At 41.4% G+C, this 72,089-nt stretch overlaps 2 protein-coding genes across 2 annotated transcripts; both read left to right on the forward strand.

Annotated features, from left to right (window-relative positions):
• The first annotated feature begins 14,211 nt into the window (after positions 1-14,211).
• LOC133655950 (uncharacterized) lies at positions 14,212-18,883 on the forward strand. The gene is made up of 2 exons (XM_062056613.1): positions 14,212-16,218; positions 18,193-18,883. Exons 1-2 carry the CDS (start codon positions 14,359-14,361, stop codon positions 18,193-18,195), a joined length of 1,863 nt encoding a protein of 620 aa, XP_061912597.1. The 5' UTR covers positions 14,212-14,358; the 3' UTR covers positions 18,196-18,883.
• Positions 18,884-27,463: 8,580 nt separating this feature from the next.
• Positions 27,464-32,142, forward strand: LOC133655951 (uncharacterized). Its single transcript, XM_062056614.1, has 2 exons — positions 27,464-29,470; positions 31,444-32,142. Exons 1-2 carry the CDS (start codon positions 27,611-27,613, stop codon positions 31,444-31,446), a joined length of 1,863 nt encoding a protein of 620 aa, XP_061912598.1. The 5' UTR covers positions 27,464-27,610; the 3' UTR covers positions 31,447-32,142.
• Positions 32,143-72,089: the final 39,947 nt, after the last annotated feature.

Here is a 72,089-nt window from a genome sequence, read left to right on the forward strand (position 1 = left end):
GTGTTTAATGCTCTGAATTGTTCACCAATACTTCCCAAACAAAGGCGCTGACTTGATTTTTACTGCAGTAAGTGCTTTTTGTTGGGGTAGTGTTCTTGATGACCTCATCAAGAAAATAACCAGTCCTCAGTCCACGTCTGTTTCATTGACCCAACCTGAGCATTGACTTGATGTTCAGAAACAGTAAGTGCTTCTTGTTGGGGCAGTCGTACAGACACAATCTACATGACCATTAATGTAAAACTTTCAAAGGGACAAAATGTCGATACTCGTAATTGAACATTTTTGGAAACGTCACCTTGAAATCACCTCAAATAGAGACGCTGATGCTTGGGCAGTCCATAAGTGCTTCTCTTTGGGGTTGTTTCGGGTGTGGACTCTTACAACTTATGCAATTGTGTTTAATGCTCTGAATTGTTCACCAATACTTCCCAAACAAAAGCGCTGACTTTATTTTTACTGCAGTAAGTGCTTCTTGTTGGGGTAGTGTTCTTGAGTATGTCATCAAGATAATAACCGGTCCTCAGTCCACGTCTGTTTCATTGAACCAACCTGAGCATTGACTTGAAGTTCAGAAACAGTAAGTGCTTCTTGTTGGGGCAGTCGTACAGACACAATCTACATGACCACTAATGTAATACTTTCAAAGGGATAAATTGTCGATAAATGTAATGAAAAATTGTTCGAAATATTCCCTTGAAATCACCTCAAATAGAGACGCTGATGCTTGGGCAGTCCATAAGTGCTTCTCTTTGGGGTTGTTTCGGGTGTGGACTCTCACAAAACATTTGCCCTTGTGTTTAATGCTCTGAATTGTTCACCAATACTTCCCAAACAAAAGCGCTGACTTGATTTTTACTGCAGTAAGTGCTTCTTGTTGGGGTAGTGTTCTTGAGTATGTCATCAAGATAATAACCGGTCCTCAGTCCACGTCTGTTTCATTGACCCAACCTGTGCATTGACTTGTTGTTCAGAAACAGTAAGTGCTTCTTGTTGGGGTAGTCGTACAGACATATTCTACATGACCACTAATGTAATACTTTCAAAATTATACTGCTAATGCAAATCTGGCCAGAGCAGCTCGGTGGAAATGTGTCTATTCATAGGAAAACAACCACATTTTCATCGGTCGTTAACACCCGGGAATTACCTATAGAATTGATGGTTGTTGTCCAAAAATGGAGAAGGGGGATGTAGAAAATTTTAGACCATTCCAAACCAATTGAAACTACTTGACAAAGAAGGTGGAGTCAAGTTTAAATGGAAAAAACATATTTAAAAGGACATTTGTTCCACTCGGTAGCACTTCGCCGTCTCACAAGACAGAAGTAAGAGGGAGGACTCATCCATGCGCTTATGGGAAATAAATGGACGACTCCCAGTCCTCGTCTGTTTCATTGACTCAACCTGAGCATTGACTTGATGTTCAGCAACGGTAAGTGCTTCTTGTTGGGGTATTTGGACATACATATTCTGCATGAACACTGATGTTTTTCAACTGACTGCTGAAAAACTTTAGAGACAGTTTATTGATACCTGAAATTATTTTTGATCCGTCTTGATTTCAGACAAGCAAAATGTGATGGTTTGCCAGTCAGACTACCTAAACATCAGCACTGACTTGTCTTTGTATAGAGTAAGTACTATTTGTTGGGGTAACCTTGTTGAATTAATAAATTCCTATTAACTTTGTTTTGAACATCACATTAAAATCCCCTTAAATAGACACTGATACTTTGGTAATTCATAAGTGTTTCTCTTCGGGGTAGTTTTTGTTGTGGACTCACATAAGTTATATGCCCTTGTGTTTAATGCTCTACATGACCAATACTTCCCAAACAAAGGCGCTGACTAGAATTTTACTGCAGTAAGTGCTTTTTGTTGGGGTAGTGTTCTTGAGTACCTTATCAAGAATATAACCCACAGTCCACGTCTGTTTCATTGACCAAACCTGAGCATTGACTTGATGTTCAGAAACAGTAAGTGCTTCTTGTTGGGGCAGTCGTACAGACACAATCTACATGACCACTAATGTAATACCTTCAAAGTGACAAATTGTTGATACTTGTAATTGAAAATTGTTAGAAACGTCACCTTGAAATCACCTCAAACAGAGACGCTGATGCTTGGGCAGTTCATAAGTGCTTCTCTTTGGGGTTGTTTCGGGTGTGGACTCTCACAAAACATTTACCCTTGTGTTTAATGCTCTGAATTGTTCACCAATACTTCCCAAACAAAGGCGCTGACTTGATTTTTACTGCAGTAAGTGCTTTTTGTTGGGGTAGTGTTCTTGATGACCTCATCAAGAAAATAACCAGTCCTCAGTCCACGTCTGTTTCATTGACCCAACCTGAGCATTGACTTGATGTTCAGAAACAGTAAGTGCTTCTTGTTGGGGCAGTCGTACAGACACAATCTACATGACCATTAATGTAAAACTTTCAAAGGGACAAAATGTCGATACTCGTAATTGAACATTTTTGGAAATGTCACCTTGAAATCACCTCAAATAGAGACGCTGATGCTTGGGCAGTCCATAAGTGCTTCTCTTTGGGGTTGTTTCGGGTGTGGACTCTTACAACTTATGCAATTGTGTTTAATGCTCTGAATTGTTCACCAATACTTCCCCAAAAAAAGCGCTGCCTTGATTTTTACTGCAGTAAGTGCTTCTTGTTGGGGGAGTGTTCTTGAGTACCTCATCAAGAAAATAACCCATCCTCAGTCCACGTCTGTTTCATTGACCCAACCTGAGCATTGACTTGATGTTCAGAAACAGTAAGTGCTTCTTGTTGGGGCAGTCGTACAGACACAATCTACATGACCACTAATGTAATACTTTCAAAGGGATAAATTGTCGATAAATGTAATGAAAAATTGTTCGAAATATTCCCTTGAAATCACCTCAAATAGAGACGCTGATGCTTGGGCAGTCCATAAGTGCTTCTCTTTGGGGTTGTTTCGGGTGTGGACTCTCCCAAAACATTTGCCCTTGTGTTTAATGCTCTGAATTGTTCACCAATACTTCCCAAACAAAAGTGCTGACTTGATTTTTACTGCAGTAAGTGCTTCTTGTTGGGGTAGTGTTCTTGAGTACCTCATCAAGATAATAACCAGTCCTCAGTCCACGTCTGTTTCATTGACCCAACCTGAGCATTGACTTGATGTTCAGAAACAGTAAGTGCTTCTTGTTGGGGCAGTCGTACAGACACAATCTACATGACCACTAATGTAATACTTTCAAAGTGACAAATTGTCGATACTTGAAAATTGTTGGAAATATCCCCTTGAAATCACCTCAAATAGAGACGCTGATGTTTGGGCAGTCCATAAGTGCTTCTCTTTGGGGTTGTTTCGGGTGTGGACTCTTACAAAACATTTGCCCTTGTGTTTAATGCTCTGAATTGTTCACCAATACTTCCCAAACAAAAGCGCTGACTTGATTTTTACTGCAGTAAGTGATTCTTGTTGGGGTAGTGTTCTTGAGTACCTTATCAAGAAAATAACCCACAGTCCACATCTGTTTCATTGACCAAACCTGAGCATTGACTTGATGTTCAGAAACAGTAAGTGCTTCTTGTTGGGGCAGTCGTACAGACACAATCTACATGACCACTAATGTAAAACTTTCAAAGGGACAAAATGTCGATACTCGTAATTGAACATTTTTGGAAACGTCACCTTGAAATCACCTCAAATAGAGACGCTGATGCTTGGGCAGTCCATAAGTGCTTCTCTTTGGGGTTGTTTCGGGTGTGGACTCTTACAAAACATTTGCCCTTGTGTTTAATGCTCTGAATTGTTCACCAATACTTCCCAAACAAAAGCGCTGACTTGATTTTTACTGCAGTAAGTGCTTCTTGTTGGGGTAGTGTTCTTGAGTACCTCATCAAGATAATAACCAGTCCTCAGTCCACGTCTGTTTCATTGACCCAACCTGAGCATTGACTTGATGTTCAGAAGCAGTAAGTTCTTCTTGTTGGGGCAGTCGTACAGACACAATCTACATGACCACTAATATAATACTTTCAAAGGGACAAATTGTCGATAATTGTAATAAAAAATTGTTGGAAATATCCCCTTGAAATCACCTCAAATAGAGACGCTGATGCTTGGGCAGTCCATAAGTGCTTCTCTTTGGGGTTGTTTCGGGTGTGGACTCTTACAACTTATGCAATTGTGTTTAATGCTCTGAATTGTTCACCAATACTTCCCAAACAAAAGCGCTGACTTGATTTTTACTGCAGTAAGTGCTTCTTGTTGGGGTAGTGTTCTTGAGTATGTCATCAAGATAATAACCGGTCCTCAGTCCACGTCTGTTTCATTGACCCAACCTGTGCATTGACTTGTTGTTCAGAAACAGTAAGTGCTTCTTGTTGGGGTAGTCGTACAGACATATTCTACATGACCACTAATGTAATACTTTCAAAATTATACTGCTAATGCAAATCTGGCCAGAGCAGCTCGGTGGAAATGTGTCTATTCATAGGAAAACAACCACATTTTCATCGGTCGTTAACACCCGGGAATTACCTATAGAATTGATGGTTGTTGTCCAAAAATGGAGAAGGGGGATGTAGAAAATTTTAGACCATTCCAAACCAATTGAAACTACTTGACAAAGAAGGTGGAGTCAAGTTTAAATGGAAAAAACATATTTAAAAGGACATTTGTTCCACTCGGTAGCACTTCGCCGTCTCACAAGACAGAAGTAAGAGGGAGGACTCATCCATGCGCTTATGGGAAATAAATGGACGACTCCCAGTCCTCGTCTGTTTCATTGACTCAACCTGAGCATTGACTTGATGTTCAGCAACGGTAAGTGCTTCTTGTTGGGGTATTTGGACATACATATTCTGCATGAACACTGATGTTTTTCAACTGACTGCTGAAAAACTTTAGAGACAGTTTATTGATACCTGAAATTATTTTTGATCCGTCTTGATTTCAGACAAGCAAAATGTGATGGTTTGCCAGTCAGACTACCTAAACATCAGCACTGACTTGTCTTTGTACAGAGTAAGTACTATTTGTTGGGGTAACCTTGTTGAATTAATAAATTCCTATTAACTTTGTTTTGAACATCACATTAAAATCCCCTTAAATAGACACTGATACTTTGGTAATTCATAAGTGTTTCTCTTCGGGGTAGTTTTTGTTGTGGACTCACATAAGTTATATGCCCTTGTGTTTAATGCTCTACATGACCAATACTTCCCAAACAAAGGCGCTGACTAGAATTTTACTGCAGTAAGTGCTTTTTGTTGGGGTAGTGTTCTTGAGTACCTTATCAAGAATATAACCCACAGTCCACGTCTGTTTCATTGACCAAACCTGAGCATTGACTTGATGTTCAGAAACAGTAAGTGCTTCTTGTTGGGGCAGTCGTACAGACACAATCTACATGACCACTAATGTAATACCTTCAAAGTGACAAATTGTTGATACTTGTAATTGAAAATTGTTAGAAACGTCACCTTGAAATCACCTCAAACAGAGACGCTGATGCTTGGGCAGTTCATAAGTGCTTCTCTTTGGGGTTGTTTCGGGTGTGGACTCTCACAAAACATTTGCCCTTGTGTTTAATGCTCTGAATTGTTCACCAATACTTCCCAAACAAAGGCACTGACTTGATTTTTACTGCAGTAAGTGCTTTTTGTTGGGGTAGTGTTCTTGATGACCTCATCAAGAAAATAACCAGTCCTCAGTCCACGTCTGTTTCATTGACCCAACCTGAGCATTGACTTGATGTTCAGAAACAGTAAGTGCTTCTTGTTGGGGCAGTCGTACAGACACAATCTACATGACCATTAATGTAAAACTTTCAAAGGGACAAAATGTCGATACTCGTAATTGAACATTTTTGGAAACGTCACCTTGAAATCACCTCAAATAGAGACGCTGATGCTTGGGCAGTCCATAAGTGCTTCTCTTTGGGGTTGTTTCGGGTGTGGACTCTTACAACTTATGCAATTGTGTTTAATGCTCTGAATTGTTCACCAATACTTCCCAAACAAAAGCGCTGACTTTATTTTTACTGCAGTAAGTGCTTCTTGTTGGGGTAGTGTTCTTGAGTATGTCATCAAGATAATAACCGGTCCTCAGTCCACGTCTGTTTCATTGAACCAACCTGAGCATTGACTTGAAGTTCAGAAACAGTAAGTGCTTCTTGTTGGGGCAGTCGTACAGACACAATCTACATGACCACTAATGTAATACTTTCAAAGGGATAAATTGTCGATAAATGTAATGAAAAATTGTTCGAAATATTCCCTTGAAATCACCTCAAATAGAGACGCTGATGCTTGGGCAGTCCATAAGTGCTTCTCTTTGGGGTTGTTTCGGGTGTGGACTCTCACAAAACATTTGCCCTTGTGTTTAATGCTCTGAATTGTTCACCAATACTTCCCAAACAAAAGCGCTGACTTGATTTTTACTGCAGTAAGTGCTTCTTGTTGGGGTAGTGTTCTTGAGTACCTCATCAAGAAAATAACCAGTCCTCAGTCAGTCTGTTTCATTGACCCAACCTGAGCATTGACTTGATGTTCAGAAACAGTAAGTGCTTCTTGTTGGGGCAGTCGTACAGACACAATCTACATGACCATTAATGTAAAACTTTCAAAGGGACAAAATGTCGATACTCGTAATTGAACATTTTTGGAAACGTCACCTTGAAATCACCTCAAATAGAGACGCTGATGCTTGGGCAGTCCATAAGTGCTTCTCTTTGGGGTTGTTTCGGGTGTGGACTCTTACAAAACATTTGCCCTTGTGTTTAATGCTCTGAATTATTCACCAATACTTCCCAAACAAAAGCGCTGACTTGATTTTTACTGCAGTAAGTGCTTCTTGTTGGGGTAGTGTTCTTGAGTACCTCATCAAGATAATAACCAGTCCTCAGTCCACGTCTGTTTCATTGACCCAACCTGAGCATTGACTTGATGTTCAGAAGCAGTAAGTTCTTCTTGTTGGGGCAGTCGTACAGACACAATCTACATGACCACTAATATAATACTTTCAAAGGGACAAATTGTCGATAATTGTAATAAAAAATTGTTGGAAATATCCCCTTGAAATCACCTCAAATAGAGACGCTGATGCTTGGGCAGTCCATAAGTGCTTCTCTTTGGGGTTGTTTCGGGTGTGGACTCTTACAACTTATGCAATTGTGTTTAATGCTCTGAATTGTTCACCAATACTTCCCAAACAAAAGCGCTGACTTGATTTTTACTGCAGTAAGTGCTTCTTGTTGGGGTAGTGTTCTTGAGTATGTCATCAAGATAATAACCGGTCCTCAGTCCACGTCTGTTTCATTGACCCAACCTGTGCATTGACTTGTTGTTCAGAAACAGTAAGTGCTTCTTGTTGGGGTAGTCGTACAGACATATTCTACATGACCACTAATGTAATACTTTCAAAATTATACTGCTAATGCAAATCTGGCCAGAGCAGCTCGGTGGAAATGTGTCTATTCATAGGAAAACAACCACATTTTCATCGGTCGTTAACACCCGGGAATTACCTATAGAATTGATGGTTGTTGTCCAAAAATGGAGAAGGGGGATGTAGAAAATTTTAGACCATTCCAAACCAATTGAAACTACTTGACAAAGAAGGTGGAGTCAAGTTTAAATGGAAAAAACATATTTAAAAGGACATTTGTTCCACTCGGTAGCACTTCGCCGTCTCACAAGACAGAAGTAAGAGGGAGGACTCATCCATGCGCTTATGGGAAATAAATGGACGACTCCCAGTCCTCGTCTGTTTCATTGACTCAACCTGAGCATTGACTTGATGTTCAGCAACGGTAAGTGCTTCTTGTTGGGGTATTTGGACATACATATTCTGCATGAACACTGATGTTTTTCAACTGACTGCTGAAAAACTTTAGAGACAGTTTATTGATACCTGAAATTATTTTTGATCCGTCTTGATTTCAGACAAGCAAAATGTGATGGTTTGCCAGTCAGACTACCTAAACATCAGCACTGACTTGTCTTTGTACAGAGTAAGTACTATTTGTTGGGGTAACCTTGTTGAATTAATAAATTCCTATTAACTTTGTTTTGAACATCACATTAAAATCCCCTTAAATAGACACTGATACTTTGGTAATTCATAAGTGTTTCTCTTCGGGGTACTTTTTGTTGTGGACTCACATAAGTTATATGCCCTTGTGTTTAATGCTCTACATGACCAATACTTCCCAAACAAAAGCGCTGACTAGAATTTTACTGCAGTAAGTGCTTTTTGTTGGGGTAGTGTTCTTGAGGACCTCATCAAGAAAATAACCAGTCCTCAGTCCACGTCTGTTTCATTGACCCAACCTGAGCATTGACTTGATGTTCAGAAACAGTAAGTGCTTCTTGTTGGGGCAGTCGTACAGACACAATCTACATGACCACTAATGTAATACTTTCAAAGGGATAAATTGTCGATAAATGTAATGAAAAATTGTTCGAAATATTCCCTTGAAATCACCTCAAATAGAGACGCTGATGCTTGGGCAGTCCATAAGTGCTTCTCTTTGGGGTTGTTTCGGGTGTGGACTCTCCCAAAACATTTGCCCTTGTGTTTAATGCTCTGAATTGTTCACCAATACTTCCCAAACAAAAGCGCTGACTTGATTTTTACTGCAGTAAGTGCTTCTTGTTGGGGTAGTGTTCTTGAGTACCTCATCAAGATAATAACCAGTCCTCAGTCCACGTCTGTTTCATTGACCCAACCTGAGCATTGACTTGATGTTCAGAAACAGTAAGTGCTTCTTGTTGGGGCAGTCGTACAGACACAATCTACATGACCACTAATGTAATACTTTCAAAGTGACAAATTGTCGATACTTGTAATTGAAAATTGTTGGAAATATCCCCTTGAAATCACCTCAAATAGAGACGCTGATGTTTGGGCAGTCCATAAGTGCTTCTCTTTGGGGTTGTTTCGGGTGTGGACTCTTACAAAACATTTGCCCTTGTGTTTAATGCTCTGAATTGTTCACCAATACTTCCCAAACAAAAGCGCTGACTTGATTTTTACTGCAGTAAGTGCTTCTTGTTGGGGTAGTGTTCTTGAGTACCTTATCAAGAAAATAACCCACAGTCCACATCTGTTTCATTGACCAAACCTGAGCATTGACTTGATGTTCAGAAACAGTAAGTGCTTCTTGTTGGGGCAGTCGTACAGACACAATCTACATGACCACTAATGTAAAACTTTCAAAGGGACAAAATGTCGATACTCGTAATTGAACATTTTTGGAAACGTCACCTTGAAATCACCTCAAATAGAGACGCTGATGCTTGGGCAGTCCATAAGTGCTTCTCTTTGGGGTTGTTTCGGGTGTGGACTCTTACAACTTATGCAATTGTGTTTAATGCTCTGAATTGTTCACCAATACTTCCCAAACAAAAGCGCTGACTTTATTTTTACTGCAGTAAGTGCTTCTTGTTGGGGTAGTGTTCTTGAGTATGTCATCAAGATAATAACCGGTCCTCAGTCCACGTCTGTTTCATTGAACCAACCTGAGCATTGACTTGAAGTTCAGAAACAGTAAGTGCTTCTTGTTGGGGCAGTCGTACAGACACAATCTACATGACCACTAATGTAATACTTTCAAAGGGATAAATTGTCGATAAATGTAATGAAAAATTGTTCGAAATATTCCCTTGAAATCACCTCAAATAGAGACGCTGATGCTTGGGCAGTCCATAAGTGCTTCTCTTTGGGGTTGTTTCGGGTGTGGACTCTCACAAAACATTTGCCCTTGTGTTTAATGCTCTGAATTGTTCACCAATACTTCCCAAACAAAAGCGCTGACTTGATTTTTACTGCAGTAAGTGCTTCTTGTTGGGGTAGTGTTCTTGAGTACCTCATCAAGAAAATAACCAGTCCTCAGTCAGTCTGTTTCATTGACCCAACCTGAGCATTGACTTGATGTTCAGAAACAGTAAGTGCTTCTTGTTGGGGCAGTCGTACAGACAAAATCTACATGACCATTAATGTAAAACTTTCAAAGGGACAAAATGTCGATACTCGTAATTGAACATTTTTGGAAACGTCACCTTGAAATCACCTCAAATAGAGACGCTGATGCTTGGGCAGTCCATAAGTGCTTCTCTTTGGGGTTGTTTCGGGTGTGGACTCTTACAACTTATGCAATTGTGTTTAATGCTCTGAATTGTTCACCAATACTTCCCAAACAAAAGCGCTGACTTGATTTTTACTGCAGTAAGTGCTTCTTGTTGGGGTAGTGTTCTTGAGTATGTCATCAAGATAATAACCGGTCCTCAGTCCACGTCTGTTTCATTGACCCAACCTGTGCATTGACTTGTTGTTCAGAAACAGTAAGTGCTTCTTGTTGGGGTAGTCGTACAGACATATTCTACATGACCACTAATGTAATACTTTCAAAATTATACTGCTAATGCAAATCTGGCCAGAGCAGCTCGGTGGAAATGTGTCTATTCATAGGAAAACAACCACATTTTCATCGGTCGTTAACACCCGGGAATTACCTATAGAATTGATGGTTGTTGTCCAAAAATGGAGAAGGGGGATGTAGAAAATTTTAGACCATTCCAAACCAATTGAAACTACTTGACAAAGAAGGTGGAGTCAAGTTTAAATGGAAAAAACATATTTAAAAGGACATTTGTTCCACTCGGTAGCACTTCGCCGTCTCACAAGACAGAAGTAAGAGGGAGGACTCATCCATGCGCTTATGGGAAATAAATGGACGACTCCCAGTCCTCGTCTGTTTCATTGACTCAACCTGAGCATTGACTTGATGTTCAGCAACGGTAAGTGCTTCTTGTTGGGGTATTTGGACATACATATTCTGCATGAACACTGATGTTTTTCAACTGACTGCTGAAAAACTTTAGAGACAGTTTATTGATACCTGAAATTATTTTTGATCTGTCTTGATTTCAGACAAGCAAAATGTGATGGTTTGCCAGTCAGACTACCTAAACATCAGCACTGACTTGTCTTTGTATAGAGTAAGTACTATTTGTTGGGGTAACCTTGTTGAATTAATAAATTCCTATTAACTTTGTTTTGAACATCACATTAAAATCCCCTTAAATAGACACTGATACTTTGGTAATTCATAAGTGTTTCTCTTCGGGGTAGTTTTTGTTGTGGACTCACATAAGTTATATGCCCTTGTGTTTAATGCTCTGAATTGTTCACCAACACTTCCCAAACAAAAGCGCTGACTTGATTTTTACTGCAGTAAGTGCTTCTTGTTGGGGTAGTGTTCTTGAGTATGTCATCAAGATAATAACCGGTCCTCAGTCCACGTCTGTTTCATTGACCCAACCTGAGCATTGACTTGATGTTCAGAAACAGTAAGTGCTTCTTGTTGGGGCAGTCGTACAGACACAATCTACATGACCATTAATGTAAAACTTTCAAAGGGACAAAATGTCGATACTCGTAATTGAACATTTTTGGAAACGTCACCTTGAAATCACCTCAAATAGAGACGCTGATGCTTGGGCAGTCCATAAGTGCTTCTCTTTGGGGTTGTTTCGGGTGTGGACTCTTACAACTTATGCAATTGTGTTTAATGCTCTGAATTGTTCACCAATACTTCCCAAACAAAAGCGCTGACTTTATTTTTACTGCAGTAAGTGCTTCTTGTTGGGGTAGTGTTCTTGAGTATGTCATCAAGATAATAACCGGTCCTCAGTCCACGTCTGTTTCATTGAACCAACCTGAGCATTGACTTGAAGTTCAGAAACAGTAAGTGCTTCTTGTTGGGGCAGTCGTACAGACACAATCTACATGACCACTAATGTAATACTTTCAAAGGGATAAATTGTCGATAAATGTAATGAAAAATTGTTCGAAATATTCCCTTGAAATCACCTCAAATAGAGACGCTGATGCTTGGGCAGTCCATAAGTGCTTCTCTTTGGGGTTGTTTCGGGTGTGGACTCCCACAAAACATTTGCCCTTGTGTTTAATGCTCTGAATTGTTCACCAATACTTCCCAAACAAAAGCGCTGACTTGATTTTTACTGCAGTAAGTGCTTTTTGTTGGGGTAGTGTTCTTGAGTACCTCATCAAGAAAATAACCAGTCCTCAGTCAGTCTGTTTCATTGACCCAACCTGAGCATTGACTTGATGTTCAGAAACAGTAAGTGCTTCTTGTTGGGGCAGTCGTACAGACACAATCTACATGACCATTAATGTAAAACTTTCAAAGGGACAAAATGTCGATACTCGTAATTGAACATTTTTGGAAACGTCACCTTGAAATCACCTCAAATAGAGACGCTGATGCTTGGGCAGTCCATAAGTGCTTCTCTTTGGGGTTGTTTCGGGTGTGGACTCTTACAACTTATGCAATTGTGTTTAATGCTCTGAATTGTTCACCAATACTTCCCAAACAAAAGCGCTGCCTTGATTTTTACTGCAGTAAGTGCTTCTTGTTGGGGTAGTGTTCTTGAGTATGTCATCAAGATAATAACCGGTCCTCAGTCCACGTCTGTTTCATTGACCCAACCTGTGCATTGACTTGTTGTTCAGAAACAGTAAGTGCTTCTTGTTGGGGTAGTCGTACAGACATATTCTACATGACCACTAATGTAATACTTTCAAAATTATACTGCTAATGCAAATCTGGCCAGAGCAGCTCGGTGGAAATGTGTCTATTCATAGGAAAACAACCACATTTTCATCGGTCGTTAACACCCGGGAATTACCTATAGAATTGATGGTTGTTGTCCAAAAATGGAGAAGGGGGATGTAGAAAATTTTAGACCATTCCAAACCAATTGAAACTACTTGACAAAGAAGGTGGAGTCAAGTTTAAATGGAAAAAACATATTTAAAAGGACATTTGTTCCACTCGGTAGCACTTCGCCGTCTCACAAGACAGAAGTAAGAGGGAGGACTCATCCATGCGCTTATGGGAAATAAATGGACGACTCCCAGTCCTCGTCTGTTTCATTGACTCAACCTGAGCATTGACTTGATGTTCAGCAACGGTAAGTGCTTCTTGTTGGGGTATTTGGACATACATATTCTGCATGAACACTGATGTTTTTCAACTGACTGCTGAAAAACTTTAGAGACAGTTTATTGATACCTGAAATTATTTTTGATCCGTCTTGATTTCAGACAAGCAAAATGTGATGGTTTGCCAGTCAGACTACCTAAACATCAGCACTGACTTGTCTTTGTATAGAGTAAGTACTACCTCATCAAGAAAATAACCCACAGTCCACGTCTGTTTAATTGACCCAACCTGAGCATTGACTTGATGTTCAGAAAGAGTAAGTGCTTCTTGTTGGGGCAGTCGTACAGACACAATCTACATGACCACTAATGTAATACTTTCAAAGTGAAAAATTGTCGATACTTGTAATTGAAAATTGTTGGAAACGTCACCTTGAAATCACCTCAAACAGAGACGCTGATGCTTGGGCAGTTCATAAGTGCTTCTCTTTGGGGTTGTTTCGGATGTGGACTCTCACAAAACATTTGCCCTTGTGTTTAATGCTCTGAATTGTTCACCAATACTTCCCAAACAAAAGCGCTGACTTGATTTTTACTGCAGTAAGTGCTTTTTGTTGGGGTAGTGTTCTTGACCACTAATGTAATACTTTCACAGGGACAAATTGTCGATAATTATAATACAAAATTGTTGAAAATATCCCCTTGAAATCACCTCAAATAGAGACGCTGATGCTTGGGCAGTCCATAAGTGCTTCTCTTTGGGGTTGTTTCGGGTGTGGACTCTTACAACTTATGCAATTGTGTTTAATGCTCTGAATTGTTCACCAATACTTCCCAAACAAAAGCGCTGCCTTGATTTTTACTGCAGTAAGTGCTTCTTGTTGGGGTAGTGTTCTTGAGTATGTCATCAAGATAATAACCGGTCCTCAGTCCACGTCTGTTTCATTGACCCAACCTGTGCATTGACTTGTTGTTCAGAAACAGTAAGTGCTTCTTGTTGGGGTAGTCGTACAGACACAATCTACATGACCACTAATGTAATGCCTTCAAAGTGACAAATTTTTGATTACGTCACCTTGAAATCCCCTCAAACAGAGACGCTGATGCTTGGGCAGTTCATAAGTGCTTCTCTTTGGGGTTGTTTCGGGTGTGGACTCTCACAAAACTGTTAACGTGTGTTGTTCTCCAATGAACATTTTACGACAGTTCTATGTTTCCCTTTACGGCTATTCATGCTTCAGGCGGGGCAGTGGGGGCTGCTGGGATATGGCATGTTATGGAGGGAACTATGTTGACATGTCGGCTGCCTCAGTGTCGGAATAAAACTCAATATACTTAATATACGTTGTGTCTACTAAGTCTATATCAACATTGGTAGCAGAGGATGGTTTGAAGATGGCTGCGAACTACAGAGTACCGCCGAAGTTTGACGAAACCAGGCCGTATGAATGTTGGAAAAATGAAGTTAACATATGGGCACGAGTTACCGAACTCGACAAGAAGAAGCAGGCGCTTGCTGTGGCTTTGGGTCTGGAAGGACGAGCCAAGGATATCGCTATGGAGATACCAGCAGACGACTTGGACAAAGACACTGGTATGGCGACATTACTAGCAAAACTGGACGGTGTGTTTCAGCAAGAAGAAAAGGACCGCGCGTACGAAGCGTATTCCCAGTTTGATCGTTTAATGAAAGACAGTTCCGTTTCAATGGCAGACTACATAATTGACTTTGAGCAGCGATACAACCGAATTAAAAAGTACGACATGGCGCTTCCAGATGCTGTGTTAGCCTTCAAGTTGTTGGACACGGCCTGCCTCGATGAGAAAAACAGACAACTTGCACTAACGGCGTGCCCCGACCTAAAGTTTGCGTCCATGAAGTCGGCACTCAAGCGGATTTTTGGAGCGAAAACGGCGCCAGGTTTGTCGCACGGGATTCAACTAAACCAAGATGCAGCTTTCTTCACTGAACAACGACAACGACAAGGACAGGGAAGACGGAACACGTTTCAACAGAAGAGTGAAAGGACACCGTTGCCGGGCACCAACCCATTGGATAAGTTCGGTAAGCGTTCAAGATGTGCCGTTTGTCAAAGCACATTTCATTGGGCCAAGGACTGTCCTTACAAGAAGAACGAACAAGTAAGACTAACAGAAGACGAAAATGTAGAAGAAGTTAACATAACGTTGTTGACAAATGACCCTATGTCTGACGCTGAGATTTTCATAACTGAATCCCTGGGATCAGCCATCATAGACACGGCATGCACTCGTACAGTATGTGGGGAGAAATGGCTTGACAGTTATGTTAGTTGTCTCAGTCAAGAGCAGACAGACAAAATGATGAGGACAGAAAACACCAGTTCAAGACCATTTCGTTTTGGAGATGGCAACTTAGTATATTCCACCAGAAAAGTGAAACTACCTGCCAAAATAGGACAAACAAAATGTCACATTGAGACAGAAGTGGTCAACGCTGACATTCCACTGCTGCTGAGTAAGTCCTCACTGAAGAAGGCAGGAACTGTTTTAGATATGGAGAATGACAGAGCAGTGATGTTTAAACAGCAGATTCCTCTTGAGTTCACCAGCTCAGGACACTACTGTGTGGACATAAGAGACAAAAACAGCACAACACAGCAAATGAAAGATGACGTGATACTTGCAGCGACAGCTGAAGATGAAGTCCTGACAGTGACAGAAAACATGTCTTCAGCCGAAAAGCGCAAAATCCTTCTCAAGCTACACAAACAGTTTGGCCACGCATCTGCAGACAGGCTGCAGAGGCTAATTCAAAGCTCGGGTAATAAAGACAAGGACTGCCTCACTATTTTGCAACAAATAGTGCATGATTGTGACATATGTCAGAGATACAGCAAAGCGAAGCCGAGGCCAGCTGTTGGTCTGCCTCTAGCTACAGAATATAATGAGACGGTGGCGGTGGACCTGCATGAGTTGGAGCCAGGAGTGTGGTATCTACATGTGATCGACCAATTCACCCGGTTCAGTGCAGGAAGCATTGTGAAGACAAAGAAGGCCTCTGAAATGGTCAACGCCCTCATCCACACATGGATAAGTGTTCACGGCCCTCCTCGTATTTTGTACAGCGACAACGGTGGAGAGTTCAATAATGAAGAGTTTCGTGACATGGCCGAAAACTTCAACATCGAGACGAGGACAACAGCAGGATACAGTCCCTGGAGCAACGGGCTGTTGGAGAGACACAATCAGACTCTCACCGACATCCTACTGAAGGTGAAACGGGAAAATGGATGTGACTGGCACACTGCCCTAGACTGGGCTCTTATGGCTAAGAACTGTATGCACAGTGTTCATGGTTATAGCCCACATCAACTGGTATTTGGTCAAAACCCTAACCTTCCCTCTGTATTAATTGATAAACTACCTGCACTCGAAGGCACTACTGTTAGTGCAAGGGTAGGACAACACATATCAGCGTTGCATGCTTCTAGGAAGGCTTTCACTGAAGCTGAATGTTCAGAGAGAATAAGGAGAGCGTTACGTAAGCAGCTCAGATCCACAGATGAAAAATATGAGACAGGAGACAAGGTCTATTACAAACGAGCTGACAGTACAGAGTGGAAGGGACCAGGGGTAGTTATTGGTCAGGATGGGGCTGTTGTATTTGTAAGACATGGTGGTATCCTTGTTAGAGTACATCACTTGAGGCTTAATAAGTTACACACAACTGCTCAAAGTGAGGTTCTCGATGACACAAACAGTGAGATAATTGTACAGAATCAAGCAGCAGACAGTGAAAACACAGATGTAGTGAACAGAGCCACAGGTGGCTCATTCAGTACACAAAACACAGATGCTGATAACGAACAGGAAAGTGACAGAGAGTCCAATGCAGGAGAGGGAGCTCATTCGTTAGTGACTCATAATGATGTAATTCAAACTCAAATGGAGCACAATGTCTATAATGATAACCCTGTTATTCCTGTGTCCAGTGTCAAGGTAAAAGCGGGACATACTGTAACCTTTATGAAAAGTGATGAAAGTGTTCTATGTAAAGCAAAAGTCCTAGGTAGAGCAGGCAAAGCCACAGGAGGTTATAAAAATTGGTATAACCTGCAATTTATTGAAAATGATGGGAGTCATGGTCAAAAAGAAGCTGTTGATCTGTCACGTGTGAATAGTCTCAGCATTGAGTCCGATTCAGAAGTCATGGATGCTGATGTACTTATAACAAAAGACATATCATTTGATGAAGCTAAACAAATAGAGATTGAAAACTGGAACAATAATAATGTTTTTGAAGAAGTTGAAGATACAGGCCAAAGATGTGTTTCCACCCGTTGGGTCTGTAGTCTAAAAGAAACTGAGAACGGTATTGTGCCTAAAGCTAGACTTGTAGCCAGGGGTTTTGAAGAGTTCAATATCCAACAGTTGCAAAAAGATTCACCAACCTGTGCTTCTGAATCCCTGAGGTTATTGCTAGCAGTGATTAGCCAAAATCAGTGGAAGGTCCATTCTATGGACATTAAATCTGCCTTTTTGCAAGGCATGGAGTTATCAAGGGACATTCATGTTCACCCCCCCCCCCCCAGAAGCAAACAGTAAAGGGGTGCTATGGAAACTTAAGAAATGTGTATATGGTCTTGCTGATGCATCACTTTATTGGTATAATAGAGTGAAAGAAATAATGCTGAGCACAAGTGGTAAAGTGTCACAAGTGGATCCTGCAGTCTTTTATTGGTTGGATGAACAATGCAAAGTTAAAGGGGTACTTGCATGTCATGTGGATGATTTTCTCTGGGCAGGTTCACAAAACTTTGTAACTGATGTGATTCCTCGACTGAAGTGTGCGTTCCGTGTGGGACGTGAGGAACATGATAATTTCTGCTATGTAGGAATGGACATTGCCACTGTAAATGGTGTAATTGAGATGAATCAGCAGGGCTATATTGACAACATGCAACCCATAAACATGCAGCCAGCACGTGCTATACAGAGAGATTCAGCTCTTAGTGAAACGGAAAGAGAGCAGCTGAGATCAAAAATAGGACAAATTCTTTGGGTTGCAAAACAAACTAGACCTGATGTTATGTTTGACGCTTGTATTTTGGCATCTATTCTGAAAAATGCTACTGTGCAGTCCATTCATGATGCAAATAAGGTGATTCGTAAACTTAAAGCAGGAAAGGTTACTCTGAAATTTCAACATTTGGGTAATAATGATGCTTTGAACTTGACTGTTTTCAGTGATGCCTCGCTGGGAAACTTGCCTGATGGAGGTACTCAAGGAGGGACATTGATCACTCTCATGGGGGAAAACGGGAAGTTTTCTCCTCTCTGTTGGCAATCTAAGAGGATCAGGCGTGTGGTGCGGAGCACCCTTGCGGGAGAGACACTCGCTATGTCGGATGGAATAGACAATGCTATTTTCCTTTCTACTCTTTTTTCGGAGCTCACTACTGGGACCACCAAATTAAATGCTCCCACGTTGGTCTGTGTGACTGACAATCACTCTCTTTATGATGCCCTTAAGTCCACTAAACAGGTCACAGAGAAGAGACTTCGGTTGGATATAAGCGGGATCAAGGAGCTCATTCAGAGTAAAACAATCAAAAAGGTGCTCTGGTCAGTGACAAAAGCCCAACTAGCTGACTGTCTGACGAAAAAGGGGGCATCATCCCTAGTGCTCTTGAAAGCACTATGTGAAGGACTGTGGAATCCACCCTAATTGGAATTCACCCTAATTGTTGTTTAAAAAAAAAAAAAACACAGGCGAGAATGCTGATTGTATTTTGTTATTTTCTTGAATGTTTTTCAATTGCCTTTTCCCTTGTTGCACTTGGCTTTTGTTTTTCTTATTTTAAAGAAAGAAGAGGGAGATTGTTAACGTGTGTTGTTCTCCAATGAACATTTTACGACAGTTCTATGTTTCCCTTTACGGCTATTCATGCTTCAGGCGGGGCAGTGGGGGCTGCTGGGATATGGCATGTTATGGAGGGAACTATGTTGACATGTCGGCTGCCTCAGTGTCGGAATAAAACTCAATATACTTAATATACGTTGTGTCTACTAAGTCTATATCAACAAAAACATTTGCCCTTTTGTTTAATGCTCTGAATTGTTCAGCAATACTTCCCAAACAAAAGCGCTGACTTGATTTTTACTGCAGTAAGTACTTTTTGTTGGGGTAGTGTTCTTGAATACCTCATCAAGAAAATAACCCACAGTCCACGTCTGTTTAATTGACCCAACCTGAGCATTGACTTGATGTTCAGAAAGAGTAAGTGCTTCTTGTTGGGGCAGTCGTACAGACACAATCTACATGACCACTAATGTAATACTTTCAAAGTGAAAAATTGTCGATACTTGTAATTGAAAATTGTTGGAAACGTCACCTTGAAATCACCTCAAACAGAGACGCTGATGCTTGGGCAGTTCATAAGTGCTTCTCTTTGGGGTTGTTTCGGATGTGGACTCTCACAAAACATTTGCCCTTGTGTTTAATGCTCTGAATTGTTCACCAATACTTCCCAAACAAAAGCGCTGACTTGATTTTTACTGCAGTAAGTGCTTTTTGTTGGGGTAGTGTTCTTGACCACTAATGTAATACTTTCACAGGGACAAATTGTCGATAATTATAATACAAAATTGTTGAAAATATCCCCTTGAAATCACCTCAAATAGAGACGCTGATGCTTGGGCAGTCCATAAGTGCTTCTCTTTGGGGTTGTTTCGGGTGTGGACTCTCACAAAACATTTGCCCTTGTGTTTAATGCTCTGAATTGTTCACCAATACTTCCCAAACAAAAGCGCTGACTTGATTTTTACTGCAGTAAGTGCTTTTTGTTGGGGTAGTGTTCTTGAGTTTTATCAAGAAAATAACCCACAGTCCACGTCTGTTTCATTGACCCAACCTGAGCATTGACTTGATGTTCAGAAAGAGTAAGTGCTTCTTGTTGGGGCAGTTGTACAGACACAATCTACATGACCACTAATGTAATACTTTCAAAGTGACAAATTGTCGATACTTGTAATTGAAAATTGTTGGAAACGTCACCTTGAAATCACCTCAAACAGAGACGCTGATGCTTCATAAGTTCATAAGTGCTTCTCTTTGGGGTTGTTTCGGGTGTGGACTCTCACAAAACATTTGCCCTTGTTTTTAATGCTCTGAATTGTTCACCAATACTTCCCAAAAAAAAACGCTGACTTGATTTTTACTGCAGTAAGTGCTTTTTTTGGGGGTAGTGCTCTTGACCGCTAATGTAATACTTTCAAAGGGACAAATTGTCGATAATTATAAAAAAAAATGTTGGAAATATCCCCTTGAAATCACCTCAAATAGAGACGCTGATTGTTGGGCAGTCCGTAAGTGCTTCTCTTTGGGGTTGTTTCGGGTGTGGACTCTCACAACTTATGCGATTGTGTTTAATGCTCTGGATTGTTCACCAATACTTCCCAAACAAAGGCGCTGACTTGTTTTTTACTGCAGTAAGTGCTTCTTGTTGGGGTAGTGTTCTTGAGTATGTCATCAAGATAATAACCGGTCCTCAGTCCACGTCTGTTTCATTGAACCAACCTGAGCATTGACTTGATGTTCAGAAACAGTAAGTGCTTCTTGTTGGGGCAGTCGTACAGACACAATCTACATGACCACTAATGTAATACTTTCAAAGGGATAAATTGTCGATAAATGTAATGAAAAATTGTTCGAAATATTCCCTCGAAATCACCTCAAATAGAGACGCTGATGCTTGGGCAGTCCATAAGTGCTTCTCTTTGGGGTTGTTTCGGGGGTGGACTCTCACAAAACATTTGCCCTTGTGTTTACTGCTCTGCATTGTTCACCAATACTTCCCAAACAAAAGCGCTGACTTGATTTTTACTGCAGTAAGTGCTTCTTGTTGGGGTAGTGTTCTTGAGTACCTCATCAAGAAAATAACCAGTCCTCAGTCCATGTCTGTTTCATTGACCCAACCTGAGCATTGACTTGATGTTCAGAAACAGTAAGTGCTTCTTGTTGGGGCAGTCGTACAGACACAATCTACATGACCACTAATGTAATACTTTCAAAGTGTTAAATTGTCGATACTTGTAATTGAAAATTGTTGGAAATATCCCCTTGAAATCACCTCAAATAGAGACGCTGATGCTTGGGCAGTCCATAAGTGCTTCTCTTTGGGGTTGTTTCGGGTGTGGACTCTTACAAAACATTTGCCCTTGTGTTTAATGCTCTGAATTGTTCACCAATACTTCCCAAACAAAGGCGCTGACTAGAATTTTACTGCAGTAAGTGCTTCTTGTTAGGGTAGTGTTCTTGAGTACCTTATCAAGAAAATAACCCACAGTCCACGTCTGTTTCATTGACCCAACCTGAGCATTGACTTGATGTTCAGAAACAGTAAGTGCTTCTTGTTGGGGCAGTCGTACAGACACAATCTACATGACCACTAATGTAAAACTTTCAAAGGGACAAAATGTCGATACTCGTAATTGAAAATTTTTGGAAACGTCACCTTGAAGTCACCTCAAATAGAGACGCTGATGCTTGGGCAGTCCATAAGTGCTTCTCTTTTGGGTTGTTTCGGGTGTGGACTCTTACAACTTATGCAATTGTGTTTAATGCTCTGAATTGTTCACCAAAACTTCCCAAAAAAAAGCGCTGACTTGATTTTTACTGCAGTAAGTGCTTCTTGTTAGGGTAGTGTTCTTGAGTATGTCATCAAGATAATAACCGGTCCTCAGTCCACGTCTGTTTCATTGACCCAACCTGAGTATTGACTTGATATTCAGAAGCAGTAAGTGTGTCTTGTTGGGGCAGTCGTACAGACACAATCTACATGACCACTAATGTAATACTTTCAAAGGGATAAATTGTCGATAAATGTAATGAAAAATTGTTCGAAATATTCCCTTGAAATCACCTCAAATAGAGACGCTGATGCTTGGGCAGTCCATAAGTGCTTCTCTTTGGGGTTGTTTCGGGTGTGGACTCTTACAAAACATTTGCCCTTGTGTTTAATGCTCTGAATTGTTCACCAATACTTCCCAAACAAAAGCGCTGACTTGATTTTTACTGCAGTAAGTGCTTCTTGTTGGGGTAGTGTTCTTGAGTATGTCATCAAGATAATAACCGGTCCTCAGTCCACGTCTGTTTCATTGACCCAACCTGTGCATTGACTTGTTGTTCAGAAACAGTAAGTGCTTCTTGTTGGGGTAGTCGTACAGACATATTCTACATGACCACTAATGTAATACTTTCAAAATTATACTGCTAATGCAAATCTGGCCAGAGCAGCTCGGTGGAAATGTGTCTATTCATAGGAAAACAACCACATTTTCATCGGTCGTTAACACCCGGGAATTACCTATAGAATTGATGGTTGTTGTCCAAAAATGGAGAAGGGGGATGTAGAAAATTTTAGACCATTCCAAACCAATTGAAACTACTTGACAAAGAAGGTGGAGTCAAGTTTAAATGGAAAAAACATATTTAAAAGGACATTTGTTCCACTCGGTAGCACTTCGCCGTCTCACAAGACAGAAGTAAGAGGGAGGACTCATCCATGCGCTTATGGGAAATAAATGGACGACTCCCAGTCCTCGTCTGTTTCATTGACTCAACCTGAGCATTGACTTGATGTTCAGCAACGGTAAGTGCTTCTTGTTGGGGTATTTGGACATACATATTCTGCATGAACACTGATGTTTTTCAACTGACTGCTGAAAAACTTTAGAGACAGTTTATTGATACCTGAAATTATTTTTGATCTGTCTTGATTTCAGACAAGCAAAATGTGATGGTTTGCCAGTCAGACTACCTAAACATCAGCACTGACTTGTCTTTGTATAGAGTAAGTACTATTTGTTGGGGTAACCTTGTTGAATTAATAAATTCCTATTAACTTTGTTTTGAACATCACATTAAAATCCCCTTAAATAGACACTGATACTTTGGTAATTCATAAGTGTTTCTCTTCGGGGTAGTTTTTGTTGTGGACTCACATAAGTTATATGCCCTTGTGTTTAATGCTCTACATGACCAATACTTCCCAAACAAAGGCGCTGACTAGAATTTTACTGCAGTAAGTGCTTTTTGTTGGGGTAGTGTTCTTGAGTACCTTATCAAGAATATAACCCACAGTCCACATCTGTTTCATTGACCAAACCTGAGCATTGACTTGATGTTCAGAAACAGTAAGTGCTTCTTGTTGGGGCAGTCGTACAGACACAATCTACATGACCACTAATGTAATACCTTCAAAGTGACAAATTGTTGATACTTGTAATTGAAAATTGTTAGAAACGTCACCTTGAAATCACCTCAAACAGAGACGCTGATGCTTGGGCAGTTCATAAGTGCTTCTCTTTGGGGTTGTTTCGGGTGTGGACTCTCACAAAACATTTGCCCTTGTGTTTAATGCTCTGAATTGTTCACCAATACTTCCCAAACAAAGGCGCTGACTTGATTTTTACTGCAGTAAGTGCTTTTTGTTGGGGTAGTGTTCTTGATGACCTCATCAAGAAAATAACCAGTCCTCAGTCCACGTCTGTTTCATTGACCCAACCTGAGCATTGACTTGATGTTCAGAAACAGTAAGTGCTTCTTGTTGGGGCAGTCGTACAGACACAATCTACATGACCATTAATGTAAAACTTTCAAAGGGACAAAATGTCGATACTCGTAATTGAACATTTTTGGAAACGTCACCTTGAAATCACCTCAAATAGAGACGCTGATGCTTGGGCAGTCCATAAGTGCTTCTCTTTGGGGTTGTTTCGGGTGTGGACTCTTACAACTTATGCAATTGTGTTTAATGCTCTGAATTGTTCACCAATACTTCCCAAACAAAAGCGCTGACTTTATTTTTACTGCAGTAAGTGCTTCTTGTTGGGGTAGTGTTCTTGAGTATGTCATCAAGATAATAACCGGTCCTCAGTCCACGTCTGTTTCATTGAACCAACCTGAGCATTGACTTGAAGTTCAGAAACAGTAAGTGCTTCTTGTTGGGGCAGTCGTACAGACACAATCTACATGACCACTAATGTAATACTTTCAAAGGGATAAATTGTCGATAAATGTAATGAAAAATTGTTCGAAATATTCCCTTGAAATCACCTCAAATAGAGACGCTGATGCTTGGGCAGTCCATAAGTGCTTCTCTTTGGGGTTGTTTCGGGTGTGGACTCCCACAAAACATTTGCCCTTGTGTTTAATGCTCTGAATTGTTCACCAATACTTCCCAAACAAAAGCGCTGACTTGATTTTTACTGCAGTAAGTGCTTCTTGTTGGGGTAGTGTTCTTGAGTACCTCATCAAGAAAATAACCAGTCCTCAGTCAGTCTGTTTCATTGACCCAACCTGAGCATTGACTTGATGTTCAGAAACAGTAAGTGCTTCTTGTTGGGGCAGTCGTACAGACACAATCTACATGACCATTAATGTAAAACTTTCAAAGGGACAAAATGTCGATACTCGTAATTGAACATTTTTGGAAACGTCACCTTGAAATCACCTCAAATAGAGACGCTGATGCTTGGGCAGTCCATAAGTGCTTCTCTTTGGGGTTGTTTCGGGTGTGGACTCTTACAACTTATGCAATTGTGTTTAATGCTCTGAATTGTTCACCAATACTTCCCAAACAAAAGCGCTGACTTGATTTTTACTGCAGTAAGTGCTTCTTGTTGGGGTAGTGTTCTTGAGTATGTCATCAAGATAATAACCGGTCCTCAGTCCACGTCTGTTTCATTGACCCAACCTGTGCATTGACTTGTTGTTCAGAAACAGTAAGTGCTTCTTGTTGGGGTAGTCGTACAGACATATTCTACATGACCACTAATGTAATACTTTCAAAATTATACTGCTAATGCAAATCTGGCCAGAGCAGCTCGGTGGAAATGTGTCTATTCATAGGAAAACAACCACATTTTCATCGGTCGTTAACACCCGGGAATTACCTATAGAATTGATGGTTGTTGTCCAAAAATGGAGAAGGGGGATGTAGAAAATTTTAGACCATTCCAAACCAATTGAAACTACTTGACAAAGAAGGTGGAGTCAAGTTTAAATGGAAAAAACATATTTAAAAGGACATTTGTTCCACTCGGTAGCACTTCGCCGTCTCACAAGACAGAAGTAAGAGGGAGGACTCATCCATGCGCTTATGGGAAATAAATGGACGACTCCCAGTCCTCGTCTGTTTCATTGACTCAACCTGAGCATTGACTTGATGTTCAGCAACGGTAAGTGCTTCTTGTTGGGGTATTTGGACATACATATTCTGCATGAACACTGATGTTTTTCAACTGACTGCTGAAAAACTTTAGAGACAGTTTATTGATACCTGAAATTATTTTTGATCCGTCTTGATTTCAGACAAGCAAAATGTGATGGTTTGCCAGTCAGACTACCTAAACATCAGCACTGACTTGTCTTTGTATAGAGTAAGTACTATTTGTTGGGGTAACCTTGTTGAATTAATAAATTCCTATTAACTTTGTTTTGAACATCACATTAAAATCCCCTTAAATAGACACTGATACTTTGGTAATTCATAAGTGTTTCTCTTCGGGGTACTTTTTGTTGTGGACTCACATAAGTTATATGCCCTTGTGTTTAATGCTCTGAATTGTTCACCAATACTTCCCAAACAAAAGCGCTGACTTGATTTTTACTGCAGTAAGTGCTTCTTGTTGGGGTAGTGTTCTTGAGTATGTCATCAAGATAATAACCGGTCCTCAGTCCACGTCTGTTTCATTGAACCAACCTGAGCATTGACTTGATGTTCAGAAACAGTAAGTGCTTCTTGTTGGGGCAGTCGTACAGACACAAGCTACATGACCATTAATGTAAAACTTTCAAAGGGACAAAATGTCGATACTCGTAATTGAACATTTTTGGAAACGTCACCTTGAAATCACCTCAAATAGAGACGCTGATGCTTGGGCAGTCCATAAGTGCTTCTCTTTGGGGTTGTTTCGGGTGTGGACTCTTACAACTTATGCAATTGTGTTTAATGCTCTGAATTGTTCACCAATACTTCCCAAAAAAAAGCGCTGCCTTGATTTTTACTGCAGTAAGTGCTTCTTGTTGGGGGAGTGTTCTTGAGTATGTTATCAAGATAATAACCGGTCCTCAGTCCACGTCTGTTTCATTGACCCAACCTGAGCATTGACTTCATGTTCAGAAACAGTAAGTGCTTCTTGTTGGGGCAGTCGTACAGACACAATCTACATGACCACTAATGTAATACTTTCAAAAGGACAAATTGTTGATGATTATAATAAAAAATAGTTGGAAATATCCCCTTGAAATCACCTCAAAAAGAGACGCTGATGCTTGGGCAGTTCATAAGTGCTTCTCTTTGGGGTTGTTTCGGGTGTGGACTCTCACAAAACATTTGCCCTTGTGTTTAATGCTCTGAATTGTTCAGCAATACTTCCCAAACAAAAGCGCTGACTTGATTTTTACTGCAGTAAGTACTTTTTGTTGGGGTAGTGTTCTTGAGTACCTCATCAAGAAAATAACCCACAGTCCACGTCTGTTTAATTGACCCAACCTGAGCATTGACTTGATGTTCAGAAAGAGTAAGTGCTTCTTGTTGGGGCAGTCGTACAGACACAATCTACATGACCACTAATGTAATACTTTCAAAGTGAAAAATTGTCGATACTTGTAATTGAAAATTGTTGGAAACGTCACCTTGAAATCACCTCAAACAGAGACGCTGATGCTTGGGCAGTTCATAAGTGCTTCTCTTTGGGGTTGTTTCGGATGTGGACTCTCACAAAACATTTGCCCTTGTGTTTAATGCTCTGAATTGTTCACCAATACTTCCCAAACAAAAGCGCTGACTTGATTTTTACTGCAGTAAGTGCTTTTTGTTGGGGTAGTGTTCTTGACCACTAATGTAATACTTTCACAGGGACAAATTGTCGATAATTATAATACAAAATTGTTGAAAATATCCCCTTGAAATCACCTCAAATAGAGACGCTGATGCTTGGGCAGTCCATAAGTGCTTCTCTTTGGGGTTGTTTCGGGTGTGGACTCTTACAACTTATGCAATTGTGTTTAATGCTCTGAATTGTTCACCAATACTTCCCAAACAAAAGCGCTGCCTTGATTTTTACTGCAGTAAGTGCTTCTTGTTGGGGTAGTGTTCTTGAGTATGTCATCAAGATAATAACCGGTCCTCAGTCCACGTCTGTTTCATTGACCCAACCTGTGCATTGACTTGTTGTTCAGAAACAGTAAGTGCTTCTTGTTGGGGTAGTCGTACAGACACAATCTACATGACCACTAATGTAATGCCTTCAAAGTGACAAATTTTTGATTACGTCACCTTGAAATCCCCTCAAACAGAGACGCTGATGCTTGGGCAGTTCATAAGTGCTTCTCTTTGGGGTTGTTTCGGGTGTGGACTCTCACAAAACTGTTAACGTGTGTTGTTCTCCAATGAACATTTTACGACAGTTCTATGTTTCCCTTTACGGCTATTCATGCTTCAGGCGGGGCAGTGGGGGCTGCTGGGATATGGCATGTTATGGAGGGAACTATGTTGACATGTCGGCTGCCTCAGTGTCGGAATAAAACTCAATATACTTAATATACGTTGTGTCTACTAAGTCTATATCAACATTGGTAGCAGAGGATGGTTTGAAGATGGCTGCGAACTACAGAGTACCGCCGAAGTTTGACGAAACCAGGCCGTATGAATGTTGGAAAAATGAAGTTAACATATGGGCACGAGTTACCGAACTCGACAAGAAGAAGCAGGCGCTTGCTGTGGCTTTGGGTCTGGAAGGACGAGCCAAGGATATCGCTATGGAGATACCAGCAGACGACTTGGACAAAGACACTGGTATGGCGACATTACTAGCAAAACTGGACGGTGTGTTTCAGCAAGAAGAAAAGGACCGCGCGTACGAAGCGTATTCCCAGTTTGATCGTTTAATGAAAGACAGTTCCGTTTCAATGGCAGACTACATAATTGACTTTGAGCAGCGATACAACCGAATTAAAAAGTACGACATGGCGCTTCCAGATGCTGTGTTAGCCTTCAAGTTGTTGGACACGGCCTGCCTCGATGAGAAAAACAGACAACTTGCACTAACGGCGTGCCCCGACCTAAAGTTTGCGTCCATGAAGTCGGCACTCAAGCGGATTTTTGGAGCGAAAACGGCGCCAGGTTTGTCGCACGGGATTCAACTAAACCAAGATGCAGCTTTCTTCACTGAACAACGACAACGACAAGGACAGGGAAGACGGAACACGTTTCAACAGAAGAGTGAAAGGACACCGTTGCCGGGCACCAACCCATTGGATAAGTTCGGTAAGCGTTCAAGATGTGCCGTTTGTCAAAGCACATTTCATTGGGCCAAGGACTGTCCTTACAAGAAGAACGAACAAGTAAGACTAACAGAAGACGAAAATGTAGAAGAAGTTAACATAACGTTGTTGACAAATGACCCTATGTCTGACGCTGAGATTTTCATAACTGAATCCCTGGGATCAGCCATCATAGACACGGCATGCACTCGTACAGTATGTGGGGAGAAATGGCTTGACAGTTATGTTAGTTGTCTCAGTCAAGAGCAGACAGACAAAATGATGAGGACAGAAAACACCAGTTCAAGACCATTTCGTTTTGGAGATGGCAACTTAGTATATTCCACCAGAAAAGTGAAACTACCTGCCAAAATAGGACAAACAAAATGTCACATTGAGACAGAAGTGGTCAACGCTGACATTCCACTGCTGCTGAGTAAGTCCTCACTGAAGAAGGCAGGAACTGTTTTAGATATGGAGAATGACAGAGCAGTGATGTTTAAACAGCAGATTCCTCTTGAGTTCACCAGCTCAGGACACTACTGTGTGGACATAAGAGACAAAAACAGCACAACACAGCAAATGAAAGATGACGTGATACTTGCAGCGACAGCTGAAGATGAAGTCCTGACAGTGACAGAAAACATGTCTTCAGCCGAAAAGCGCAAAATCCTTCTCAAGCTACACAAACAGTTTGGCCACGCATCTGCAGACAGGCTGCAGAGGCTAATTCAAAGCTCGGGTAATAAAGACAAGGACTGCCTCACTATTTTGCAACAAATAGTGCATGATTGTGACATATGTCAGAGATACAGCAAAGCGAAGCCGAGGCCAGCTGTTGGTCTGCCTCTAGCTACAGAATATAATGAGACGGTGGCGGTGGACCTGCATGAGTTGGAGCCAGGAGTGTGGTATCTACATGTGATCGACCAATTCACCCGGTTCAGTGCAGGAAGCATTGTGAAGACAAAGAAGGCCTCTGAAATGGTCAACGCCCTCATCCACACATGGATAAGTGTTCACGGCCCTCCTCGTATTTTGTACAGCGACAACGGTGGAGAGTTCAATAATGAAGAGTTTCGTGACATGGCCGAAAACTTCAACATCGAGACGAGGACAACAGCAGGATACAGTCCCTGGAGCAACGGGCTGTTGGAGAGACACAATCAGACTCTCACCGACATCCTACTGAAGGTGAAACGGGAAAATGGATGTGACTGGCACACTGCCCTAGACTGGGCTCTTATGGCTAAGAACTGTATGCACAGTGTTCATGGTTATAGCCCACATCAACTGGTATTTGGTCAAAACCCTAACCTTCCCTCTGTATTAATTGATAAACTACCTGCACTCGAAGGCACTACTGTTAGTGCAAGGGTAGGACAACACATATCAGCGTTGCATGCTTCTAGGAAGGCTTTCACTGAAGCTGAATGTTCAGAGAGAATAAGGAGAGCGTTACGTAAGCAGCTCAGATCCACAGATGAAAAATATGAGACAGGAGACAAGGTCTATTACAAACGAGCTGACAGTACAGAGTGGAAGGGACCAGGGGTAGTTATTGGTCAGGATGGGGCTGTTGTATTTGTAAGACATGGTGGTATCCTTGTTAGAGTACATCACTTGAGGCTTAATAAGTTACACACAACTGCTCAAAGTGAGGTTCTCGATGACACAAACAGTGAGATAATTGTACAGAATCAAGCAGCAGACAGTGAAAACACAGATGTAGTGAACAGAGCCACAGGTGGCTCATTCAGTACACAAAACACAGATGCTGATAACGAACAGGAAAGTGACAGAGAGTCCAATGCAGGAGAGGGAGCTCATTCGTTAGTGACTCATAATGATGTAATTCAAACTCAAATGGAGCACAATGTCTATAATGATAACCCTGTTATTCCTGTGTCCAGTGTCAAGGTAAAAGCGGGACATACTGTAACCTTTATGAAAAGTGATGAAAGTGTTCTATGTAAAGCAAAAGTCCTAGGTAGAGCAGGCAAAGCCACAGGAGGTTATAAAAATTGGTATAACCTGCAATTTATTGAAAATGATGGGAGTCATGGTCAAAAAGAAGCTGTTGATCTGTCACGTGTGAATAGTCTCAGCATTGAGTCCGATTCAGAAGTCATGGATGCTGATGTACTTATAACAAAAGACATATCATTTGATGAAGCTAAACAAATAGAGATTGAAAACTGGAACAATAATAATGTTTTTGAAGAAGTTGAAGATACAGGCCAAAGATGTGTTTCCACCCGTTGGGTCTGTAGTCTAAAAGAAACTGAGAACGGTATTGTGCCTAAAGCTAGACTTGTAGCCAGGGGTTTTGAAGAGTTCAATATCCAACAGTTGCAAAAAGATTCACCAACCTGTGCTTCTGAATCCCTGAGGTTATTGCTAGCAGTGATTAGCCAAAATCAGTGGAAGGTCCATTCTATGGACATTAAATCTGCCTTTTTGCAAGGCATGGAGTTATCAAGGGACATTCATGTTCACCCCCCCCCCCCAGAAGCAAACAGTAAAGGGGTGCTATGGAAACTTAAGAAATGTGTATATGGTCTTGCTGATGCATCACTTTATTGGTATAATAGAGTGAAAGAAATAATGCTGAGCACAAGTGGTAAAGTGTCACAAGTGGATCCTGCAGTCTTTTATTGGTTGGATGAACAATGCAAAGTTAAAGGGGTACTTGCATGTCATGTGGATGATTTTCTCTGGGCAGGTTCACAAAACTTTGTAACTGATGTGATTCCTCGACTGAAGTGTGCGTTCCGTGTGGGACGTGAGGAACATGATAATTTCTGCTATGTAGGAATGGACATTGCCACTGTAAATGGTGTAATTGAGATGAATCAGCAGGGCTATATTGACAACATGCAACCCATAAACATGCAGCCAGCACGTGCTATACAGAGAGATTCAGCTCTTAGTGAAACGGAAAGAGAGCAGCTGAGATCAAAAATAGGACAAATTCTTTGGGTTGCAAAACAAACTAGACCTGATGTTATGTTTGACGCTTGTATTTTGGCATCTATTCTGAAAAATGCTACTGTGCAGTCCATTCATGATGCAAATAAGGTGATTCGTAAACTTAAAGCAGGAAAGGTTACTCTGAAATTTCAACATTTGGGTAATAATGATGCTTTGAACTTGACTGTTTTCAGTGATGCCTCGCTGGGAAACTTGCCTGATGGAGGTACTCAAGGAGGGACATTGATCACTCTCATGGGGGAAAACGGGAAGTTTTCTCCTCTCTGTTGGCAATCTAAGAGGATCAGGCGTGTGGTGCGGAGCACCCTTGCGGGAGAGACACTCGCTATGTCGGATGGAATAGACAATGCTATTTTCCTTTCTACTCTTTTTTCGGAGCTCACTACTGGGACCACCAAATTAAATGCTCCCACGTTGGTCTGTGTGACTGACAATCACTCTCTTTATGATGCCCTTAAGTCCACTAAACAGGTCACAGAGAAGAGACTTCGGTTGGATATAAGCGGGATCAAGGAGCTCATTCAGAGTAAAACAATCAAAAAGGTGCTCTGGTCAGTGACAAAAGCCCAACTAGCTGACTGTCTGACGAAAAAGGGGGCATCATCCCTAGTGCTCTTGAAAGCACTATGTGAAGGACTGTGGAATCCACCCTAATTGGAATTCACCCTAATTGTTGTTTAAAAAAAAAAAAAAAAAAAAAAAACACAGGCGAGAATGCTGATTGTATTTTGTTATTTTCTTGAATGTTTTTCAATTGCCTTTTCCCTTGTTGCACTTGGCTTTTGTTTTTCTTATTTTAAAGAAAGAAGAGGGAGATTGTTAACGTGTGTTGTTCTCCAATGAACATTTTACGACAGTTCTATGTTTCCCTTTACGGCTATTCATGCTTCAGGCGGGGCAGTGGGGGCTGCTGGGATATGGCATGTTATGGAGGGAACTATGTTGACATGTCGGCTGCCTCAGTGTCGGAATAAAACTCAATATACTTAATATACGTTGTGTCTACTAAGTCTATATCAACAAAAACATTTGCCCTTTTGTTTAATGCTCTGAATTGTTCAGCAATACTTCCCAAACAAAAGCGCTGACTTGATTTTTACTGCAGTAAGTACTTTTTGTTGGGGTAGTGTTCTTGAATACCTCATCAAGAAAATAACCCACAGTCCACGTCTGTTTAATTGACCCAACCTGAGCATTGACTTGATGTTCAGAAAGAGTAAGTGCTTCTTGTTGGGGCAGTCGTACAGACACAATCTACATGACCACTAATGTAATACTTTCAAAGTGAAAAATTGTCGATACTTGTAATTGAAAATTGTTGGAAACGTCACCTTGAAATCACCTCAAACAGAGACGCTGATGCTTGGGCAGTTCATAAGTGCTTCTCTTTGGGGTTGTTTCGGATGTGGACTCTCACAAAACATTTGCCCTTGTGTTTAATGCTCTGAATTGTTCACCAATACTTCCCAAACAAAAGCGCTGACTTGATTTTTACTGCAGTAAGTGCTTTTTGTTGGGGTAGTGTTCTTGACCACTAATGTAATACTTTCACAGGGACAAATTGTCGATAATTATAATAAAAAATTGTTGAAAATATCCCCTTGAAATCACCTCAAATAGAGACGCTGATGCTTGGGCAGTCCATAAGTGCTTCTCTTTGGGGTTGTTTCGGGTGTGGACTCTCACAAAACATTTGCCCTTGTGTTTAATGCTCTGAATTGTTCACCAATACTTCCCAAACAAAAGCGCTGACTTGATTTTTACTGCAGTAAGTGCTTTTTGTTGGGGTAGTGTTCTTGAGTTTTATCAAGAAAATAACCCACAGTCCACGTCTGTTTCATTGACCCAACCTGAGCATTGACTTGATGTTCAGAAAGAGTAAGTGCTTCTTGTTGGGGCAGTTGTACAGACACAATCTACATGACCACTAATGTAATACTTTCAAAGTGACAAATTGTCGATACTTGTAATTGAAAATTGTTGGAAACGTCACCTTGAAATCACCTCAAACAGAGACGCTGATGCTTCATAAGTTCATAAGTGCTTCTCTTTGGGGTTGTTTCGGGTGTGGACTCTCACAAAACATTTGCCCTTGTTTTTAATGCTCTGAATTGTTCACCAATACTTCCCAAAAAAAAACGCTGACTTGATTTTTACTGCAGTAAGTGCTTTTTTTGGGGGTAGTGCTCTTGACCGCTAATGTAATACTTTCAAAGGGACAAATTGTCGATAATTATAAAAAAAAATGTTGGAAATATCCCCTTGAAATCACCTCAAATAGAGACGCTGATTGTTGGGCAGTCCGTAAGTGCTTCTCTTTGGGGTTGTTTCGGGTGTGGACTCTCACAACTTATGCGATTGTGTTTAATGCTCTGAATTGTTCACCAATACTTCCCAAACAAAGGCGCTGACTTGTTTTTTACTGCAGTAAGTGCTTCTTGTTGGGGTAGTGTTCTTGAGTATGTCATCAAGATAATAACCGGTCCTCAGTCCACGTCTGTTTCATTGAACCAACCTGAGCATTGACTTGATGTTCAGAAACAGTAAGTGCTTCTTGTTGGGGCAGTCGTACAGACACAATCTACATGACCACTAATGTAATACTTTCAAAGGGATAAATTGTCGATAAATGTAATGAAAAATTGTTCGAAATATTCCCTCGAAATCACCTCAAATAGAGACGCTGATGCTTGGGCAGTCCATAAGTGCTTCTCTTTGGGGTTGTTTCGGGGGTGGACTCTCACAAAACATTTGCCCTTGTGTTTACTGCTCTGCATTGTTCACCAATACTTCCCAAACAAAAGCGCTGACTTGATTTTTACTGCAGTAAGTGCTTCTTGTTGGGGTAGTGTTCTTGAGTACCTCATCAAGAAAATAACCAGTCCTCAGTCCACGTCTGTTTCATTGACCCAACCTGAGCATTGACTTGATGTTCAGAAACAGTAAGTGCTTCTTGTTGGGGCAGTCGTACAGACACAATCTACATGACCACTAATGTAATACTTTCAAAGTGTTAAATTGTCGATACTTGTAATTGAAAATTGTTGGAAATATCCCCTTGAAATCACCTCAAATAGAGACGCTGATGCTTGGGCAGTCCATAAGTGCTTCTCTTTGGGGTTGTTTCGGGTGTGGACTCTTACAAAACATTTGCCCTTGTGTTTAATGCTCTGAATTGTTCACCAATACTTCCCAAACAAAAGCACTGACTTGATTTTTACTGCAGTAAGTGCTTCTTGTTAGGGTAGTGTTCTTGAGTACCTTATCAAGAAAATAACCCACAGTCCACGTCTGTTTCATTGACCCAACCTGAGCATTGACTTGATGTTCAGAAACAGTAAGTGCTTCTTGTTGGGGCAGTCGTACAGACACAATCTACATGACCACTAATGTAATACTTTCAAAGTGACAAATTGTCGATACTTGTAATTGAAAATTGTTGGAAATATCCCCTTGAAATCACCTCAAATAGAGACGCTGATGCTTGGGCAGTCCATAAGTGCTTCTCTTTGGGGTTGTTTCGGGTGTGGACTCTTACAAAACATTTGCCCTTGTGTTTAATGCTCTGAATTGTTCACCAATACTTCCCAAACAAAAGCACTGACTTGATTTTTACTGCAGTAAGTGCTTCTTGTTGGGGTAGTGTTCTTGAGTACCTTATCAAGAAAATAACCCACAGTCCACGTCTGTTTCATTGACCCAACCTGAGCATTGACTTGATGTTCAGAAACAGTAAGTGCTTCTTGTTGGGGCAGTCGTACAGACACAATCTACATGACCACTAATGTAAAACTTTCAAAGGGACAAAATGTCGATACTCGTAATTGAAAATTTTTGGAAACGTCACCTTGAAGTCACCTCAAATAGAGACGCTGATGCTTGGGCAGTCCATAAGTGCTTCTCTTTTGGGTTGTTTCGGGTGTGGACTCTTACAACTTATGCAATTGTGTTTAATGCTCTGAATTGTTCACCAAAACTTCCCAAAAAAAAGCGCTGACTTGATTTTTACTGCAGTAAGGGCTTCTTGTTAGGGTAGTGTTCTTGAGTATGTCATCAAGATAATAACCGGTCCTCAGTCCACGTCTGTTTCATTGACCCAACCTGAGTATTGACTTGATATTCAGAAGCAGTAAGTGTGTCTTGTTGGGGCAGTCGTACAGACACAATCTACATGACCACTAATGTAATACTCTCAAAATGACAATTTCTACCTATTTCTTCTCCTAACTGGGCCTTTCTCATCATCTTCTGCTCTATGAAACAAGCATTTCGTCTCCCTTAGCCCTTTTCCCCCCCTCTTCTCTTCTTTTTCTTTCCCTTTCTTTCTGTTCTTTCCTTTCTTTCTCCGTCTTCTCTACTTAGAGCCATCCTCATCCAGCACTCTGTGTGATCCCACCCCATTCTGGCCAGTTTCTTTCTGTTGTTCCCACATTTTTGTACAATTGATTCCCTCAGTTTTAATACCTACTTTGAGGCGTTCTGTAAATTCATGTTTTGAGATCCAATCATCGAGAAATTTCAAAAAGTCTGGATTTGTTTTTTCTACTGCTTTCCAGTCTTTGCATTTTAACTCGTCTTTTGGACTAACCTTCGGTTTACTCGTACCTTTTCCCATTTTGAGAATTTAGAGTAATCCCTCGTCCCCTACAGAGCCGAATTCATAAGGATTACTTTTGTCTTTGTTGCAAGATAGTGGTTTAATCTATTATTGTGGTACACGTCGCTTCTACTGGAGGTTGTCCACAAGTGGAGGTGTCTTGCCTAGAGCTTCCACAATATGCATGTGGGCGATCACTCCCACACACTCTCACGTTCACACCTTTCACACTTGTTTTACAGAATTTTCAGTTTTCGCGGACTCCGCCGTCCTTCAGAATATTGGCCTTGTTTTACGGAATTTTCAGTTTTCGCTGACTCCGCCGTCCTTCAGAATATTGGCCTTTTACCTGTTAGAGCCTAGGATTTACAGGGTTTGTCTATGCGTCGTAACCCTCAGTCACACACTTTTTCCCTTGTAATTCAAAACATACTCACTGAACTCAATCAATCAATCAATGTTTATTTATATAGCCCTAAATCACAAGTGTCTCAAAGGGCTGCACAAGCCACAATGACATCCTGGGTACAGAGCCCACATACAACAACAACTCTGCGTTTCCCCCCTTGTCCTCGGACTCTTGTCAATCCTCAGATCCCAACCGGAGAGAAGAAAACCAGTTCACTCACCCTGCCGGAATCGTCAGATGTGTTGGTATCCGGCTCGAAGGACCAAGAAGATTTCAGGTTTAAGCACCGAACTATCTATTAAACAGAACAAGAAGCAAAGAATCAAGCAGAGACAGATTTAAATTTTGTTCATGAGAAGAACGCCTGGCGCTGCACACTCAGTTAAAGTCTCCCACCATGCTCTGAGGTACAGCCCCCGCACCCCCCATTTTATTCAGGAGTTTCCTAGTTACATCGCTGAAGCTGCTTCTAAAGGGAGGGGTCACATATTATGCAAGCAGCTCCAGTAGACACAATACCAGGGGCAGTATGAACAATGATTTATTATATATATTAACCATATATATATATATATATATATATATATATATATATATATATATATATATATATATATATATATATATATATATATATATATATATATATATATATAATAATCAAACAATACAAATAAACAATAGAATGGAGTGTGAACTAGATCCAAAAGTGTATGTGGTGTTAGGCTATGTGTGTAGTTAGCTGAAGTGTGTGTTACCAAGTGTTGAACGAGAGATGAGGAAGTCCAGGGGAGAGAGAAGTCCGAGTCCAATGCGGGGGAAGTCAAGGATCGAGGGAGGCAGTCAGAGTCCAGAGGGAGATCCGGGGAACAGTGAGGCGCACAGCTCACTATCGAGATGACGGAGGGTATGTACAGTAGACTATATTCCGGCCCCTGATGGCGGGTTCAGCAGGCTTATGTAGGCAGCTCCTTCATTACAGGCAGGTGTGCCGATTGCCGGTAAATGATTGCAGCTGGTGGCAGCTGCAGGGCGGAGACGCGCGCAGCGCGTCCCTGGATGTGCGCCGCGGCCGTGGGCGTGTCCCGAGGTGCGTTCATTAGGACGGACAGATGAGGGCGCATTGGAATGCGCCCTGGCCGTGACAAATACGTGATTATTCAGAATGGAAATGTGCTGAGCATCGTGATTTCGCCCTGTCTCTGCTTGTCTGCGTTGAGGTACTTGAGGTCCGTCCTTGGCTGTTAGCAGGCTGAAAGACACAAACAGCTGCGGCGAGGCAACTCCTAACTTGCAGTGGAAGATAACATGTTATGTGCCTTTAAGCATAAGGGTTGTGTGATAACTTATATATAATTATTTTAACAATCTATTTTTTAATGAATCAATAAATGAAATGCAATTATCTTTTTAACTTTTATAATAATTTATGTAATGTACTTTATATTACACATGGATTATTATCCGGGTTACACACAAAATATATGCCATTGTGTTTAATGCTCTAAATTGTTCACCAATACTTCCCAAACAAAAGCTGAAAGGGGAGGTTTGAGTGTCCTTTTGCTTTAGCTAATCTAATGCTTTTGTAGGGAGCATACTGTACAATGCAGATTCATAAGATACAATTAAACAAATTTTACCTGTCACAACGGCAATTGCCAACAGACTTGGAGCCAAATTTGTTCGATTTAGGGGATGTTTACAACATGACGGTGCCAATACCTCTTAGTAGTCCAATCAACCTATCCCCAGGTGCATATCTTTGGAGGTGGGAGGAAGCCGGAGTACCCGTAGGGAACCCACGCAGTCACGGGGAGAACATGCAAACTCCACACGAAAGATACAGAGCGCAGGATCGAACTCAGGACCTTCGTATTGTGAGGCAGACGCACTGACCCCTCCTCCACCGTGCTGCCCTCAAGTGTTATTATTCTGATTTTTTTTTTATATTCATTTGACTGCACTAGTTTAAAGTGTATCTGCTTTCTAGCTGTGGAACAACAGAAATATTGATACTCACTGGAGTTAGTGTCTGCCTAAGTGTGACTGATCCATGATAAAATAATTAACAGGGAAACATTACACTGATCAAGTAATAGTGCCACCATTTATAGTGATTACACTTGTGATCAACCATTTATATGGAATCAAGAAGCTTAGAACAGAAAACCAATATCAGTAGTCTCCATAATGAATGAAAAGGAAAAAAATTGGTAATCTATTTAGGAATCAAATTGATACGGACAAACGTAATCAGTGATCATTATAGGTACTTAAACCTAAGCATGTGGTATTATTGGCTGTGACAGCATCCGAATCTTCAGCTGACGAGTTATACACATTCAACATCAGAGTTAGAGTCCTGGTCCTGGTTGTAAAAGAAATACAATAAGTAAATATTCAATGTAAGCATGAACACCAAATAAAATGTAACAACTGTGGCAAGGAGGCATACTTGCCAACCTTGAGACCTCCAATATCGGAAGGTGGGGGGTAGAGGTGGGGGTGGGGGGCGTTGTTGGGGGCGTGGTTATTTACAGCTAGAATTCACCAACTCGAGTATTTCATATATATATATATATATATATATATATATATATATATATATATATATATATATATATATATATATATATATATATATATATATATATATATATATACATTTATTTATTTTATTTACATAAAAGAAATACTTGAATTTCTGTGTTCTGGTGGCTATCCACTAGATAGCAGTATTGGCCTGTTTAACTTCTCCGTTCATGATGAGTATATCATTTCGGCCACCGTGTTCAATGGAGAAGTCTGTTCTACATATTTACAGGCAACATACACCTTCCCCTTCGAACTGTCCTGGATGAACTGAAATTCTTGTTTCCATTCGTTTTGTAACTTGCAAGCGTATTTCTTCATCTTGCTCGTCGACGGCGTCGCCATGTCTGTAATTTCCTCGTTCTTCTGCTTCGTCTCCTTGTTGTGTGCGCAGTTGTGCACTCTACTCTCTAAAAGCCCTAGATGTTATGATGTCATTGGGCAGGCAAGCTGTTTATATTGTGGGAAAGCGGACGTGAGAACAGGCTGTCCCCACTCAGTCTCAGGTCCGCATTGAGCTGGAGGGGGCGTGGCCTCCAGCTCCGGCTGAATACCGGGAGTTTGTCGGGAGAAAATCTCTGCCGGGAGGTTGTCGGGAGAGGCGCTGAATACTGGGATTCTCCCGCTAAAAACGGGAGGGTTGGCAAGTATGCAAGGAGGGTAACATCTAATTCGCCGTATATAACATGTAGAACATGTTTTTTCCACCATTTGTTGCCCTCTTTATTTGAGTAATGGTGTAAACTTCTGCCTGGGAGGGTCAACTGTCAGCTGCCTTTGTCCACTTGCCCCTGAAACATTAAAATATCAGTTAAAGTTCTAAAGTTTGATATGACATGATTTTAAGTGCAGTAAGAACACAGTATAGCAGTGTAATTTTAGATGAGTTAATGTGTTTACACTTGTAAAACATCAAAGAGTCTTTCAAACTCTGGAGTTTAGGATACTCATGGTAAAGTACTTCAGATATGTACAGAAAGACAGTAACATGGCAACTTCAACTTAATGATTGCCATGTGTAGATGAGTGGGTTTGCATATGACAACCAATCATATAGGCCTTCTGAAACCTCTCTGCTGCACTTTTGTCTTTTTCATGGTATACATTTTGACTTCTCACAGTGGGAAATGCACAAGTACTGCAGTGCCTTTTGAGGCTAAGCTGGTACAAAGTGAATATTAACTGCATCACTGGCTCCAGCAACCCATGCGACCCGGAGAGGGGCAAGCATTAGAAAATAGATGAATGGATGGCACTTTGGTATGTACACTGTTGCGTTGACCAGCTCTTCCTCCCAGGGATTTTAAGCTGCTGGTCACTCCCAAATTCTTAAATGGCAAATAAGCTGAAGTTTATGTTCATCACCAGGCAGTAGTTGGTATTTTGTGGTTTATTCTCAAAGCTTTGAAGACAAACGTGAGACCCAATCCAGTACACAAGCGTTCCCTCGCCCAGTCTAGATCGATCTTCCCAAATCCCGGAAGTCCTGTGTTCTTCCCTCTGTCCCTCGCTCCCACCCTCATTGTTTAGACTACTTCCTGAGTTATCTCTACTCTCTGCATTCCACTGCTAGAAGGCCGACACACATTCCTATGAGAGAGAAAGAAGGAAGAATACTAGCTATTTTGTAATACGACCATGGAAGGAAAGAAGTAACACTTATATATGGATATATGGAAAATATCTGGTTCCATCAACACCCATTATTGCATATGTGTGTTTATGTATATGACATATTAGCTTAGAAATATATTAAAAAAGGAAAACTGACCATTTTAATTTGTAGTTCTTGGTGAACATTTTAAAGGTGTCATATGATTTTTTAACGTTTAAAAAACTTCCTTGTCATTGTCAATCAGTGGTCCCCAACTATTAGTCCGGGGACCGGATACCCATCCGTGACTCATTTGCTACTGGGCCGCGTTAAAACATGAAGTAATTTATAAACGACTGACTTTTCTCTGACTTAACTTTCACCTGTTTCAGTAGACACTCCAATAAGCTTGTTCACAGAAGTATAATACAACTCCTGGTAGGAAGTCACTATTTTTAATATTATTTCTTTAATTTTATACATGGGACATTGCACATTAATGAACATATGAAATGTTAATGTGTCAGATAGTAGCCAAAGGCTAATTTCCCTCTGCAATTCCCTGCAGGTTGGTACAGTATATACACAACAAGGGCCATAAAAATTTCAGTTATAAGTTTGAACTATACACTACTTTGTATTAGAAATGGCAACAGCGGAGGATGCATGTACATGTATGAGCCAGTCTGCCCCACAACTAGAGGATAGAGAAAAAGAAGGATCTTATTGATGACAACTTCAAACTACATCCATCCATCAATTTTCTACAGTTTGTCCTTCTCGGGATCACAGGGGGCTAAAGCTTATCCTAGCTGCACTCGGGCAGAAGTCAGGGTCCACCCTGGACAAGAATTTGGAATCCAACTAGATAAAAACGGCAGACTGGTGCAAATATGTCCATATAAAGTAAACCGCTACCAGATATCCGTTAACAAAACTAAGGCAAAAAATGTCACTAATGTCTCAAATTCCAAAGGGCTCGTTTAGAAGAAGGCAAGGTTGTTTTATAAATATCTACGCAATGGCTCCTGGTTTGTTTTTACATTTTTGGGACTAATGCAGATCCCAAACAGGTACCATCAGGTAAGAAAAGTTGGTTTTGCACAATAGGAACCCTTTTCTTAAATCACTCATGCCTGACACTTAATGCAAATATGTTCATAATTGCATAAAATATCCATCCATCCATTTTCTACCACTTGTCCCTTTCGGGGTCGCGGGGGTGCTAGAGCCTATCCCAGCTGCATTCGGGCAGAAGGCGGGGTACACCCTGGACAAGTTGCCACCTCATTGCAGTGCATAAAATAGGCTCTCTTTAAATACCATAAAATTACAGTATGTTATTGTACCGTGGAAAATTTCATCTTATGACAAATATACAGTATAGCTCAGGGGTGAGCAATTAATTTTTACCGGGGGCCGCATAAGCAACCCGAGCACTGCTGGAGGGCCACACAACAATATTTCAATTAAATTGTGCTCAATATTCTTTTTTATATACTGTAAGATAAATGATGATGATAATAATAATAATAATTAATAATAATAATTTAATTTAACCTAACTTAACTTTATACAAAAGCAGATTGCTTTTGATGGTTTTATTTTTAATACTGTTTTACACAACACTTCCTGATGTATTATACAATGCAAAAATGTCCATTTCTGCACAGGGTTAATTTCTGTCACTTTATCCTGCATTATCCAACATTTTCCCCGTCAGATTTGGACAACCATCTGTTGTTAAAAATCGTTTTTAATCATATTTATTTTATATTGTTTTTTATATTGGTTTTATATGTAATTATTTTTTCTTTTTATTCAGTCATTGGTGGAGCTAAGGATAATATTTGAATATTGTTTTTAATATTGTTGTGCAGCACTTTGGAAACATTTTGTTGTTTAAATGTGCTATATAAATAAAGTGGATTGGATTGTCCCACCTGCCAGCTTGTCCCATTTCAGTCCTAACATGTCCAAACACGCATTTACCTATGTGAACAAGTCATTACCTGTGGTTGTCTCTTTAATTGACTGCATGGCTGCCAGCTACTCCGTGATTTGAAAGTCGGCAGTTATCCGACGTAAGAAGATGAGCAGCTGGGCAGTGTCACGTACATCACAGCTCTCATCCAAAGTTAGCGAAAAACAGTCCAAGTCTCCGGGCATACAGCGCAACAGAGTCCAATAAGCACTCCTTAATAAACTCTCCATCAGAAAACGCCTTACTTTTTCTGGCGCTTTTGTGAGAAATGACGAAACTTGTCCTGACAGCTGCATCTCTGGGGATGTGAAATATGGCAAAAAGTCCTTGTTGGGTTTGCAGTTTTACCATCAACGCATCAGTGTAACGACCGGGTCGCATCGTGGTGCGAGGTGTTCTCCCAAGGATGCAGACGGGCTCGGACACAGCTTTCAGGTAGGAAAATGATTTATTTCAGCAAATAAATCATATCAGGGAAAAAAAAACAAAGACATGTACGTAGCACAAAAGACAAAAAACAAAAGGACTAGCATGGGAGCTAGCAAGCAAAAAATAGCATAGCCTGAAAGCTAGCAGGAATCAAAAGTGGTCGATACTTGTTGCATGTAAGCAAATTAGGCAGCCAGGCAGAGTGCCGCCCGGGCGAAGACTAAATAGCCCTCTGATTAGCGCTCGGGCAACAGGTGCGCGTCCCTAACGCTAACCAGAGGCAGGTGAGCAAAATCTGCCGTCATGGCAACAGAAACAAACACACGTGACACTAAACTGTAAACAAACTGATCCGAGCAGCGGATCCTAACAGTACCCCCCCCTAAAAGGACAGATTCCAGATGTCCCTTGAAAACAAAAAAACAACTGGAACCCAAAAAAAACAAGCAATAGTTCACGAGTCAAGGGCGGGCGGGGGGAGGACTTGGTGGTGGGTCGCCAGGCCATGTGTCCCCGAATCCACCGGGGACGAGTCAAGTGGCGGCGGCGAATAGAACGCCGAGGCGGGCGACCACGGAAAGGCCACGAATGTGGCCGCTGAGAAGGTGGGCGTGAGTGGCGCCAGAAGTTCAGCAGCCTCTGAGTCCTGCAACACAGTCTTGGATGTCGCTGCTGTTTGCGCCACTGGCGTCCATTACCTGACCTCTGAGAGAGCTGCTTGCGCAGCCGGACCACTCAAGGTCGCTGAGACGTCGCCGTGGAAGCGGTAGGTGTCGACGTCGCCGTGGCAGCCGGAGGAGTCGACGTCGCCGTGGCAGCCGGAGGAGTCGACATCGCTGTCGTGGCAGCCGGAGTCGCCGCTGTCGTGGCAGCAGGAGTCGCTGTCGTGGCAGCCGGAGTCGCTGTCGTGGCAGCCGGAGTCGCTGTCGTGGCAGCCGGAGTCGCTGTCGTGGCAGCAGGAGTCGCTGTCGTGGCAGCAGGAGTCGCTGTCGTGGCAGCAGGAGTCGCTGTCGTGGCAGCCGGAGTCGCTGTCGTGGCAGCCGGAGTCGCTGTCGTGGCAGCCGGAGTCGCTGTCGTGGCAGCCGGAGTCGCTGTCGTGGCAGCCGGTGCTGGTGCGAGAACCAGTCGTGGTACAGGTGCTGGTGCGAGAACCAGCCGTGGTGCAGGTACTGGTGCGAGAACCAGTCGTGGTGCAGGTACTGGTGCGAGAACCAGTCATGGTGCAGGTACTGGTGCGGGAACCAGCCGTGGAGCAGGTACTGGTGTGGGAACCAGCCGAGGTGCAGGTACTGGTGTGGGAACCAGCCGAGGTGCAGGTACTGGAACCTGTGGTGGAGCTGGTGCTAGCCTTAGCCTTGGCGCTAGCTTAGGTGCAGGTGGCCTAGCTGGCGGTTGCGGCTTAGCAGGCCGAAAAACCGGTGGTGGCGGCCGGGCAGGAGGTTGTGGCTTAGCCCGCCGAAGGGCAGGTGGCGGTGGCCGAGCAGGAGGTTGAGGCTTAGCATGCAGACGTACTGGTGGCGGTGGCTGAGCAGGAGGTTGCGGCTTAGCCCGCCGAAGGACAGGTGGCGGTGGCCGAGCAGGAGGTTGCGGCTTAGCACGCCGTTGTGCCACCCCACTCGCACAGCTCCCAGTACTAGCCCCCCCCCCCCTCAAAAAGCGGATCCCAGACGCGCTCCTTGCGGATTGGAACCGTCTTCAAGGGTGGGTGGAGGGAGGTCAGGGGGAGGGCAGAATCCTCTCCTCTAAATTGTCCAAAATGTCTATTGTTACCCCCCACTTGAGACTGGGACTGACTAGATTTAGTCCTTAAAAAAATGTCCTGATAATGTTTAATTGCAGAATTAAAGTCACTTGAAAATGGCTGGCAGGAAGAATTGACATAATGTCTAAAAAAGTCTTTGTCTATGACGTCATCCAAAATGGACGGGACAACGTCATCAAGCGGCGTGTCATCAGGGGGTGCCGACGGAATGACGTCATAGCTGCAGTCCCAGTGATTAACAGACCTTAGAAGAGGGGAATCTTGGGCTGAACGTAGCTTGCTGTGTACCGGTGGAGGAGTTTGAGGGAGTGGCGCGTCTTGGCAGCGAAGTGAAGACCTCTTGGGTGGCTTCCGTCTTCGCTGACGCGTCCGGTGGTGCGGAGGTGTGGCGATGTCCTCAGGCCAAACGGAGTGGATTGGGACCAACTTTCCGTTAGGACCCCAGATCAGGTCCTGGCGCTCCGAGGGGGAATAGCGGTGAGTCTCCGCCTCCATTGCTCGCAACACCATCCACGCACCTTCGTCCATCTCCTCCGACGTGCTCGTTGCGGGAGAACTTCTTGCTGGCTGCCTACTGTAACGACCGGGTCGCATCGTGGTTCGAGGTGTTCTCCCAAGGATGCAGACGGGCTCGGACACAGCTTGCAGGTAGGAAAATGATTTATTTCAGCAAATAAATCATATCAGGGGAAAAAAAACAAAGACGTGTACGTAGCACAAAAGACAAAAAACAAAAGGACTAGCATGGGAGCTAGCAAGCAAAAAATAGCATAGCCTGAAAGCTAGCAGGAATCAAAAGTGGTCGATACTTGTTGCATGTAAGCAAATTAGGCAGCCAGGCAGAGTGCCGCCCGGGCGAAGACTAAATAGCCCTCTGATTAGCGCTCGGGCAACAAGTGCGTGTCCCGAACGCTAACCAGAGGCAGGTGAGCAAAATCTGCCGTCATGGCAACAGAAACAAACACACGTGACACTAAACTGTAAACAAACTGATCCGAGCAGCGGATCCTAACAATCAGCCTCCCTTGCGCGCTCTTCATCAGACAGATTCCGGTATTTTCCCTCGTGCTTCGTCGTGTAGTGGCGATTCAAATTATATTCTTTAAACACAGCAAGCTGTGTACCACAAATTAAGCACACGGCTTTACCTTTAATATATGTAAAGAAATACTTGGCAGTCCATGTCTTGTTGAAAACATGGCATTCGTCATCAACTTTTCTCTTTTCAGCGTCTCATCACTTGTCGCTGTGCACCTTCACTCACAGGTTACACCCGGACATACGCCCATAAATAACACTTTTCAAAATAAAAGCAGCACAGTTGTATTGCGCGCACGATATAGATTTTTTTTAAACTTTATTTTGTAATTTGTGATTGCGCTGTTCAATTCACTCACAATCGCACACGCGCATACGTCCACACGGAAGTAATACAAATAACGCTTTTCAAAACAAAAGCACCACCGTTGTATTGCACACTCGACATAGATACTTTTTTTAAATGTATTTTGTAATTTATGATTGGCCTCACGCGGGCCGGACAGGGATGCACAAAAGGCCGGATGCGGCCCGCGGGCCGCAGAATGCCCAGGTCTGGTATAGCTTTTGGTGTAAGACACAATTGCACCTGACCTGATCATGAGCTGCATTCTCAGGCAATGAGACAGTTCTCATACCTAGCCCTGCCTGGCAAAACCTAAGCTCCTCATTTGATTTTGGAGTCATAGTTGCAGGACAGGGAATGACATAAAATTGAAACTGATGGAATTTGGGAGCGCCTCTTGGTTGTGGGGTTGCAAAGCTCCTTTTCCCCCTGATAAGGCCTGGAAATGATCTGTGACCAAAATATTAAACCAATACAGTATTTACAATTGATGTTGTTCAAATTTTTACATATAACTCATTCATTTTTATTGATACACTTGTGCGTGTGCACAACTGGTAATTTGAACTATTGAACTACCTTTGCAATTTTGATGACATAGAAGTTTGCATCATTGTGGTCCTGGAAGATCAATCAATCAATCAATCAATCAATCAATCAATCAATGTTCATTTATATAGCCCTTAATCACAAGTGTCTCAAAGGGCTGCACAAGCCACAATGACATCCGTGGTACAGAGCCCACATAAGGGCAAGGAAAACTCACCACAGTGGGACGTCGGATTGAATGACTATGAGAAACTTTGGAGAGGACCGCATATGTGGGTAACCCCCCCCCCCCCCCCTCTAGGGTAGACAGAAAGCAATGGATGTTGAGTGGGCCTGACATAATATTGTAAAAGTCCAGTCTATAGTGGATCTAACATATTAGTGAAAGTTCAGTCCATAGTGGGGCCAGCAGGAAACCATCCCGAGCGGAGACGGGTCTATGTAAGGCTAGAGTATACAAATGAGTTTTAAGATGGGACTTAAATGCTTCTACTGAGGTAGCATCTCTAACTGTTACCAGGAGGGCATTCCATAGTACTGGAGCCCAAATAGAAAACGCTCTATAGCCCGCAGACTTTTTTTGGGCTCTGAAAATCACCAATAAGCCGGAGTTCTTTGAACGCAGATTTCTTGCCGGGACATATGGTGCAATACAATCGGCAAGATAGGCTGGAGCTAGACCGTGTAGTATTTTATACGTAAGTAGTAAAACCTTAAAAGTCACATCTTAAGTGCACAGGAAGCCAGTGCAGGTGAGCCAGTGTAGGCGTAATATGATCAAACTTTCTTGTTCTTGTCAAAAGTCCAGCAGCCGCATTTTGTACCAACTGTAATCTTTTAATGCTAGACATAGGGAGACCCGAAAATAATATGTTACAGTAATCGAGATGAGACGTAACGAACGCATGAATAATGATCTCAGCGTCGCTAGTGGACAAAATGGAACGAATTTTAGCAATATTACGGAGATGAAAGCAGGCCGTTTTAGTAACACTCTTAATGTGAGACTCAAACGAGAGAGTTGGGTCGAAAATAATACCCAGATTCTTTACCGAGTCGCCTTGTGTAATTGTTTGGTTGTCAAATGGTATTATCAAATAAATGTCGTGTCTAGCAGAACCGATAATCAGCATTTCCGTTTTCTTGGCGTTGAGTTGCAAAAAGGTAGCGGACATCCATTGTTTAATTTCATTAAGACACGCCTCCAGCTGACTACAATCCGGCGTGTTGGTCAGCTTTAGGGGCATGTAGAGTTGAGTGTCATCAGCATAACAGTGAAAGCTAACACCGTATTTGCGTATGATGTCGCCTAGCGGCAGCATGTAAATTCTAAAGGGAGCAGGGCCAAGAACCGAACCCTGGGGAACTCTGCACGTTACCTTAACATAGTCCGATGTCACATTGTTATGGGAGACGCACTGCATCCTGTCAGTAAGATAAGAGTTAAACCAAGTCAAGGCTAAGTCTGACCTACCAATACGTGTTTTGATACGCTCTAATAAAATATTATGATCGACGGTATCGAAAGCAGCGCTAAGATCAAGAAGCAGCAACATAGATGACGCATTAGTTAGCACCGTTAGCAATAGATCATTAGTCATTTTTGCGAGGGCTGTCTCCGTAGAGTGATTTGCCCTGAAACCGGATTGAAAAGGTTCACAGAGAATGTTAGACACTAAGTATTCATTTAGCTGCTGTGCAACAATTTTTTCGAGGATTTTCGAAATAAAGGGAAGGTGGGACACTGGTCGGTAGTTTACCATGAGGTCAGGATCGAGGTTAGGTCTTTAGAGCAGAGGATGAATAACCACTTTTTTGAATGCTAGGGGAACAGTGCCAGAGGAAAGTGATAAGTTTATAATATTTAGCACTGATGGACCTAATATTACAAACAGTTCCTTGATAAGTTTCCCAGGAAGTGGGTCAAGTAAACATGTTGTTTGTTTTATCCCACTTACACGCCGTAATAATTCCTCTAATGTTATTTCATCAAAAAGAGAGAGACTATTTTGGAGGGCAGTATCCGTCGTATATACAGTCATATCTGTGTTAATAGAACCCAGTTGTACCTGGGATGCGTTGTCTTTAATCTCCTTTCTAATGAGTTTAATTTTCTTATCGAAGACATTCATAAAGTCATCTGCCAAGTGGGTGGAGCTACTGTGAGGAGTCCCTTGTTGGGTTAGCGATGCTATTGTACTAAACAAAAATTTAGGATTGTTTTTGTTGAGGCGGATGAGATTTGAGTAATATTTAGCTTTAGCTAAGGTAAGCATGCGTTTATAAGTTATTAAACTATCACTCCATGCTTAATGGAAAACCTCAAGTTTAGTCGCGCGCCATTTGCGTTCCAGCTTTCTTAAACAAAAATTTAGGATCGTTTTTGTTGAGGCGGATGAGATTTGAGTAATATTTAGCTTTAGCTAAGGTAAGCATGCGTTTATAAGTTATTAAACTATCACTCCATTCTTGATGGAAAACCTCAAGTTTAGTCGCGCACCATTTGCGTTCCAGCTTTCTACAATTTATGAGCTCTAGCTTCTTCTGTAAACCATGGGGTGCGCCTTTTAGAGGCCCTTTTAGCTTTAGCGGTGCTATACTATCAATGGTTTCGCGCAGGGCGTCATCAAAGTTGTTAGTGAGGTTATCAATAGAGCCCACATAATTTGGGAATGGTGCCATTACCGAAGGCAGTAGGTCAGCAAGAGTCATCGTTGTGGCAGCATTAATGTTGCGGCTGCTATAGCAGTTATTATTATTATTATTAGCTTGTTGACAATGAGTCAGAACTTCGAATTTTATAAGGTAATGATCGGACATTACTTTAGCACACGGGAGTATCATAACTTTGGAGGTGGTGACACCCCTGACAAGCACTAGATCTATCGTATTACCGTTGCGATACGTGGGTTCATTTATTATTTGTGTAAGACCACAGCTATCAATTATAGTCTGGAGCGCCACACATTGAGGGTCCGATGGGGTATTCATATGGATATTATAGTTCCCCATTATGATTATATTGTCAGCGTGCATCACTAGATCAGCAACAAACTCTGAGAATTCACTGATAATGTCCAAATAGGGCCCTGGGGGGCGGTAGATAACAGCCAGGTCGAGAGGCAGCGGTGTGACAGACCTCATAGTAAGCACCTCAAACGATTTATATTTATTATTTAGGTTATGGGTAAGGTTAAAGTTTTCATTGTATATTAGTGCGACCTCCCCACCCCTTTTAAAGGGACGGGCAATATGTGCATTCGTACAGTTAGGAGGAGATGCCTCATTTAGCGCAAAAAAATCGTCTGGTTTGAGCCAGGTTTCGCTAAGACCTATGACGTTAAGATTGTTGTCTCTAATGACCTCATTAACTAATAACGTTTTGGGAGACAATGATCTTATGTTTAAAAAGCCCATATTATAGGTATTGGGCTGTTTTGACGAGTTTATGTTGAAATTATCCGTAGTAGCAATATTAATAATGTTGCGTTTATTATGCGTAGTGCACTTTAAATAGTTTCGACCATATCTAGGAATTGATATGACAGGAATTTTCAGATTGTTTGCTGGGTGCTGCGATAAACTGAACGCATCATAGTTTGCCACCTCAGTAGAATGCATGTCTACCTCTGACACAGTCACAACAGAAAAAACATTATGTGAGTTGTGTATTATTCTAAGAGAATTGCTATGTGTGCATGGATTATCCAGCCTGGCGCTGGCTAGTTCTAGCTTAACTGACTCCTCACCCGGACTAGCAGACTCTGTAATTGCCAGTGACCGGGCTTGCTCTAGTGTAGTTAGTCAAGTGAGACTCAAACAGTAGTCTATGTTCCTAGGCAGGATGATGGCGCCTTCCTGGTTAGGGTGAAGCCTGGTTTGCCCCAGAAAGAGGGCCAAGGTGCACGACGCGCAGGAAGCCATACTCATGGTATTTTCTGTCACCGAGTGAAGTTCCTGCTGTCTTCCAGGAAGTGGTCGCGGTGTGTGGGAGTAGATTCCTTCCGACCGACGACCGGCGCCGCCTTTCTCCGCGCTATCTTCGTTAGCTTAGCAGCTAGCTAGCTGAGGGAGGGGTGGTGAGACAGAGATCGGGTGATTTGCAAGTTAAATAGGACTACTAAATATGTTTGGGAAGTAGTAAAGAAGGCTGCAAAACAATTAAAAGCACACAGATAGAACGATACTTAGCTTTTTCGCAACAGCGAGCAGTCACTCACGGGGTTGCAAACCTCCTTTTGGGTTAAAAACGGCAGTTGCCCCCGGATGGGCTGGGATCTGTATCTGCTCTTCCTTCATTACTGCTATCAAGATTTTTCCTAATGAGCGTGATGAGGTCTCTGGCGACAGTTTCGATATCCTTCTCTGGAGCGGGACTCTGATCATTCAGAAACGAGACAATTTACAGCCAACCCACAACATTTATTTTAAAATTAAGGTACAAGTGTTAGCTTTGCAGCATGTTTACAACTATATTAATAATGCCCAATTATATAACATTTGACTCGCCGTATATGAGTTCTTACGTGCGTGTGTTCAGCTAGCTAGTAGCTAGCTTAAATGATAACATTACATGCATGTGTTTGCACAGTGACACGCTAAGAAAACCTGACTTGTTCACAGATAAAATTACTGAAAACTGATTTGAAGAAGACTAAAATACAAACCCCGTTTCCATATGAGTTGGGAAATTGTGTTAGATGTAAATATAAACAATTTGCAAATCCTTTTCAACCCATATTCAATTGAATGCATTACAAAGACAAGATATTTGATGTTCAAACTCATAAACTTTATTTTTTTTTTTTGCAAATAATAATTAACTTAGAATTTCATGGCTGCAACACGTGCCAAAGTAGTTGGGAAAGGGCATGTTCACCACTGTGTTACATGGCCTTTCCTTTTAACAACACTCAGTAAACGTTTGGGAACTGAGGAGACACATTTTTGAAGCTTCTCTGGTGGAATTCTTTCCCATTCTTGCTTGATGTACAGCTTAAGTTGTTCAACAGTCCGGGGGTCTCCGTTGTGGTATTTTAGGCTTCATAATGCGCCACACATTTTCAATGGGAGACAGGTCTGGACTACAGGCAGGCCAGTCTAGTACCCGCACTCTTTTACTATGAAGCCACGTTGATGTAACACGTGGCTTGGCATTGTCTTGCTGAAATAAGCAGGGGCGTCCATGGTAACGTTGCTTGGATGGCAACATATGTTGCTCCAAAACCTGTATGTACCTTTCAGCATTAATGGCGCCTTCACAGATGTGTAAGTTACCCATGTCTTTGGCACTAGTACACCTCCATACCATCACAGATGCTGGCTTTTCAACTTTGCGCCTATAACAATCCGGATGGTTCTTTTCCTCTTTGGTCCGGAGGACACGACGTCCACAGTTTCCAAAAACAATTTGAAATGTGGACTCGTCAGAACACTTTGCCACTTTGTATCAGTCCATCTTAGATGAGCTCAGGCTCAGCGAAGCCGACGGCGTTTCTGGGTGTTGTTGATAAACGGTTTTCGCCTTCCATAAGAGAGTTTTAACTTGCACTTACAGATGTAGCGACCAACTGTAGTTACTGACAGTGGGTTTCTGAAGTGTTCCTGAGCCCATGTGGTGATATCTTTTACACACTGATGTCGCTTGTTGATGCAGTACACCCTGAGGGATAGTGATTTCTCCAGATTCTCTGAACCCTTTGATGATATTACGGACCGTAGATGGTGAAATCCCTAAATTCCTTGCAATAGCTGGCTGAGAAAGGTTTTTCTTAAACTGTTCAACAATTTGCTCACAAATTTGTTGACAAAGAGGTCACCCTTGCCCCATCCTTGTTTGTGAATGACTGAGCATTTCATGGAATCTACTTTTATACCCAATCATGGCACCCACCTGTTCCCAATTTGCCTGTTCACCTGTGGGATGTTCCAAATAAGTGTTTGATGAGCATTCCTCAACTTTATCAGTATTTATTGCCACCTTTCCCAACTTCTTTGTCACGTGTTCCTGGCATCAAATTCTAAAGTTAATGATTATTTGCAAAACTTTTTTTTATCAGTTTGAACATCAAATATGTTGTCTTTGTAGCATATTCAATTGAATATGGGTTGAAAATTATTTGCAAATCATTGTATTCCGTTTATATTTACATCTAACAAAATTTCCCAACTCATATGGAAACGGGGTTTGTACTTCTGACAACCAAGTTACTGTTAAAACATGAACTTTTACTCACAGTGAGTGTTCGAGCATGGTCCATCGTTTACATGTTTTAACATGTTCAATGGGTGCAAGGCACCGACTAGTGGCGAGTATGAGGGAAGGCAAGAGGAGCGGACATAACAAACCCTGTACACGTTCAAATCGCTGAACAGAATGATAATGTATGATAGCTCAGTTACAGCTCATGTTATTCTATTCTGTGTTATATGTCTTTTATGTTGCACGATTGCACAAAGTAAAATTCCTTGTTTGTGAACCTGTTCTCAAACAATGGCAATAAAAACTATTCTGATTTCTGATTCTGAGACAGACAACTCTTACGCGGCAGAAGCAGAGGGCGCCACCATCGTCTACGGTGGGCCAGCAGAGGGCGCCACCAACCTCTTGTCGGCCACAGATGTGATTGTTTCATGGGCGAGCGCCTCCCCAATTGCAGCGGCGTTCAACTCACCGTCGCCACCTGATTCTTCCCCGCTGGTTGCGGGGACACTTGGCCTGGCGGCCGACCTCTTTGTCCTCCCTCCACCCTCCCGTGACTTTGGACTGTTATTTTTTTTTTTTTTTTTATTTTTTTGGGGGGGGTGGGTTTTCTAGAACATCTGGTATCCGTTATGGGAAGGGGGGCTACTGTCAGGGTCTTCCCTGACAGTTTGACTATGTCTTAGTTTTTCCTCTGCGTTTGTCTTTGTTTCCTGTCTTTGTTTCCTGTCAGCACTCTTATTTTGGTTATTTCCTGATTGTCTCCCTGAGTGCTTTTTCCCCTCAGCTGTGGCTGATTGGCACCGGGCCACACCTGGTGTCAATCAGCCAGCTACTATTTAAACCTGCTTTGTCCTCCACTCGGTGTTGGAGTATTGTCGTGTCGTTGCTAGCTGTGTGCGTTAAGCTATTCCCTGAATCCTGACTCCTGTTCCTGCTTCCTGGTTTCTGGTTCGTGTTTTCCTTTTCTTATTTTTGAACATTAAAACCATGTTTTCTTGTACCAAGCCTGCCGCCATCTCTGCATCTTGGGGTTCGTCAACAACACATCTTGACATAAACAAACTAAAAAACAGCGACAACACTTCCCGCACCGGACTTTGGTTCTTCAAAAATAAAAGCGATACTTCAAAATAAAATATTATAACACCCTATGTAGTTCATAATGTAGCGCAACAACATCACACTATTACATGTGCAAACCACAACTTCCAACATTTAACATGTTCCTCCCTGTTTGCTGTTCAGTGTTCTGCTGGGCTAAAGCAAAGGTCTTCCAATTTACATTGGGGCCATTCATAGATAACTGAATCAGGTTCTGAAAGCCTATCTCTGAACAGACTTTTTCCATCATTTCATTAATTTGTTCCGCATTGTGGTGACCCATGAAAAATGACGTCATGTATCTTGAGTGCACTTGGTCATTGTTCCAGAATCGTAAGTGCATATCAATCTGGGACTTTTTCATTTCTTTGTTAAGGCTTTCATCAAACATTAGGACATAACCAGATTATTTTTTAGCAGTCATTTTCATTATAGGGGAGAAATGAGGGGCAATGCCAAATGTGGTGCGATATGCCACTTTCCTCTCACCACAAGTAAACTGCTTGGCAATGTCACTATCAGGTAACATGGTTTGGAAGATGTCTCCAGCATTTTCACATGATTTGTAAGAATAATAACTGGTTACTACTTTAATTGCCCAGCATATTTCTGCCTTAAGTATTTGGTTAGAGCTAACAAATAATTGTATGGTGTTTAAGTGCTTGTTTGTTGTCTTATCTGGAATAGATCCTGAGGATAATGGCCGGTGTGCTGTTGAGCCGACTCCACTGCCTGTTCCCACTGCACTCTCCACACTCCTGGTTGCTGGAGTGGATGTAGCGGTGGAGTTTGATGCATGGCTTGTCTGCTGGAAAACATCCCCCACTGTAGGACCTGGACTTTGAAGTGCTTTCAGTAGATCTTGGTGCTTTTTTCCTAACATTAAAAACAGGGGGACATTTTTTAAATTGTTTACCTTTAATTAACCTATCAATAAGATAGGCCACCGAAAATATCTTTTATCAGCTGGACCTGAGCCTTCTGTTCAAATATTTAGGCTACAAACTTCTGTTTTTAATGCATGTCTCTCTCTTTAGTTTTTATATGGTTTTAATTCCATTTAAATGTTACCAATAAAAATAAAATCAGACGACTAAACATGAAACTATAAATGTCAACTTATTTTCTATAACTTAGTCATTCACAACCTTGTAACTGTAGGCTAGCCATGGCACTCAGTGTTTACCTTAGGCATATTATGCACTAACGTCAGCTGAGCTCTGATTTTTAGTTGAGGGAAGATTTTAACATTATAATTTATCATTGACAAATGCTCGCTTTTTTCCTTTCATAGCTCATAATAACTGTCCGTAATTAGCATGTAATCTAGCGCTGACCTTACAGTTTAGGTCTAGCATGTACCAAAAGGTTAGAAAACAAAACTTTAGTTAACGTTAGTTAACTTGTAGGGCTAGCAATCTCTGTGGCTTACCTTTCATATGACTCGAGAGAGCCGACTCTCCCATTGCGAAAAGCTGGATTTCCTTTTTGCATACTTTGCAGCAGGCTAAACGTGTATTTGGTCCACGTTTTATCCAAAGTTTGTATTTGTCATTTTCCATCTAATCTTCATCAAAACAACAACCTCTTGGCACCACTGTCCTCTTGGGGGCGACACAGATATACAGTACGGCTCTGGCATGACAACAACCTAATGTAAGGGCTCGTGCAAAGCCAACAGATCAAGCGTGTTGCTTTCATTTTTTAAGGAAACTTATTTTATTATTCTTCCATTTTATAATTAGTCTATTTAGTCAGACTGCAGAGAAATATGATGAACATTTACAAGCATTTACAAGCACTTCACCCAAAATGCAAGCATTTTTCAAACCTTGAAAACACAACATTAAAATCCAAGCATTGTCAAGGTTTTTAAGCACCTGTACGAACCCTGTATGTAATTGAATATAAACAAAACCGTTAAATAACTGTTGTTATTAACAAAGAGCACACAACTACTTGTGGGGTTCTTTATTCTGAAAGGTAAATTTGGGTAGTTGACCCCAAGATAAAGGAAATAATAAAGATTTAGGTCTGTGTATCCTCAACTTACAGAGGAGGTGTTAACTTTGAGCAGAACACCATATGTTCTGAAACCCTATCAGAAGTACTTTCTACTTATTATACATTTTATTTATTTATTTATTAGTGATTACCAGAGCCCAAAAAAAGTCTGCGGGCTACAGAGCGTTTTCTGTTCGGGCTCCAGTACTCTAATGCCTTCCCGGTAACAGTTAGAGATGCTACCTCAGTAGAAGCATTTAAAGGCCTACTGAAATGAATTTTTTTTATTTAAACGGGGATAGCAGATCTATTCTATGTGTCATACTTGATCATTTCGTGATATTGCCATATTTTTGCTGAAAGGATTTAGTATAGAACAACGACGATAAAGATTGCAACTTTTGGTATCTGATAAAAAAAAGGCTTGCCCCTACCGGAAGTAGCGTGACGTAGTCAGTTGAACATATACGCAAAGTTCCCTATTGTTTACAATGATGGCCGCATGAAGTGAGAGAGATTCGGACCGAGAAAGCGACAATTTCCCCATTAATTTGAGCAAGGATGAAAGATTTGTGGATGAGTAAAGTGCAAGTGAAGGACTAGTGGGGAGTTGAAGCTATTCAGATAGGGAAGATGCTGTGAGAGCCGGGGGTGACCTGATATTCAGCTGGGAATGACTACAACAGTAAATAAACACAAGACATATATCTACTCCATTAGCCACAACACAACCAGGCTTATATTTAATATGCCACAAATTAATCCTGCATAAAAACACCTGCGTGTTTGTTACGCTAGCTCCTAGCTCCTCTGCTAGCTCCTAGCTCCATAGAACACGCCAATACAATTCAAACACCTGATCAACACACACAATCACTCAGCCCAAAAGACCGTTCACCTAACCCAAGGTTCATAAAGCTTATATATTTTTAAAAAGTTACGTACGTGACGCGCACATACGGTCAAGCTATCAAATGTTTAGCAGCCAAGGCTGCATACTCACGGTACCTGATATTCAGCTGGGAATGACTACAACAGTAAATAAACACAAGACATATATATACTCTATTAGCCACAACACAACCAGGCTTATATTTAATATGCCACAAATTAATCCTGCATAAAAACACCTGCGTGTTTGTTATGCTAGCTCCTAGCTCCTATGCTAGCTCCTAGCTCCATAGAACACGCCAATACAATTCAAACACCTGATCAACACACACAATCACTCAGCCCAAAAGACCGTTCACCCAACCCAAGGTTCATAAAGCTTATATATTTTAAAAAAAGTTTCGTACATACGCAAAAAAAAGTTGTGCACATACGGTCAAGCGATCAAATGTTTAGAAGCCAAAGCTGCATACTCACAGTAGCACTACTTAAATATTTCCAAGATATTTCTTTATTCTTAGACAACGGATTCCCTTCCGTGATTGGTCATTTCTATGGACACAGAAATGACGTCACCTAAAATTCCGTTTACGGCACATAGTAATGTCGTAATTCAGCTCTGAGTGTGACACTTAAGATTCAGTCCTACACTTCGCTGAAAGTGTGAGTAAGACGCTTGATAACTAACTTTTAAGTGCAGCTTTCAGCGAAGAATTTATTTACTCTTAAGTCAACTCTTAGCAGACTTCTTAGGAGTAATTCTAATAAGCTTGATAGGTACGGCCCCAGGTTGTCAATGAAATTAGATTTGTTTAAAGGGTTTTTTAAACCAGGCCCAGTCCAGATAATGTCCAAGTCGGACTCAGCAACACACACCTTCATTCATGTACACAGAAAAAAATTAGGGAACACAACAGATTGCATATAATTTATAAACAAAATTACATTTTCAAAATAAGCATTTATGTACAGTCCAGATTATGTCCAGGTCACTCAAATTAGGGAACACAACAACAGATATCATATAATCTATAAACATAATTATACTTTCAAAATAAGCCTTTGAGGACTTCTCATCTTTTTTTAAATGTTTTTTGGCATCATTATCGTTTTCAACCATGTAACTTTCTAAAGTTAGAAAATACTGAATAGAATTTTTAAAGAAAGTAATACTAAGTGAATATCTGTTTTTGGCCTTAAAAATAAACATTTTACCGAGTACTATAATTAAATTGACTAAATCATGATTGTCAATGAACTCTCCTAAAATAACAGAAACCACATTAAGCTTCATAAACAAACCAATCCTTAAACACATTTTTTCAACTTCCACCCAAAACAAAGACACAATATGACAATACCAAAACAAATGCAGGGTGGATTCAGGCTCCTGACAACAAAATTGGCAATCATCTGACTCTGTCATATTCCATAATTTTAACATTTTCCCTGTGGGTAAGAAGTTATAAATCATTTTAATTTGAAAATAACGATTTTGCACATCGATAGTGGTTTTATAGATTAGTTTGAAAATGGCATCCCATGGCAACGGGCAGTCAAAAAAGTCCTCCCATTTTCCATTTGTGTTGTATGAGGCAGCCTTCAAAGATTTCTTTATTAAATACAAATGATATATTTTTCTATTTATTTTAGTTCCTTTTTGCCAACTAGAATTTCTTATTAGAGGTTTACAAACTAATAATTTAGTAGTTCCATAATTAATTATTTGTTTCCATCTTTTCCCAATTACTCCAGTTAGTTGATAAAATGAAAAGCTTGAGCAAGCATCACCATACATAGCTCTAAATTCATCATACTTCATAATTTTACCATTCTCATTGATAATATCATTGACAAAAATGATTCCTCTTCCAAACATATTTTTCCAAAAGAAAGGCTTTCCATCTATTACAATATTAGAGTTCATCCATATTAACTGCTGCAAAATATCGTCTCTTTTTTCTGGCACATAAAATTGAAAACACCACTATGAGTGGATTGTTTCCTTTATGAACCCCGCCATGTTTCCCAGCAGACTCTCTGGGAGGGGATCACTTGTAAAAAAGGATACAATTTATTTTGATACAGTACATGTTTTTTGTCCAACAGGACATTTGTGTACCACTCAATGTTTAAATACATCTTTGGAACAATTGATGCTTTTAAAGACAGACACATAGCTTCAAGGTTGAGAAGTTTCAGGCCCCCATATTCATACTCTTTGTACAAAACCTTTCTTTTAATCTTTTCTGGTTTGCCGTTCCAGACAAAATCGAAGACCCTCCGCTCATAAATCTTAAAAAAGTTTTGTGATGGAGCTGGTAATGACAAAAACAAATAAATAAATAGAGGAATAATTAATGAGTTGGCAATAGACATTTTACCATACAAGGTTAGGGATTTCCCTTTCCATAATTGCATAATTTTGTCCAGCTTTCTTAGTCGATTATCATAATTTACTGAGCCTAGATCTTCCAGATTTTCTGGGACAACAACACCATGTTAACTGGTCCATCTGTCCACAAAACAGGCACTTTGCAGTCCATTCGAAAGGACGTTCCCTTTAGATTTCCGATCCTTAACATATTACATTTATCATAATTAAGCTTAAGGCCAGATTGCTGTGAAAATATGTCCAAAAGATTAAGAAGGTTCCGCAAACAATGAGGAAAAATCTTATCTCTGTGAATCAGCTTTTTCTGACATAAACTCCATCAAGAACAAACACAGAACACGCCTCACTGATGCACATCTGCAAGACTCACTCAGAGTTGCAGTGTCAAGTTACACACCAGAGTACAACACACTAGTTAACAGCATGCAATGCCAGGCTTCCCACTAACTGACAAAGAAACAGATAACAGATTTGGTGTCCAGTTCAAAGTGTGACATGATTTAAAAATTTGAGAGTTTACTTTTGTATTTTACATGAGTTATTATTTGTACAAACATGGTGCAAAGTAATTCATGATTTGTTAAAAAATGTTAGTGGCTACCTAGTTAAAATGGGATATTGTGATTTCACAAGACTGTCTTAGAAGTGATCATTTGAAAATGTTCAATTTGAAAAATGTGCACTTAGAGAAAATATATAAATAAAGTGTTGCATATTGATATTTATCTGTTTCTATATATATTTATTGTGAGAAATCATTAAGATGATCAGTGTTTCCACAAACATAAATATCATTAATTATTAATAATAACAGAGTTAAAGGTAAATTGAGCAAATTGGCTACTTCTGGCAATTTATTTAAGTGTGTATCTAACTGGTAGCCCTTCGCATTAATCAGTACCCAAGAAGTAGCCCTTGGTTTCAAAAAGGTTGGTGACCCCTGCTGTAGCCTTTAAATAGACCCCCTTTTTAGACCAGTTGATCTGCCGTTTTCTTTTCTTCTTTGCCCCCTCGCCGGATTATTCCGGTTCCTGTGACCATGGATGAGGTTGCTGGCTGTCCAGAGTTGGGACCCAGTGTGGACCGCTCGCCTGTGCATCGGTTGGGGACGTCTCTGCGCTACTGACCTGTCTCCGCTCGAGATGGTGTCCTGCTGGCCCCACTATGAACTGGACTCTCACTGTTATGTTGGATCCACTAGGGACTGTACTTAGAGGGGGGGTTACCCACATATGCGATCCTCCCCAAGGTTTCTCATAGTCATTCACATCGACGTCCCTTGTGGGGCTCTGTGCCGAGGATGTCGTTGTGGCTTGTGCAGCCCTTTGAGACTTTTGTGATTTAGGGCTATATAAATAAACATTGATTGATTGATTGATTGATACTTACCTTCGGCATAGCACAATCAAAGAAAATAACGTCAGTGGCCTTTTGCCCTTATTTGTCCAAAATCTCCTGAATGACCTCAGTAGCAGCAACAACAAAAATACACACACGTTTCTCCTGAAGTTACAAGTTCACTCAAACACACATCTTTTTTACTTGGCACTCAACCGACCCTGACTTATTCGCAATCTTACTTCTTTGCAAAGGTGTAAACCCACCACAAATGGCACACTGATCCCTAGTGTTGGCCTCCCAGAACTACGTTGTAAAATGCCTTTTTTCGCACTACATGACTATTGTAACGACCTGCTGGTGTTGATGTTTATGTTCATGGGTTATTGATGTTTAAGGTTGACTTGTTTGTGAACATACCGTGCCTGAAAGATGATTGACGTACAATGAGAAATGTATCTGTGCTCAGCAAGTTCGCCTTCCGGAAGATATAGTATGTATTGATCCAACATCGTCTTAAAAGTCAATGGATCGATTTTATCAATACTCGTAAAAGGAAAACATTGGGTTTAAAAACGGCAGACTTGTATGGAGTTTAACACTTTTAATGATAAGGACGTTAAATGTTATTCAAGTTTGTCTGCCTGTCTGTGCCATCATGGCCATCAGTCAGCAAAGCAAGTATGGCGGGCAGCTCAAGTGGCTGAGAAAGGTTACAACTAATGCAAATGTGACGAAACGATATCATAAATTACAACCAACAACTTTCAGCTACGTCACGATTGCGAATGCTACAACACAATAATATAAAGCCGCAACACAGCTTTTAGCCACAAAGGACATGACGGAAGTGACAGCGGAGAAAGTTAAGGTGACGGACCAAATTCCTGAATTTAGTTTATAAGTATGATTGAAAAAGTAAAAAAAAGTTACTTATGACTGAAAAAGTGGTCACACTTTCTAACAGTGTGTTATTCTATTTTAGTTATTAAAAAAAACATGGTCAAAAGATTTCAGTGTGTGTATAAGTACCTTTTGAGCACATTCAACAAACCGAGATAATAATAACCATAACATGAACTTTTCATGTCATTAAAGCACAACCAATTTTGGGTATTTGTTAGTTACAAACTACCATAATTGCAATGTCTAGACCAGTGATTCTCAAACTGTGGTACGTGTACCACTACTGGTATGCGGGCTACATCTACTGGTACGCCAAGGAATCACTTGATTAAAGCACAGTGTTTGATTTTTTTTATATTCAATCACAGTGTTACTGTTCAAACTGTTTTTTACTGGCCAAAATATTACAAGTACTTGTTTTGCCTTGTTTTTAATAAATACTTAGGCCTACTGTATTTTAATGTTGGTCATTACGGCGGTACTTGTAGAGCCAAGTTTTTTCTGAGGTGGCACTTGGTGGATAAATGTTTGAGAACCACTGGACGGGACCAAACAGTTACCTTTGTGTTAGTTATTTAGGGACTTGTGGCACATGTAACGCAAAGCCTTGAACAGCATACTGACTATGTATAAATAAAACATATTTGACATAATGTTAGCTAGCTAGGCAGCACGGTGGAACAGGGGTTAGTGCATGTGCCTCACAATACGAAGGTCCGGAGTAGTCCTGAGTTCAATCCCGGGCTCGGGATCTTTCTGTGTGGAGTTTGCATGTTCTCCCCGTGAATGCGTGGGTTCCCTCCGGGTACTCCGGCTTCCTCCCACCTCCAAAAACATGCACCTGGGGATAGGTTGATTGGCAACACTAAATTGGCTCTGGTGTGTTAATGTGAGTGTGAATGTTGTCTGTCTATCTGTGTTGGCCCTGTGATGAGGTGGCGACTTGTTCAGGGTGTACCCCGCCTTCCACCCGAATGCAGCTGAGATAGGCTCCAGCACCAAAAGGGACAAGCGGTAGAAAATGGATGGATGAATGAGTTAGCTAGCTAGTAGCTAGCATTAATAATGAACTTACTAAGCGACTCACTAAAGCCTGCTCTGTGGCCTTGTGGTTAGAGGGTCCGCCCTGAGATCGGTAGGTCGTGAGTTCAAACCCCGGCCGAGTCATACAAAAGACTATAAAAATGGGACTTATTACCTCCCTGTTTGACACTCAGCATCAAAGGTTGGAATTGGCGGTTATATCACCAAAATGATTCCCGAGCGCGGCCACCGCTCACTACTCCCCTCACCTCCCAGGGGGTGGAACAAGGGAACGGGTCAAATGCAGAGGGTAATTTCACTACACCTAGTTACTTTAACTTTGATAAAGTGAGGTAAAAGATTGGTGTGTCTTCTGCTAGTTAGTTTCATTTTCACCATCAAACCACAACAGAGAGACAGAAAATGCACACTCATTCAACAATTGTTGTGCGCTTGTGTTTGTGAGTGAGTGTGCCATTTTCGCATCAAGACGGGGCGCTGAGTGAAAGTGACCACTCGGCAGTGTGTGGAGGAGAAACAATCAAGACAGAAGAAGTAGATGTTGATCTCTAACACTATCAGGAGAAGGTCAATAAGTGTGTTTGTGTTGAGATTGTGCTGTCGCCTTCTGACGTCTCACTCTCGCTCTCGCCGCCACACCGGTTGGCTGACTGACGTTTATTTAACGGCCAGGAGGCCCGAGCAAGACAGATGCTGTTTTCTTTCAATGGAAGAGGCGTGCGGGACGCCCTGCGTAAACACCCCGTAATCCCGCCAGAGACGTCCTGTCTGCACCGGTCCCCTTGAGAGCGCAGCGGATGTCCCACGGATCCACAGCGTTATTGTGTTAGCGTAACAGGCGGTGAGTGATATGGTTATGGTGATGTCACCGCAGAGCGTGTTGCTTCACATTAAAACCGTGTCGCTGCCGAAGGTTGCTGGCGTATTTTCACAATGTGCAAGTTTCTTTATTCCTCGCATTTTTCCTGCATCTCCATGGCAACACACACATGCGGAAAGTATGTGCATAAACCTTGAGATTAAGTATATGAAATGCCATTTACTTAAGACCATTGTGATTTTCCAGCCATTTTTTGAAAGAACATTTCGAAACAGATTGCATTCCCAGTAATCTCACATCTACACTCGTTAATGTTTAATGCTCATTCAGGAAGCAGACAGCCCCAACGCCATTGGCCTTGTGCGCGCACGCACGCACACACGCACACACACACACACACACACACACACACACACACACACACACACACACACACACACACACACACATACACACTACTACTACATCCCCCTGGCAACGCCATCCTCATTACCAGCCTGAGATTTGACCTTTCACCCTAGGAGACCAGATGGCTCGTGTTTTTATGCTGCAGGGTGAAGAACATGAACGCAAAAAAAATCGTGAATCAGGTTTGCAGTGACTTAAATAAGGGCCCTATACAAAACACTGCAGCTCCTGTTTGTGAGTACATGCACACAAGTTGCAGCAAACAAATCTCACTAAAAAGCTTTAAAAAAAAAAAGATTAAATCCAGACCTGCTCGGAGGTCTTGGCCCTCTTACACATCAAAGGGACTCCAAGGAGGATGAGGAGGGCCGTGTGTGGGGTTGAAGCGAAGCAGACGAGTTGTCTTTAGAGGTGGGTGCCACTGTGGGAAAATAAAAGAGTGGGAGAGTGAGGAAAAGCAGATCTTTCAACAACTAAAGCATACAGGTTTTGCTGTTTGTGGGGTAATAGCGCCCTCTGGTGGTAAGGCCAAAACATGACATCCGCTAGTATACATGCGATTTCAGTTTGTAAAATGCAGTCCTTCACAATATTTATTAGTATTCATTGAGTTCAATGTTATTTTTCAGTATCGAATGGTTCAAGTTGGTCAGAAAAATGTTTACAGTTAAAATAAGGATATTTTTATTTCAGGCAAATTGATGCACTTTCAAGGAGAACTGCAGTTTTTTCAAATTTTGGACAGGACGGCGGATATATATATATATATATATATATATATATATATATATATATATATATATATATATATATATATATATATATATATATATATATATATATATATATATATATATATATTTTAATGCATTCTAAACAGTGGTGTGCCGTCAGGGCCAGTAAGGCCTTTTCTGCTGCCCTAACCTAACATAACCAGAAAATATGATCATAATTAAAGATAAAATTGTTTTTTTATTTACTTTCCTTAAATATCTAAAATTATTCATATTTGTTTCATGTCATATTATGTACGTTCCAGTGCTGTTGTTTTTAGTTTTAGTTTGTATCCAATCAGAATTCAGCTAGCTTATGTTGCCATGCTGTACGAAATCTGCCAGACGCCTTCAGAAACCATACCATGAATTGATTAACGTGGAACCCGTTTTTTTAAACAAGTTGAAAAATGTATTCGGGTGTTACCATTTAGTGGTCAATTGTATGCAATATGTACTGTTCTGTGCAATCTACTAATAAAAGTTTAAATCAATCAAAACAACAATGCAGGCGTCCGTGCACTGTAAGTGAACGGGCACATACAGTGATAGACAGTTGCGATAGCTAATCAGATCACAAGTTGTTGTCAGTAAGGCCTACGTAAATGTCACGTTCAACGTTTGACTGTTGATTGAAACTTTTATTAGTAGATTGCACAGTTCGGTACATATTCCATACAATTGACCACTAAATGGTAACACCCGAATACGTTTTTCAACTAGGGATGCAAATTATCGATTATTTCATTAATTGATAGTTGATAACCTTATCGATCGATCATCGATTAGTTGATAAAGCGGCGTTTTCCCCCCATCTGAGATTTCCCCTCAATAAGGTACAAAATCAAAATCAAAATTTTGCTGGTATAAAATACAAAGGACATTGTATTCCCTAATCAAATGTTTATTTGATACAAAAGTAAGTCATCTTTGTAACATGAGGAATATAATATAAAGTGCACTTTAGTCTTGTCACACATGCAAGACTTGGTAGTGGCAGCAGCCATAATAGCTAGCTTTATTTTATATAATCCCTCTTGAACTGGGAAAGGTGCCTAATGCCTATCTGTCAACTTGAAAAAATACAAGGAAGACATCCCTGAAAATTGTAACAGCAGGCAGCAAATAAGTAAGCCTGTTGGCTGTTGCAGTCTGCTGCAGAACTTCACCTTTGGACTCAGGTGAGGCTGACAAGAACTGAAGTGAAAAAACATGTCACTCACTCACTACTGTAAAGACAAGAAAAATAAAGTAACATCAAGTGCACAACATGCACAATGCACATCTTAGTCTGTCTCACAAACTATTAGAAGGCTAGCACCCTTTTGTAGCGAGCCTCTATGCGGGTTGTTATTGTTTCTCGAGAAGGGATTTGGTAGTCTGGCTCACAATAGTTCATCAACTCACGAAACCCCTTGCCATCCACAATGCTTATAGGCAGCATATCCTTTTCAACCATGTTGCAAATCCTCTGGGTGATGCCCTCTGCCCGTGCGTCATCACACACCGCTTTTCTTTTGGAAAACGCTTCGGCGACGGAGGGCTGGCCTGGCCGTGCTCCGCCTCCACTCTCTCCTCCAAGCACAGCGGCATGTAAACTTTTTAGGTGGTAATTTAACGAACTGGTTGAATTGTTGTACTTCAAAACAGCCTTACATATTTTGCACGTTGCATCGTCCTCTTTTAGGGTGAAATGTTCCCACACAGCACTTCTCTTGCGTCGCTTCATGTTTGTTTTTCTTCTCTCGCATGTGGACTCTCATGTGTACAGCGGACATGTAGGGCTGGTCACGTGATGGTGTTGCTGCTTGGAAAAAGTACAATAAGCAACAACTCCCTCGTGTGGACTAGCGAGGTATAAACTCAGCATTACCTTCACACAGAAAACCACCGCACCGACCGTGACAGAACGGAATTGTCAATTAATTGAAATCGTTAATTTTAATCGGGTAATTTCTTAACGGCAATTAATCGAAAATCGATTAATTGTTAACATCCCTATTTTCAACTTGTTTAAGTCGGGGTCTACGTAAATCAATTCATGTTAAATGAATTTGTGACATTTACGTGTCCTGTGATTGGATACTCATCGGGACCGTTAGCGGATGAATTTGAGAACACATAGAGATGAGAGACAGTTGCGATAGCCAATCAGATCACAAGTTGTTGACAGTAGATACTAAAAGTTGTAAACTCTTGTTGTGCGGAAGGCGAAATGGCGAAATGGCTTTTGACGACACACCGGTCGCCATTAAAGTCGGCAGTGCGGAGGTCCTTCCAACCTCTCCCCAAACCCTGAGGGTCTTCACCGCGTCACCTGGACCCCCCGCGGTCTACACAGGATTCAGGGGATTCTTTGTACATCCCTGGTCATTGTTTTCAACCTCACCGAAACCCGTGAAAACCAAGTCCACCCCCACCATCCCTACCTGGGCCTCCCCTCGTCAACTCCGCTCCTCCCCCATCACCTGGCCGACGAACAATGGGCCTCTCTCCCCCTCCCCGAAGTCGCTCCACACAAACAGTGAATTGGACTGCAATACAACTTCAATAACAACCAACATCTCTCCATCTTCTGGACAATACCTCTCCCCAGTGGACTCTGTTGTTCTTTTTGGTTCCAGTGGGCTACACATCATCCACCTTAATGTGAACAGCTTCTCTGGAACTAAACTTGACTAAATCAGAGAAATGTTCCACAACAATAAGGTAAAAATCTTGTGTTTCTCTGAAACTAAATTAGATCTAAGTGTTCTGACTCAGAGATAGAGATAGAAAACTTATCGGTTATCAGAAAGGACAGGAATAAACATGGTGGTAGTGTTTGTATGTATATTCACCAGGATATAAAATACATAACTCGCACCGATCTTAACCACAATGCCCTTGAATCTGTGTAGGCAGAAATCAAATTTAAAAACGCTAAGCCGGTACTGATAGGGACTGTATACATACCCCCTAATCAGAGTGATTTCTATGGTGCTCTCGAGGAGTGCTTAGCTGGGGTAGACAATGTGGCGAAAATTATAACTGGAGATCTGAACACAGATATTCAATGCAGAGATGCGCCTGTCTTCAAATCGTACAGCAAGCTTTGTAATCTGCACGGCCTCTCCCAGCTAATAACACTACCCACAAGGGTGTGTGATTCCACCCAATCAACCATAGATCTCATTCTCACATCAGACCGGCATAACATAATAAATAGTGGGGTCATGATCTGTGGTCTTAGCGATCACTATCTAACCTTCTGCACCCGCAAAATAACTAAACCCAAAGCCAATGGCCACATAACAGCTCAATCCAGATCCCTTAAAACATACTCCAGTGATAATTTCATCCTTAAATTAGGTGAGTGGGACTGGTCCCCTGTGATCACGAACAACCTGGTCGAAGATGCTTGGGATGGCTTCAAAACAGCGTTCCTAGCGATACTAAATTATATGGCTCCCGTGAGAACTGTCAGAATCAAAGCCCGCTCCGAACCATGGATGAATCCAGACCTATTAGCTGCCATAAAAGACAGAGACAGAAAATACTTTGAATACCAAAAGTGTAAAACTGAAGTAGATAAACAACCCAATAATAATAACCTCATATAACTCCTTTCAACACTCAAAAAGCAATGCAATAAATTAAGAAATAAGGCAAACAACCTGACTAAATCCTTAAAAAAAAATTACATTAACGATAAAATAGAGGAAAACACAAATAAGCCACGTGAGCTCTGGAAAATTCTCAACAACCAGCTTCCTGGATGCAGCCAGAAACTTAAAACCAGACTCACCAACATCAACATCAAGGAGGGTGACTCCCTCATTACAGATAAAATGGAGGTAGCAAGGAGACTCAACACCTTTTTCACCAGCATAGCCACAACTCTTGTCAAATGATAAATGATAAATGGGTTATACTTGTATAGCGCTTTTCTACCTTCAAGGTACTCAAAGCGCTTTGACAGTATTTCCACATTTACCCATTCACACACACATTCACACACTGATGGCGGGAGCTGCCATGCAAGGCGCTAACCAGCAGCCATCAAAGGCAAAGGGTGAAGTGTCTTGCCCAAGGACACAACGGACGTGACTAGGAAGGTAGAAGGTGGGAATTGAACCCCAACAAGCTGTCCTACCACTCTGGTCGTTTTGGTGTAGAACACATTAAAGCCTTCTACAGAAAGCTAGGAGTAATCAACAACAATTTCAAATTAGAAATGGTCTCAGCTGACGAGGTGCTTAATAAATTGAGCACGCTCCACCTAAACAAGGCCAACGGCCTTGACAATATTCCCTCCAGATTCCTCAGGGACTCTGCCACCACCATTGCTCCTATCATCACACACATAATTAACCTCTCAATTAAACAAGGCCAAGTACCAAAGGATTTCAAGATAGCAAGAGTAACCCCCCTTTTTAAAAAAAGGTAGCAAATTAGAACCTGGTAACTACCGACCTGTTTCTATTCTCAGTTCAATTTGAAAAGTAATGGAAAAAATACTTTATGAACAGGTCGATAGATACCTTGCTACTAATAAACTCATGTACAAATTCCAATCCGGTTTCAGAACTAACCACTCCACTGACCCATGCCTTCTCTATCTGACCGACCACATCAAACATGAGGTGGATGAGGGCAAATACTGCGGCATGGTCATGCTGGACCTTCAGAAGGCCTTTGACACCGTTAACCACGTTGTGCTGTTGGATAAGCTCAGAGCAATCGGATTTGATAAAACCTCATCGAGATGGATGCAATCTTACTTGGAGGGGAGGAAACAGGTGGTAGAGGTGAACGGCACCGTGTCCCCCCCCTCTCAGTAAGCTGTGGAGTCCCCCAAGGCAGTATATTAGGGCCTTTACTGTTCCTAATATACATAAATGACATGTCATCAGCATGCGACTGTGAATTGTTCCTGTTTGCGGATGACTCTGCCCTGCTGGTATCCGGCAAGGACAAGTCACAGGTGGAAAAAATCCTCAGTGCTGAACTCCTTAGTATTTGCACCTGGCTCGCTGACAATAAACTATCCATACACTTGGGTAAAACGGAATCCATGCTATTTGGGTCCCAAATCAATCTCAAGAAAGTCAGTGACTTCACTATAAAAGTGGGTGACATTGTTATCACCAGGAAAGATGAGGTCACCTACCTAGGTTCCATTCTAGAGGCTAATCTTTCCTGTGATAAAATGGCAACCAAGGTAATCAGAAAGGTCAACCAACGAATTAGATTTATCTACAGAATCTCCTCTCTGGTCAACAAAAGCACCTTGAAGATTCTAGCTAAAACTCTCGTTCAACCCTTTTTCGATTACGCTTGCACCTCCTGGTACCCTAGCACCTCCAAAACCCTCAAATCTAGACTCCAAACACCCCAGAACAAGTTAGTCAGGTTACTTTTAGACCTCCACCCCAGATCACAACTCACGCCAACCCACTTCTCCAAAGTGGGCTGGCTCAGGGTGGAAGACAGAGTAAAGAAAGTGCATCTCTATCCTCCTTCAAAACCGCACTAAAACAACACCTCCAGGCAACTTCAACCCTTGACTAACACCCTCCCCCTTCCACATCCCTCCTCCCCGGATTGTAAATAACCAAATGTAAATAATCAAATGTATTTCTAATGTATATACTTATGCTATCTGAACTCACTATGTTCTCTGCTCGCTGTACATATCCTACCAAGTCAGACCTACACTGTTTCAATGCCCATTTCTCTGATGATGCAATTGTTGATGACTGAAGTGCTGTTATCAACCAAACCCTCCTCATCCCACCCCCCGGATTGTAAATAATGTAAATAATTCAATGTATATACTCTGATGATTAACTTGTGTGATGACTGTATTATGCTGATAGTATATATTTGTACCATGAATTGATTTACGTGGACCCCGACTTAAACAAGTTGAAAAACTTATTCGGGTGTTACCATTTAGTGGTCAATTGTACGGAATATGTACCGAACTGTGCAATCTACTAATAAAAGTTTCAATCAATCAATCAATAAAAAAACAAAAACGTTTTGTACACTGTTGATGTGATCAATGCCTACCTAGTAGGGCGTAAATGTGTTCATGTATAGTATTTATCCAGCAATGATCATGTGGTGACATCAATTATGGTATTTTGAGAGGTAATCATTGAAGTCAAAGATCACTGAAGGCCTAGGTGGGAAACGCACGGCCCGCCACTGATTCTAAATATTAAATAACTGCGATCAAAAGTCTACTTACAATGGAGCCTATAACAGTCGCTCTATTCTTCCTACAAGGCCTTTAAAAAACATCCAAACCCCTCCATTAAGTTTTATACACATGATGTAAGTATATACGTAGCATAGTAACGGGCACATTTATATTAATATTTAATATTTAGATGTTTTGATCTTGTTAAGGCAATTCATTTAAATACACACATCACAGCATTTGTTTTTTTGTTTACAACATCACTGACTATTACTCACTGCAGACATCATGAGAGACAACAAACATAATATAAAATCACTTACTGTACAAGACCTGCTGTCGTTCATATATTCCCATTTAGATAAAAAATGACCCAATCCTCGCAAAGAAAAGGGGGGTTAAACCAGGCATCTTTTCTTGTCGTTCTCGCCATTACCGGGTCTAAATTGGCTGTCAAAGTATACCAACTTGTCAGAATACGTACATATCCTTCTACTATCCAGGTGAGAGGCATGATTTATGATCTAGAATAAAGTTTGACAAGCAAGGAAACAAGGAAGCAGCTGATCAGTCGATCATGTCAACATTGGCACACAAGCTCATGATCACGGCGCCGCTATAAATAGTTTGTTTGTCTGTGTTAGCGCTTATAATAACAATATCACTAATACTTGGATATTATTCAAGTCACAAATTGTAAAATGAGTTATGTCGGTGCTTTTTGAATGGTTATTTTTGTAATTTTATGGGCGACGTCACTTCCTGTCAATGAGAAAGGACGCAAAAAAGAAAGGCTCCGCTCTTGCTACCGGAGTTTTTTGTTAAATCTGAAGATTTTGACCACTGATTTGCGATCACAGCCACAGGAGAGTTCCCTGGCATCTTCAATCTGATTTTGGTCAGTTGAGAGGCACTGATACGCTGAAAGAAGGCGAGTTGGGAGAGCCGTTAGCCTCAAGCCAAAGGCGCCTTGCCGCAGTTCAAAGCGGTTGCCTAGCAACCAAAAGCTACGGCGAGTTTACAGATGTTTTAAAGTGATCCCGACGTTGCAGAGTGATATAAGTTGACAGGCTGACACCTCAAATTGATCTCTGAACGGCGCAAGATACGAAATTGTTGTAAAAAACAAGTTAAAGTGCCGCAAGTCGCTAAAGAAGCAACTGCCGTTAAGACACAAGCAAGAGGCAGTGACGTCAGTGACTGCCGCGATGCGAAAAGGTAAAGGAAAGATTGAAATCCCGAAACCTTCGGGGTCAACTGATACAGAACACAACTGGGAACAAGATTTGAGGTTGGACACAGGACATGATGGGAATCAAGAAGTGATCCTACAAAAACTTGAAGAAATGAAAGAAGAAATTAAATAAATGAAAAAAGAAATGAAAGAAATGAAAAAAGAAATGAAAGAAGAAATGAAAGAAGAAATGAAAGAATTGAAAGA

This window comes from Entelurus aequoreus, linkage group LG08 (assembly GCF_033978785.1).
Source record: "Entelurus aequoreus isolate RoL-2023_Sb linkage group LG08, RoL_Eaeq_v1.1, whole genome shotgun sequence".
Taxonomy (NCBI): Eukaryota; Metazoa; Chordata; class Actinopteri; order Syngnathiformes; family Syngnathidae; genus Entelurus; species Entelurus aequoreus.

Bases quoted from the DNA above. Each gene is read 5' to 3' on its own strand.
- LOC133655950 (XM_062056613.1), top strand. From the start codon at position 14,359: ATGGCTGCGAACTACAGAGTACCGCCGAAGTTTGACGAAACCAGGCCG.
- LOC133655951 (XM_062056614.1), top strand. From the start codon at position 27,611: ATGGCTGCGAACTACAGAGTACCGCCGAAGTTTGACGAAACCAGGCCG.